Here is a 66,861-nt window from a genome sequence, read left to right as displayed (position 1 = left end):
AGACAGAAAATTGAGAAAATAAAATCGAAATACCGGAAAATTAATTGAACCAATGAAAATGGAGTTATCATTACCTTTAACAGGGCATTGTCTTAAAAATTTCTTGAGGATCGTCAATAATAATGATAATAAATTAATAATAATACTAGTAAACTATATAATAATATCTTTATAATAGTAATAATAATACTGAAAATGAAAAAAAAGAAAACAATGAGAAGAGAGGGCGTTAATTCTTAAAATTAACTTTGAGGCCATAGAAGAGATTGATCAGTTATAAAGATACATGTAGATTTTAGTTTGCGTGAATTGTGGGGAGTCAAGTAGATTTTGTAGTTTGATGATATGGTAATTATAATTCGTTTGATTAGACAATTATCCATAACGAATTGGTAATTATTAGTGAGTTAAAAGATAACAATAATCTACAAAGATATGATAATTCCCAATCGTTAAATAATTTATGCCAACCGTCACTCAAAAACATCCAGCAATAACGCTTAGTCTTTTTATGGCAAATCCTATATTGTAATTTGTTGTACTTTCACACCTTGTAAATGACCATGCTACTCGTTAACATACTATCTCCGAGTCATATTAATGCCAATGGTCAAGAGATATACTTAGTAACTTATGCATTATTTGTAATATTGTAATACCTTGCAAGTTTAGTAATAGTTTTTTCCCTTTCATATGTTTATCCCAAGTTGAGATTACAAAATTAAAGGTTAACATATATTAATAAATAAGGGATGAAGGTGTCCAAGCCAGCCATAAATGTAGCTTTATCCTTAGCTAGGGTGCGTGACATGAAGGGCTCATGTATAAACTCTATCAATTAGAATAAGATCTAAAGTTTGGTTTCGCTAAGCTGTTTATAACATTAAAACTTTTTAATTTCAAGAAGTATTATACTTATTAAAAGAGCATTGAGATTTGAACATGTAATCTTATATTTTCATGCTTAACAAGGTAAAGCTGCGGAGGCTCAACCCTCATAGCTCAATCCGCTTTTTACGACAATTGCCGTTGCCATAACCCTTGACAAGGTAAAGCTGTGGAGGCCCAACCCTCATAGCTGTTGAATTGGCGACAAAGAAATTTTGGATATATATTAGTAGTTTTTCTTAAATTTCACAACATAACAATTGTCATCGTGGTTAATATATATTTTTTGAATTAAAGTAATAGTCGGTTCTCAAGATTTTGAAATATTTTATTCTTTTTCCCTACTTAACTATACATTGTCAATTATTGACTAATAATATTCCAGAATACAAATTTAATTAAATTTCCTTCATCGTAACACTAGAATATATTTGCACTTATGGTCTTGTGTGTTTAAACTAAATTTCATTCGTGATACTAAAAAAAAATAATATTAGGCATTAGCTTCCCTGCTTCCATCACAGCTGTCCAGCTCAACAATCCTCTCAGTTGTACAGCTCAGCGATCTTCTCAAAATTGTTTATTATTTATGAAGTTAGTTAGAATTTTCTGTTAGAAGTTTCTTGTTTTTGTTTTGCATTGTAATATTATATATACTGTTGTAATGCTTCTTTTGAAGCTTGATGAGCAAATAATAACACTTACTGCAAAAAAACTAGTTTTTAGCAACAACAGAAGTCGTTGCTAAAAACAGATTGTAGTTGCAAAAAATAACTTTCGCAACGACAATTGTCGTTGCAAGGTCGTTGCGGGTACGGGCGTTGCAAAAAATAAGAACAACGAATACACTTTTTACAACGACAATTGCCGTTGCCATAACTTTTAAACTCTGTGTAATTTCTTCATGGTATCAAAGTTAAGCTCTTGATTTTAGAAATTTTTTCTGTAATTGTTTCGATTTTTATAAGTTTGATCAAGTTTGATAAAAGATATTTGTTGCTCATCCAATGATTTTCTTGTACCTTTCATTAGTTCTTCGATTTTCTAGAAATTTTCGATTAGTTCTTTAATTCCTTCCTCAAATTTCTGTATTCTTCATTCTTCTTTTGATCAATCTTGGCTGCAGATTCTGAGAATTCAGTGAATTCAATTTTGAATGCTGGAATCAATTACAACGACCGATATAATCTAGCAAATAGTGATCATCCTGAAATGCAATTACGTAATCATCTTCTTACTGGACCTAACTATATTAACAAGAGTAGAATTGTTTGTGTATATGGCCTTGATTGCTAGAAATAAACTAGGATTTGTTGATGGTACAACACCTACAAATTCTTCTTTTCATGATTATCAGAAGTGGCTAAGGATGTCTAGGATTTTGAATTCTACAAAGAAAATTCTTACAAAGAGTTTCATTTTTGTGAATTCGTTTGCTAAACTCTGGAATTAGATTAGAGAACGTTTTGGTCATACTAATGTTCCTAAAATATTTAAGTTACATAGAAATTTAAGCACTATACAACAAAATGATGCTAATATAGATGAATATTACGGTGATATGAAGAAAACTTGGAATCAGTTACAGATCCCAAAAGGAATGCCAGATTGTTATTGTGGTTCATTAAAGAAGTGTAGTTGTGGCTTGCTCAAGAAGAATTTGGAAATTAAAGAGAGAAGAAAATTAATGCAATTCATATCAGGTCTTAACAGAAATTATGATGATCAAGTTAAGATTAATCTGTAAAATTCTGATCCTTTGCCAAACCTCAATAAGACATGCTATACCTTGCAGCAAATAAAACTAAAAAATAGCACAAATTGACTAATATATCTGTCTTAGAGGAAGGATTTCAAGAAATTGAAATGTGATGCAATTTGCGAATATTGCAAGAGAAAAGGCCATACTAAGGATCAATGTTTAAAAATCATTAGATACCCACACCGGTGGACTGGACCACGAGGAAGTGGTTTAGGTTCTGGTTTTCCTAAAAAAGCAGCTACTAATGTGACTCAATTTCCTGCAAATGATGCAATTCTCAATCATAGTCCTAGTATCTTGGGTGTTGCACTAGGTGAGTCGAGTAAATCAAATGAGGCTGCTGAGGTCTCTCCTATGAATCCTTTGGTGATTTCTAAGGTATATAATGAGGTGATGAAGATGTTTAAGGACTAGAATAATTAAGCTTAGGCAGCTGATAATCCTTTAATTTGGCAGCATCAGTTAACTTTGCAAGTATCTCTAACACTTCAAATGAATTTAATACTCGTAGCATGAGTTGGATTATTGATACAAGAGCATCAACTCATATGGCATATAGTTTGGTATGTTTTCTTCTTTGACATGTCTAAAAGAACCTATAAAAGTTGGTTTGCCAGATGGAACTTTAAAGTTAGTCACTCATATAGGGAATATCAATTTGACTTCTGATATTGTTGTTATTAATATTCGTTCCTGTTTTCAAGCAAAATTTGCTTTCTCCCGGTAAATTGCTTGATAATGATCAACTTTTTGCTTATTTTGCAATGGATCATTATTGTCTATTTCAGCACCTTTCAACAAAATAGGTCAAAGATATTGGAACAAGACTTTCTGGTCCATATAGATTCTCAAATAATATTCAATATTTTATGTCTAGTTCTGAAGTTAATGCTTTATATTTATGTAATAATCAGCACGTTCAATCTTTTAAGAACATAACTCTTTCTTCTTCTACTGTATCCATGAATGTAATTCATGCTAGGCTTGGTCATGTTAGTATTGGTAAACTGAAGCATTTGTCTAGTTAGTTTTCAAATAATGAGAAATATGATTTAGACTGTGAAGCATGTGTTTAAGCGAAACATCATAAATTGACATTTTCAATTTCAACATCTCATGTTGCTAATTCATTTTATTTGTCACAATTTGATCTTTGGGATCAATATAAAACTTCTGCTTTGAATGAAGCTACTTATTTTTTTTTAACCATTGTTGATGATCATATCATTCCAGAAATACTTGGGTACATTTGATTCATAATAAGACACAAAGCATTTGTTGTGCTCACTTATTTTTTAGCTTATGTTGAAGCTAAGTTTCAAAGTAAAGTTAATTAAGGTGAATAGGAGTGACAATGGGACTGAAATTGTTTTAGAATCTTATGATAATTTATTTTGAGAGAAAGGAATCATACATCAAAAAAGCATTCCTGGTAATCCTCAACAATAATGGAAGAGTTGAGAGGAAACATAAACACTTGGAAGAGACTGCCGGGCAATTAGATTTTATGCTGAATTACCTTACAAGTTTAGGGGAGAATGTATTCTTGCAGTTACTCATATTATTATTAATCATCTTCTTACTTCAGTTTTAAACTAGAAAACACCATATGAGATTCTTTTTCACAAATAACCATGTTATGATCATCTTGGGATTATTGGGTGTCTATGTTTTCCAACTCAGAAACAGTTGCATAAATTTGCTCCTAAAGCTAAGAAATGTGTTTTTCTTGGTTATCCTTTTGCTGAAAAAAGATACAAACTGTTCGATCTTGATATATACCCACAAAGTGGTGTTGAGCACATATGTTCTTTTTAAGGAAAATATTTTTCCTCTCCTCAATCAGTCTGATAATTCAGATACTTTAGATTCTAAATATGTTCCTATTTTACGTAGAGTTAATCCAGCCTTAGTTCCTATTTAATGTTAGTTCTTCTCATAATATTTCTTCTGATCCTTCGTTATCTTCACCTTCTCCCAATTCATTCAGTTCTTCTCCTGATTCTCAGAATGTCATTTCTCCTATTATTTCGTGTCCTGCAACTTCTGATGTAATCTCTTCATTTGATTTTAATCATAATATACTTGGTGTATCTTCTGTTCCTGTTCGAACTTTTACTAGTATTAAGTCTTTTCCTAAGAAATTTGATGGTTTGAATGTTAATAAACCAAGATTTTTGCTCAACTTGTTGATATTTCTTCCCATGCAATCATGAACGTATGTCTTGAGTGATTCTTCTGTCACTCATCTTCTTCACACTAATCTTGTGTCTCTTGCAAATATGTTGTAAACCATTTATGAGCCTAATTCTTACAATGAAGCTAAAGATCATGAAGAATGGGTTATTGCAATAAACAAGGAATTATATGAACTTGAGAAGAATGAAACCTGGGAAGTTATTGATCTTCCACCTGGAAAAACTACAATTGGTTCTAAGTGGGTGTACAAAACTAAGTTGAATCCTGATGGCACTGTAGAGTGGTGTTTAAGCACACTTTTAGTCTTGTTGCTAAGTTTACTACTATCATATTGCTAATTGTATTAGCCGTTTCTAAGGGTTGGGATATTCAGCAATTAGATATAAATAAGTTTTGTTACATGGCTAAATTGATGAAGAGGTTTATATGAAACCACCTTTAGGCTACAATATTGAGAAAGGAAAGGTTTGTAAGCTCAAGAGATCCTTATATGGATTAATACAAGTATTTAAATGTTGGAATAAGCTAAGGAACTTAGTGCTTTTATTATTTTTTTTATTAGTTGTGGTTATGTTTAGTCTAAGCAAGATTATTCTATGTTTATTAGAAAAGTTAGTCGGTGCTTCTTTTACGATAGTGGTGGCATATGTTGATGATTTATTGCTTATTGGCAATGAAAAATTAGAGATAAAATTGATTCTTTGAAAACTAAGCTAGATGATGCTTTCACTATAAAAGACCTTAGTTCCTTGAAATATTTCCTTAGGATTGAGGTGAGTAGATTAGCTGATGGCTGAAATAGAGAAAATGTACCATAGACATGATAACTGAAGCTCATTTAGAAGATTGTGTTCCTACTTCTTTTCCTTTTCTTAAAGGCCATGGGTCAAATTGAGTGCTTTTGATGGAGATTTACTTCCTGATCCTGAAAAATACAGAAGGATTTTTGGCAAATTATTATATTTGAACATGACTAGACCTGATATATCTTATGTTGTTAACAGCTAAGTCAGTTTTTGTGTGCTTCTAAAGTTCCTCACTACAATACTGCTATTCAATTCATGTTTTGAAATATTTGAAGGGCACTTTGAATTTTGGCTTATTATATTCTGCTTCAAATTCTTTGAAAGTTAGTGGTTATAGTGATGTCGATTGGGGTAATTGTGTGGATACTAGTAGGTCCTTCACTAGTTCTTGCATTTTTCTTGAATCTTCTTTGATTTCTTGGAAGACTAAGAAACATAAGATCATTTCAAAGAGCTCTATTGAGGTAGAGTATTTGTCTATGAGTCAAACTGCTAGTGAGGTGGGGTGGATTGAACGTTTACTTCATGTAGATGTTACTGTTCCTACTGCAATTCCTGTCATGTGTGATAACTTTTCTATTAAGTTGATTGCTGAAAATCCCTACTTAATTACATGAAAAGACCAAACATCTCATAACTAAACATCAAAATCTTGATGTTCATTAATATGTTAGGGAACGTGTACATGAGGGTCTTTTGAAGATATTTTATACCAAGTTAGCATCACATATTGCTGATATTATGACCAAGGCATTAGCTACTAATCAACATCGTTTTCTTTCATTCTCCGCAATTGGGTCTAGTTCGTTACTAAGCCTGATTGTCAAGATTATTGGCCTATTTCTTAACATCCCCGGCCAGTCCATCTTGAGGGGGTGGGCTTGTTGGGCATCAGCTTCCCTATTCCTAGCTCCATTGTCAAACTCATTGATCCTCTCAGTTGTTCAACTCAGCGATCCTCAACATCAAATTGTTTATTATTTATGAAGTTTGTTAGGTTTTTATGTTAGAAGTTTTGTGTGATTGTTTTGAATTGTAATATTATATATACTTTTATAATGCTTCTATTGAAGCTTTATGAGCAAAAAATACAACTTATAATTTCCCAAAATTCTCTCTATTCTCTTTGCTTTCTCTGTAATTTCTTCAAACAACCCTTTTTTACACTTGCGTACATAAATTATACTAAATTTCTTTCGTGACACTAAACCTTTTTTTACACTTGCGTATATTTTTTTAATTGGAATATCAACTGGCGCCCAAAATTATCAAAATCTTGGCTTTACCTCTGACATTGGCTCTTGATACCATGTTAAAATACCAATTCAACCAAAAGGTTAAATTAATGGTTGATGCTCATCAAGAATAGGTTTTGTACTCTCTAGCTTTGCATATCATAATTTACGTTGATGATTTGACCATAGTTACCGTATAATTCCTAAAGGAAGCCCAGGTTAATCTCTAAGATTAACATTCCAATTTATCTCCTCTCACAACTTTATGCAATAATTTCTGTGCCACTTTTTTATTTCACCTTTATTATTTAAAAAATAAAAGAAAAACATTATATTGTGAGCGGAGATATGTTTACAGATTTATTTCAGAGATGAACTTGAATTTTCCCTAATTCCTATATACATGCACTTAGCTTAACAAATGTTTCTATTTGTTGAATTGTTGTATACTTTATACTTATAAAGTCGTAAAATTTTCTTTCTTTTGAAATATTAATTGAAAATTCGTTATCACATTATTGCACTTGACATTTTGATGATAAGTTCATGATGAATAATACTTCATATATAAGATAAATGATATTCAGATACAGACATTACCTATTAGTCACAATTTTGCTCCTACATACACTACGTTGGGGATGGTAGGTGTCACGAGAAATTTTGTGGACTAACTTTTTTTTTTTTTTAAAGTCAGGGACTTAGGAGGTTCCCGTGATGGCGCCTAGACCAAGTCTAGACCATCCTTTCTTTAAGAACTCAACAACACAAACAATGACAAGAGCAAACACAAGCATACTTTTATTACTTTGAGAATGAGGGTACAATACAAGACAAAGTGCCCGAATGAGTGAATGCCAAACAACTGGGGCAAGTCCTCTATTTATACTACTCAAGGGCTGGCCACATCCCGACCAAATAGGAATAACTCCCCACTCTTTGTTAGCTACCCACTTCGTGGTAACTACCCACTACAAAGTAACTACCACTTTGTATAGATGTCTTGCATGCACGCCCATAGCATAACCATCCTTCAAACTAGGAGTAGTGGGCTACGTGGGTGGTTACCATAACTGCCAACTTCCCCCACTACAAAACCCTCCTAAATTCAAGGAGTGACTGCAACGTCATCATTATGCTTCTCAACTGATGAGCGGTTACCACTCCGTGGTAACCATCTTCCACGATCCCGACCAAAGGGGTAACCGTTAGCCTACGTTCCCCACTAATCCATCCAAGTAATCGTCGTCCCTAGAGTAACTTCCCCATCCATGATCCCTATAATTAGGTTTCACTATGGACATCAACCACACAAAGTTATGCTCAGACTCCTGAAGTCTAGTAACCCTTGGTCATCATGTCTAGTCATGGTACAACGGTTCCGTCCAAGCCGTAGCTCAAGCCAACCACTTAGCCGAATCCCACCGTGCCCTAGCCCCCATAGGCAATCTTATGTTCAATGCTACGTCCATGGCCCTTAGCCATGAAGCCACCTAAGGTCGGTCACCAACCCATGACTGAGCACCTGCCCCCCTAAAGAGCTTTATATTGATTTGGTCAAGTAATACAGTGAACACTTAACTGACAGAAACAGAATAATGGCCCCATGGGCCATTCTCATGCCCATAGTTCCACCAAGAGTGTGGTTTGGAGGTTACTAGGACCTTCTTAGAGTGTCCTGCCCTTGCGGGTTCGGGCTAAAGGGTTGTTTGGCAAGCTTTACACAATAGGTGGAAGGTTGCACTTAGGAGTAGCCATGGCCCTGCCATGCGGCTGACGCGAGATCTTTGCTATGTCAGCGACGAGGGCTCTAGCCCCTGTCCTTGGCTGTGACAAACCTCCCCCCCCCCCACTTAATGAGCCTGATGTCCCCGTTAGGCCATCAAGGTAAGTCGTGATAACATCTTCGTGTTACTAAAGAGTTCCAGCCCTTTCCCAAGTAGCATCCAATTCGAATTTTCCTTTCCAAAAGACAAGGTACTCTTTACAGAAGTTCTTATTTCCTTTCCCGATAGCCCCATGATCAAGTATCCTCTCAATACCTTGATCAATCTACTTATGGACAGCAAGAGGTGCCCTCTTAGTCAAGGGATGCACGTTCAACAAGTCCGGATGGTAGTGCTTAAGATAACTCACGTGGAAGGTTGGATGCACCTTAATCTGTGCAGGTAGTTCCAAACGATAAGCAACATTGCCTACCCTTGTCATTACCTTAAATGGACCATCGTAAGGAGGTATTAAACCTCGATGACGATTCTTTCCACTAATCTTCTTCCATAAATGCGAAGTTAACTTAAGCATCACTAGGTCCACAACTTGGAACTCAAGTGGTCTACAATGTTTATCCGCTGGTTTCTTCATGCGGCGCCGAGCCTTAGCTAAGCTATCCCTTGTCTCATACATCATTTCCTGCCTATCATTGGCAAAATGATATGTAGCTGGACACTTACTATTAGACTTCTGGTTTCCCACCGTAGCAAGAGTTAGTGATTGCCATCCCATGGCCAACTCAAACAGACTATACCCTATTGCACTACTCTGGCGTAAGTTATAGCAGAATTGGACTATCTCTAGCAGCCCCGTCCAATTGCGCTGAGAGGTACTCATATAGTGCCTCAAGTATTCCTCGAGCAGTGCGTTAATACACTCCATCTGCCCATCCGTTTGAGGGTGGTTCAACTGTGAACCCAATTGGTTGAACAACTGCAGCAAAAAATTCCTGTAAATCGAGTGTCGCGATCACTGATTATATCTTGGGGAAGGCCAAAATACTTGACCACGTTCTTAAAGAACAGCTTTGGGGCTCTCTCAGCCGTGCATGCATCCAGAGCAGCACAAAATACCGCGTATTTTTTAAACCAATCAACTATCACAAGGATCGATTTTAGCCCATCCACCTTGGGCATCCCTAATATAAAATCCATTGAGACCAATTGCCACGGTCTCTCAAGAGTAGAGGGGTTGAAGGAGACCAACTTCTTTCCTTCGTTCCAACTTATCTTATTGGTAAACCAGACACGATTTAACATATGCCTCGACATCCTGACTCATCTTTGGCAAAAAATAATCGCAGGATAGGAGCGCCAACGTCCTTTCGCGTCCAGGATGTCTTGCCCATTGGGCATCATGCACCTCGTGCATGAGTTCAAATCGAAGCATTCCCATGGGGATGTAGAGTCTAGCCCCCTTAACATAGACCAAACCATCCTCTATCCAGAACCGCCTCGTAGTTCCGGATTCGATTTGTTCTTTTAGCTTCTCATAAAAAGCATCGCCCACAATGGCAGTCCTTACCTTCCCCGTGAAGTTAGACTCCACCGCTGTCAAGGCAGCAACCAACTCATGGCATCAACAACTAAGAGCATCAAGGACCGCATTATGCCGACCAGGCTTATGCAACTACTCAAAGTCATATTCACCTAAAAACTCCTGCCACCGGGCCTATTTTAGGGAAATTTTAGGTTGCATTTTAAAGTAGGTGTTAGCGACATTATCAGTTTTAACAACAAACTTGATGCCGAGAAGGTACACCCTCCAAATTGTAAGACAACGCACAACTGCTATCATTTCTTTCTCATGGGTCGTGTACTTCTCCTCACCCCCTTTTAGCTTTCGACTATCGAACGCTATGGGGTGTCCATCTTGGACCAACAACCCTCCAATAGTTAGCAATAGGGGTGGTAATGGATCTGTATCTGACCTGGATTTGTGGTTCCATATTTGTTTTTCACGTATATGGATATGTAAAATTTGGACCTGATGAATCCGGTACTAAAAAACGGATCTAGATATGGGTCTAACCAAAATACCCGTATCCTGATTCGTTTACCCGTTGTTTTTAAATTTTATTTTTAAAGCCCAGCCCACATTTACAAATGAGACTTTGAGTCTTACTCTAATAAACCCCAAACAGCAACCCTAAAACAACACATACTCTCTCCTCTTTCTCACTCTACTGCCAACCAAAAATCAAGCGGCTCCAGCCCATCTCTCCGACGACTGTGAATCCATGCCATCATCTCCAGTGACCATAAGCTCGCAAGTCACAGTGTGTGATTTTTAATATACTTAAGACCTTAATTTATGTTTTAGTTTTATTTAACTTAATTTTTCATTTTTATCATTGTTCAAACTAATTCATTTTATGTAGTTTTATTTCTGGTATACTCATAATCCAAATTAGTGGACTCTTTCATTTGTTTGCTGCTTCTACACGCTTTATTCTTTCTTTTTCTTTTTTTTTTTTTCAAATGAACCTTTATCTTTATTGTTTGTTATTTGAAGGGTGGGGTATAAAAGCTTGTTTGTTAGTGATGGATGGTTATATATAGTGTCTTAATCTTAGTGTTTATTACTTGAAAACTAGGAATTTTTGTTAAAAATTGGTAAAATGTGTAAGATCTGTTTTGGAGTCGGATCTGTAGGATCCAGTGGATATGGATATGGATCCCTCAAATTTGGACCCGACGGATCCGGATCGAATTTGAATCCAAGGTATAAAAACGGATCTGGATATGGATATCAATCTTGTTGGATCCGGTCCAGATCCGATCCGTTGCCATCCCTAGTTAGCAAGCCCTAAGGACCTTAGGTCGGATACACTCTTTAGGGGTTGCCAATCATGGATAGCTTTTACTTTCCGCTCATCCATTCTCACTTGGCCTTTAGAGATTTTATGACCTAGGAACATCATTTCCTTTTGGGAAAATTTGCACTTCTCTTTTTTAACAAAGAGCTTATGGTCTTTGAGACGTTGGAGAACTAAATGTAAGTGATTCCAATGCTCAAACAAAGATTTTATATAAATCACAATATCATCCAAATAGACAACAACAAACTGATCTAGAAATTCATAAAGAACATCGTTCATGAGGTTACAGAAGGTTGCCGGGGCATTAGTAAGCCCAAACGACATAACTAAAAATTCAAATGAACCATAACGAGTAACACATGTCGCTTTGGCTTCATCCCATTCCGAGATTCTCACTTGCTAGTACCTGGATCGCAAATCCAACTTGGTAAACCAAGTTTCTTGTGCCAATCGATCAAACAAGTCATCAGTCATCGGAATTGGATACTTGTTCTTGATCGTCACCTCATTTAGTGTCCTGTAATCAATACACATTCGTAAAGATCCGTCATATTTCTGCTGAAATAAAACGAGGGCACCAAACGAAGCTTTTGAGGGTTGAATAAAACTTGCGGCAAGAAGGTCGTTCAACTGGGTCCTAAAATCAGCAAGCTCCCCAGGACTCATCCGGTAAGGGGCACGAGCAAGAGGCAGGGCACCTGATTCTAGATCAATAGCACGCCTTGGAGGGAGATTCTTTGGGAGTTCTGGGGGCATCACATCCTTAGATTCATCAAGGACCCTAACAACTTCATCTGGTACCTCAAAACTTTTGTCGGGGCTAATATCCACAAAGGTAGCTAGGAATGTGGGCTCTCTCTTGGCAACCCGATTCCTCACTTGCAAGGCAGAGCAGAACTCTAAGTTTCACTCAGAATCGCGTCCCACGCGATTCGAATGAGAGGGGCTAGGCACACCTTTCACAAAGCATGGGCCATCCTCGTCTCCAATGAGCATTCCACCCAAGTAGGGCATCACCGATGCCTTACACTTGCGAATGAATTCATTTCCTAGAACGAGTTCAAAGTCATCAAGGGTGATTGCAATCAAGTCACTTTTTCCCTTACAACTACCCACTTTTACATCAACACCGCACACTCTTTCTTTTGCCACAAGAGCATCGGATTTCACGACTTTCATAAGACTAGTGCAATTAGACAATGAAAGATTGAGCCTTTTCACAGCTCCTTCACTCACAAAATTATGAGTGACACCTATGTCAACCACAATCTTGACAACGTATCCATTGACATGCACATCCACATACAGAAGCCCTCCATAAAGTTCAATGTTTGTGGCCGTCACGGCATTCAACAAGCCCAACGGGTTGACGCGGATGGAGACCTCCTCGTCCACCTTTTCCGCTTCAGGCTCTTCCGCAACCATTGCTCCGAGTTTCCCTTTCTTGGGACAATCTCTAGCAAAGTACGAGCCTCCACAAATGAAACAACTGCCACTTCCAAGTTTATTCCCTGCATCTTTAGCGTTAAATGAAACAACTTTACCCTTACCATCGGGTTTCTTGTTCTTACCTTGGCGCTGGCCAGTGTTCTTGCCTTTTCCGTCGGAACCATTCTAACGTTTCCGCTTGTTGTTTGTTCCCAAATTGTTTGCAATATAAGTGTTCCCTAGCTTAAGATCAATAAGAGTATTAGTAGCGGCAAAGGCCGCGGACAAGGTCTTAATGTGTTGCCTATGTAATCTAGTTTGAACCCAAGTTTTTAAGCCAGAAATAAAATTAAAAAGCTTATCTTCCTTAGACGTATCCTAAATATCCAACATCACCGAGCTGAATTCCTTCACATAGTCACGAACAAACTCAGATTGGTGAAGGCTCTTTAAGGTTTCACGAGCATGCCAGGAGGCATTGTTAGGAAGGAACTGACTCTTGAGTTCTCTGTTCACCACAACCCACTCTTGGATAGGATTCCTTCCAGCAACTAGATCAAGCTCCATGCAAGATCTCCACCACAATTTAACATCCCCAGCAAGGTACATGGTAGCAATCGAGACCTTATCATGGCCCGGAACATGAGCAACTCTGAAGTAGTGCTCAATGTCCCTTAAGAAGTTCTCCCCATCCTTTGCATTCCCATCACACGAGAAGGGTTCAGGATCAGGGATCTTCCACTTGAAGGGATCAACCCTTCTCTTTTGTAGGTTCTCAATATCCCTACGAAGGTCTTTAACCTCCCCACTAGATTGAGAGTGAGGAGATGGAGCCTTATAGTTACCTGCGTTGTTGTCCAACTTTCCAAGCATCTCAGCTTGCATTTTATGAGTGGGTTCCAAGGAATCTTCAATGGAACCCATACATTCCGTAATCAAAGGCAACTTAGTGTTTATCTCCACCACACGACAATTCACATGCTTCCAATTTGGAGAGTGTGGTTGTTCCTCCCCTTCTTCCAAGGGAGAGAAAGGAGGGGGAGCAGGAGGAGTGCGAGTTTCACCACTCACCAATGGTGCTCGCTTTAGGGGACTCCTTGCTTTAAGCCGTCGACTTAGTAGGAACATCAGTAATCTTAGTTGACTTACTTCTTGCCATGGCAAAGGTAAGGTACTTTTCTTTTCTAACAGATCGGACCAAATTGTCACGGGTAATTTTGTGAACTAACTTTTTTTCAAAGTTAGGGACCTAGGAAGTTTCTGTGATGGTGCCTAGACCTAGTGTAGACCAGCCTTTCATTAAGAACTAAGAAATACAAGCAATGACAAGAGCAAACACAGATACTTTTATTACTTTGAGAACGAGAGTACAATACAAGGCAAAGTGCCCGAATGAGTGAATGCCCAACAACTGGGGCAATTCCTCTATTTATACTATTCAAGGGCTGGCCACATCCCGGCCAAATAGGAATAAATCCCCACTTCGTGGTAACTACCCACTACGAAGTAACTGCCCCTTTGTACAGATGTCTTACATGCACACCCATAGCATAACTGTCCTTCAAACTAGGAGTTGTGGGCTACGTGAGTGGTTACCATAACCGCCAACTTCCCCTACTACAAAACCCTCCTAAATTGAAGGAGTGACTTCCACGTCATCATTATGCTTCTCAACTGATGAGCGGTTACCACTCCGTGGTAACCGTCTCCCGCGATCCCCACTAAAGGGGTAACCGTCAGCCCACATTCCCCACTAATCCATCCAAGTAACCGTCGAGTAATTACCCCAGCCATGATCCCTATAAATAGTGTTCACTATGGACATCAACCACACAAAGTTATGCTCAAACTCCCGGAGTCTAGTAACCCTTGGCCATCGTGTTTAAGTCATGGTGCACCGGTTCCGCCCCCGCCGTAGCTCAAGACAACCACTTAGCTAAATCCCACCGTGCCTTAGCCCCCATAGACAATCCTATGTCCAAGACTACGCCCATGGCCTTGTGCCATGAAGCCACCCAAGGTCAGCCACCAACCCATGAGTGAGCACCTGCCCCCAAAAGAGCTTTATATTGATTTGGTCAAGTAATACTAGTGAACACCCAACTGACAGAAACACAATGATGGCCCCATGGGCCATTCTCATGCCCTTGGTTCCGCCAAGAGTGTTGTTGAGAGGCTACTAGGACCTTCTTAGAGTATCCCTCCCTTGCGGGTTTGAGCTAAAGGGTTGCTAAGCAAGCCTAACACAATAGGTGGAAGGTTGCACTCGGGATTAGCCATGGCCCTGCCATGCGGCTGCCGCGAGGTCGGTGCTATGTCAGCGGCGGGGGCTCTAGCCCCCATCTTTGGTTGTGACAGTAGGTCAGTATAGAAATGTGGGTACTACACCGCGCTCACCCCCGTTGGAGCGGGTATGGGTCCAACTTTGGCGAGTAAGTAGGCGGGTATGGGTACAAAAGTCATACCCACCGTGGGTATGTAGTGGGTAGGTGGTGGATTTGATGTCACATACACCCGCCTATTACACGTCTACTCGCCCAATTATCCACCTACTCGCCCAATTAACTGCCTATCTGTCCAGTTACCCACCAACTTATTGCTACAACTAATTTTTTATGTAATTCTTTTTGTATTTGTAATGATGTAGACTACTTTAATTGGTTTGTCACAAATTGAATACTATCTTGTATAATATGCTATTGAGTTATGTATTTACAACAATATAGAGATGGCATATTAATAACATGTTCTATACGAAATTTATTAAACAAATGTTGTTAGGTTGGCGGGTAAAAGGCGGGTAGTGAATATCAAGTGGGTGGTGGATCGGGTGTGGGTCTAGGGTTCGGCGGGGGTGGGAGTTGAAATTTTACCCAATGTGGGTGGTGGGTAGGTGATGGTATACAAAATTTAGCCGTACTCGCGCTGCCCAATTGCCATCCATACGTACTAAATATATAGGTATTCATCAATCCGTAAACGTTTTTCAATAAGTTTTGTATAAGACAAGCTTATGTTAATTTTATTGTAAGACGGTCAATTTTAGGGTTACTTTAAAAAAATTTACGGTAACTTTAATCCCTTTAAGGGTAACTTTTTATTTGTAACAAGTTTAATTGTATTTTACTCCCTCCTTGTTCTTAAAAGCTAGAGTTGAGATTGCGCGGTGTTTTAGAAGGTTTAATAAAATAAGACGTTAGTGGGGTACACAAGGTTATTATTTTATTGAAAAGTAAAGTGGTGTGAGAAGTAGTGGAGACGACGGTTGGAATAGTGAAAAATGATAAAGTAGAAAAGAGTATGGACATTAGTCGATAAATATATATATTCTTAAATTGTAAGGGTATTCCAAAAGAGGAAGTGTAACTTTTTTAATAAAACGGACGAAAATAGCAAGTGTAGCTTTAAAAAAAAAACGGAAGGAGTAATGTGTAATTTCTAATAGATACATGCTATGAAACTAATATGATTATTTTAATACATAATAAGTGTTTTTTAAGGGTAAAATTTATGTTAGTAAAATGATAACTTTTAAGTATATAAGGATAACTTTAATTATTTGTAGGATAACTAAAACCCGTCTTATAATAACTTATTGAAAGTCCACCTTAATTAAGAGTCTACGAAGTTACTTTGCCTTTAGAAAATCGTTGTCACATTGTACTTCATTGTCCGAATATCTTTTAGATCGATTCCAAACAAGTTGATTTACTGATACAAGTCATACATATGGCATAATCTCCGAAAACCACTCTCATATGTAGAGTAAGCCATCTTGTTCCAAGTTGTCTTTTGTCGGATCTTTAAACGTGCTTCATGCCTTCAAAGTTGGCTTAATACAAGGCGACCTAATCAACTAATCGTCAAATCGTCTTCAGCAAATAAACCTTGTTAGAATGTTATACTTGTATTATACAAGTATCATATAGCTGCTTGACTACATTATTCCCTTTCTTTTAGAGAACCTTCCATCTTTTATTGGCATGCATTTTCAGCCGTCAACTAAGGAAATGTTTTGATAAGGGATGTAGTAGATGATATTCGAACTCGTGATCTTTGTGTCACATTGATACGGTGCCAATACCATATTAGAGGATTAATTCAAAAACAAAACATAAGCTGATGATTAAATTGGCTTATATACTCTATCACCTTTATTCACTAAGTTCAGAGTATTATATAATGATCTAGGCTTGCATTGGGCTTCATTTTTTAAAAATAATTTTGAGATTTTTGGAGGCTGTGCTTCTTGCCTGTTATTTTCAGGATTACCTTCAATGGTAGTATGTTAGTAATTTTTGAAGGTGAAGCTCGTTCTAATTTAGCATTTGTATGGTAAGAATTTTAATTAATTTGGTTCTTTGGTCAAACTTTGTTCCCTCTTTCAATCTCTTTAATATAATCGAAAGCTCTTGAAGGATTAGGGATTTTTAATCTTCCTTTCAGCTTTGAACAAAAATATCATAGTATATAATTGCAAGGATGACGTTTTGTAAGCTTAACTATGGTTAAATGACATTTTTGTTATTAATTGGATTTGTTAATTAAGCATATGTAATTGAAAAAAGAAGCATATGAATGAGATGGATGGAGCAAGATAAATCTTTAATGAAAAAAAAAGAAAGAACGGTCCATTTGATATGCGGAAATTGTAATCAAATTTGTTAGAAAAATCAACAGCTCAATCCTATAGTAGTGTTATTTTACCTCAAATTATTCATTTGTCTACACAAAATTTCATTGCCGTCATTACCAATTGGGGCTTAGTGTATTATGTGGTTTTCTTCCAATTTTATTTTTTTTTATTTTTTTTATTTTTTTTAAACATTCTAATTCAATTAATATTCTAATATATGACATTAATAATCTAATATTCTAAAATCTGACAATAATATTCTAATATCTGACAGTAATATTCTAATATATGACATTAATATTTGGGAAATTATCAATGGCGACCCCCAACTTTTGCTACGCACCAATGGTGACCTCCGTTATTTTCAATTATAAAAAATGACCTTAATTTAATTTCATCTCACTCATAACCTTATTTCATTAAATATATTAACTATAATTAGATTTATATTAAAAAAAAAACTAAAAAAATTAACCAAACCACCTTCCTCCTTCCTTTCTCTTTCCTCTATCCTTGCTCCTCCTCCATAATTTTTGGCAGCCCCTCCCCTCCACCATCATAATTCGGCAACCCCTCCCCTCCTTCCTCCCTGTCCTTTCCCTTTCCTCTTCTTCTTTCCTTCACCCTCCATTAATTCCGACTAACTACCTTTGCCAACCTCCTACCCCTCCCTTTCCCAGCACCCCCCTTCAACAACCATTTCCGGCCACCCTTCTCTTCCTTGAACACCCCCACCCATCCTCTTAAAACTTCGTTGGATCTCACCCACCCCCTTGAAATACCGTCGGAAACACACCCACCCCTTAAACCACCATCCTCGACACCCTAAAACCCCAAAATCGAGTTCCCAAAAATTGAAATCCTAGATTTCGATTTTAGGGTTTTTTAATTTGGGGTTTTGACGTGGTGGTTCTGGGGGTGGAGATGGCAGAGGGAGGGACAGAGGGAGATGGTGTGGGGTTCGCCAGCGCGAGGAAAGGTGATTGGACGCCAGCAGTGGGGAGGGGTGCGTTTTACAAGGGAGAAAGGAGTTCTTTGGGGTGGGGTGGCTAGTGGTTTAGGGGAAGCTTTATTTGGGGTGCCTGCGCGGGAATTCGAGCAGATTCAGCGTCGGCCGGGGGATTGACGGGGATAGGGTGGTGGCGGTGGCTACGACTGGGTTATGGTGGGTGGGTTTTTTGGTGGGGTGGTTGGGTTAGTTTTATTTTTTATTTTTTATTTTTTTTATTAAATATAAATCTAACTATAGTTAATATTTAATGAAATAAGGTTATTAGTGAGATGAAAATTTTAACTAAGGTCATTTTGTATAATTGAAAAAAAGGGAGGTTACTGTTAGTGCGTAGCAAAAGTTGGGGGTCGCCATTGAGAATTTCCCTTAATATTTTTAGGGGCTTATTCATTTTTACAGCTCTCTTCCTCTCTCCTTTGATTACTTCTTCTCCCTTCATCTCTTGATATATACCTCCATTTTCTCTCTCATTCATCTTTGCAATTGTTTGCTTAGCTTGCTCAACTCCAATACCTGTATTAATTTCAATTTACTAGAATTTTGTTAGAACAAACCCTAGAATCGCTAAATTTGGTAAAGCATGATTCAATTGAAGAGAAAAGTGAAACAAAATCAATTGGATGAAAATGCACTTGTTGAAGCAATAGCTGAAGAGGAAGGAGCTGACCCAAATACAGCGTGGTGCAGCAACAGATCAAGGAAGAAGAAGCTGACGCAAATAGAGATCGATGATGGTGCATCAGCAGCAGAAGAAAAAGAATTAGAGAAAATAGATGCTTTCAAACCGCGAATCAGACCAAAGGTTGAGGATGAAGAAGCAGCAACATTTGGATGAGTATTTGGGTTCTCAAGTCTGGACTCACGCTGAGTCCGTTCTACACAAATTTTTTCTTACAAAACTATACAAGTATGAAGTATTATCTATCTCTCCATTGCATATGGGCATGCATATTGTATCCGTTTCTACAATTTTTTTATTGATACTGTCATCATCCCACATTTTATTATTTAATTTTTCAAAAAATCACTACATGTGCACCCTTTGTAATTCTCGTAAAACTTTGTGCAGAGTTGGTGTTTCACTAAAATATAAAAAAGGAATAATGACCATCTTGTATAATAATAAGAGAGTCAATTGTCCAATTTCCACTACAACACTTCCTACGATAATCTTTTTATGTCCAAATGGGCTAGAAGCCAAAGATAAGCGGGATTGATTTACATGTTTACTCTTTGAGCATTTTTTTTTTATTATATTATATTATATTTTTTTTTATTTTTTTTAAAGAAACTCTTTGAGTATGCTTGACATAAGGGAATCTTTAAATTCATGTATCTTTCTTTTTTTATTTTTTTTTTAGGAAAACCTGAGCCTTTATATTAAACGAGATCCAAATTTGCCAAAGTTACAACATTATGAGGAAAGGAGCCAAATCAAATCAATTCCGAAGCACTACCCGTATCCCCTCTAGCAATTAAGTGTACAACCGTGTTCCCGTTTCTTTTAATATGAGAGAAAATACAAACATTAAATAAGGCTCTAAGTTTTACTATGTCCGCAATCACCAGATAGAAAGGAGTAATACCGACTTGCTTTGCCTCCACCACATTAACAACCGACAGTGAATCTGATTACACCCATAGGCATCTGTAATAAAATCTCAACGCCACATTCATACCAAACCTGATCTCATGTGCCTCCAAGTTCGCTACTTTGGATGCCATTGTTTTTTTTGTGGCTGTTTGTATAATTAATCCATTCTCATCCCTAATAACAACCCCTAACCCAGCACTACCCCCACCAGCAATGTGAGCATCCACATTAAGTTTTATCAGTCCAGGGGGAGGGCAAACCCACTTCGCAACTAATGGAGGGGATTCACCGCATATGTGACCTGCATTTTCTGTCTGTATTCGTGGTAGTCATTAGCCCATTTGCTGAATTTTGCAGCTATCATCACGGCATTTGGGCTAGACTCTTCAAACATTGCCATGTTTCTACATCTCCACGCAGCCCAACATAGAGTGGCGACCTTTGATAGTTCCTCCTTACTTACACGTTCCCCAATCCAGTTCCACCTCGAGGCAAAGGAATCCACAGGGGCGTCCTGCAAGAGCAACCTGAAGTTGCTGTATTCCCATATTTCTTTCACCATTGTGCACTGAAACAGCGCATGAATCGAAGATTCCTCCGCATTATTACACAACCTGCACGTTGCCACTTGAGCGACATGCCTCTGTTGAAGCCTTGCCCCTACTGCCAGATTTTCCTTACAAGCACCCCACATAAAATGCTGGACTTTAGGAGGAGCCTTCATTCGCCATGTAACTTTCCAGCATTTGTTCAGTATATGGTGACCTGTGCTTGAGCTGTCCAAAGAAAGAGCTAGCTAATACCCTGACTTTACTGTGTAAAACCCAGATTTCGAGTAATACCAATACCTCGTATCAGGGCCCTTAAACTGAGCAATCGGTATGGACCTGACCTGCTGCGCCTCTTGTCCTAGAGCCCCTTCTAGCTGCTGCCAATCCCACGCATTCCCCTCCTCATTCATCAGCTCGTAGACCCAGGTGACATTCAGAAAACCAGCTGGCCGTGTTAAGTAGCAAGCCTTACCATTGTGGCTTGTCCAAAGGTCCTCCCAGATCCTTATACTCCTACCATCTCCAACTCTCCACATGAGACCATCATTCAACAGCCCCTTAGCACCCCAAAGACTCCTCCAGGTATAGCTAGGATCATATCCTTTGCTAGCCTGCATGATGCTAGAGTCTTTAAAATATCGAGCCTTAAGAATCTTACCAAGCGGAGTATTAGGATTGTGAAGAAGTCTCCACACATTCTTTGCTAATAGAGCCGTATTGAATCATCTTAAATCTCTGAAACCCAAGCCACCTATGGCTTTCGGTTTACACAGTGCTTCCCAATTGTTCCAGTGGATCTTTCTCCTGTTATCCTTAGAGCCCCACCAAAATTTGCATAACATTTTATGAAACTCGTCAACAACACAATCGGGAATTTTAAAGATGCTCATCATATATGTTGGGATTGCTTAAGCCACAACTTTAATGAGAACCTCTTTGCCCGGCTTGGATAGTAATTTGTTGTTCCATACATTCAAGTGCTTCCACAATCTCTCTTTCAATCGAGCAAAGATCTCTTTTTTTTATCTCCCAATAATTGTAGGTAGACCCAGATACTTATTATGCTTCACCACCTCTCTAACCCCCAGGGTATTAACGATTTCACCTCTTCAATCAATCGGCACACCTTTGCTAAAAGCTACTTCCGTCTTATCTAGATTGACTTTTTAGCCCGAATCTCTCTCATACACCCTGATTATATCAGCTATAATGGAGCATTCTTGCGGTTTTGCTCTAGCAAACAGCAGGCTATCGTCTGCAAAAAATAGGTGAGAAGTTCTAGGAGCTGATCTGCATACCTTTGTACCATGTATCCTTTTTTCCTGAGCCGCCTTGTTTAGCAACCCTGAAAAAGCATCAGCACATAAAATAAACAGATATGGAGAAATAGGATCACCCTGTTTGAGACCCCTGGAAGGCTTCACATCCCCATACACCTCTCCATTCACCTTAAAAGAGAAGGACACAGTTGAGATGCAGTTCATAATCCTACCAATCCACCCACTCGAGAACCCCATCTTTTCCATAACCCCGTGCAGAAAAGGCCATTCAACTCTATCGTAAGCTTTGCACATATCCAAGTTCAGAGCTACCAACCCCCATCTTCCTTCACCCCCCTCTTCATTGCATGAAAAGTTTCAAACGCTACCAGAGCATTATTAGTGATCATTCTCCCCGGAACAAAAGCACTTTGATTTTGAGAAACGATATCATCCAGGTATGGTTTAAGCCTATTTTCCATAGTTTTGGACATGATTTTGTACAATACATTACAACAAATGATTGGCCTAAAGTCTTTCATCTGTTTTGGCTTATTACATTTTGGGATTAAAACAGGAGACTTTTGCATACCTTACTTACGGCACACAAGATGATGTTTCCTGGTTAACACAGACAAATCATAATCACCATTCCACCAATCAATGACTGTAGCAATAATATCAGTCCCAACAATGTGCCAAAATTTCTGAAAGAATAAAGCATGTAAACCATCCAAACCTAGAGCCTTATTCAGGTGCATCTGGAAGAGCGCTTCTTTTATTTCATCTGCAGTGGGCGTGGCATCAAGGGCTATGTTCATCTCCTCCGTAACTCGACACTCAAGGCCAGCAGTTGCATCATTCAAATCACCTGAACTTTCCGACGTGAATAGGGAACAAAAATAATCAGCAACCACCTGTTTTATGCGAGTGTCCTCCCCCTTCCATACTCCATTTGAGTCGTAAATGCCCTCAATACCATTGTTCACCAGCCTTTGAGAGGCCTTACGATGGAAATAAGAAGTATTACGGTCCCCATCTCGCATTTCATTTGCCCGAGCCCTTGAAAACCAATACGTTTCTTCCTGTCGTCTCAACTCTTCCACCTCAGCTACTAACTTCTCGTAACTAGCCAACATGTGTGCGTCAATTGGAAGGGCTTGGGCAGCCCTTAACTCTTCTTCTTTATCCTTTAGCTTCCTCCTACGGTCGCCAAAGATCTTAAAAGCCTAGCTCTTTAAACTTGCTACACAAACCCCAGCTCTTTCGTGTATCGGTCTATTGACACCCATTGTCCAATCATCCCTAACCACCGTTATACAATCCTCATTTGCAAGCCACATTGCCTCAAATCTGAAGTAGTGTTTCTTCTTATTTCGGGCAGGTTACGGCATTGTGTCCAGGATAATAGGAGAATGATCACTCGCTGTTCTCGCCAAGTGCCTCACCCCCACCTCGGGGAATAACCCACACCAGTCCGTATCACCTAGAAAATGGTCCAATCTTTCCCTAACAGTCGTAGCAACACACTTACCACGCTGCCAGTTGAAAGGACTACCACTATAGCCAAGGTCATGCAGCGAGCAGTCATCGATAGTGTCTTTAAAGTCGTTCATCAAGCTATCTCTTCTAGCAGCCCCCCCTTCTTTCTCACTCATATACATGATCTCATTGAAATCCCCAAACATAAGGCAAGGAACCTCACTCTGACGTTTCATATTTCTCATCAAATTCCAAGTTCTATGTTTGTTCTCACCCTTTGGCCAACCATAAATCCCAATTGCTCGCCACCTTATAACCCCTTGATTATCCCTTATATCAGCAGCAAAATGATTATTGGAGAACGAGACAACAGACACATCAATACCTTTCCACCAGAAACCAATCCCCCTGAATATTAGAGAGAGAAAATCCTAGAGAGAGAAAATCTTTCTTTCCGCCGCTGTTTCTTCCTTGAAATCGTTGATTGGGCCATGGCCAAGGGGAAGAAGTATAAGGGGAAGAAGGGCACCTCCTCTAATTCCAAGAAGAAGCGTGGTCCGAAGCCAAGAACTCGATTAAATGCAAGAATTGCCCAAGGTAAAGATGGTGATGTGGTGTCTGAGGTGAGCTGGTTGGATACTAATGAGAATGAGAAGGATAATGTGAAGGGGATCTCGCCTGAGGAGAAGGAGATTCATGCAAGTCAATTTAACCAGTGGCTTCAGGTAATCCACCATAATTCCCCTGTTTTCAATGAACATTTCAATGGAACAGTGAATCATCGAACTCAAAATTCTTCTGAGCCTGTGAACCCGACTCCTTTGATGATGATTAAGGATAAAAATGTGGGTATGAATATTGATAATCTTGGACCGAAGGTGGGTATGATGTCGAATTCTCGAATTAACCCCCAATCTTTTGAGACCCCTGTTTCTAGGGTTCCTGATGTTATTGGAAGTAATGGGTCTAGGAAATGGAAAGAATTGTTCAGTAACACAAAGGATGAGGGATGGGATTTATCAGTGCAGGAGAAGGTGAGAGGACATGATAATAGTCAGAATGTTGGTAATGGTGGGAAGATGCAACTAACCCCTAATGATGTCAATCTAGAGATAGAGTTCTGGAACTCTGCTATAGTTTGTTATGCTTTGGGTGCAAGGGTTCCTTATTTTGTTATGAATGGATTTGTTAGACGAATTTGGGGGAGATTGGGAATTGACAAGGTAAGTATGATGGCAAATGGAGTCTACCTGGTTAGATTTCGATCAAAGGATAGTAGAGAGAAAGTGATGAATGTTGGTCCTGTGTTTTTTGATGGTAGACCTATTGTAATGAAGCAATGGGAACCTGGGATCTGCCTAGAGAATGAGAAAGTTTCATCTGCTCCTGTCTTGGTTAGATTACCTGGATTACAGCTTAAGTTTTGGGGCCAAAGTTCATTGATGAAGATTGGGAGTTTGATTGGGAAGACTATTAAGACTGATAAATCTACTGCTTCTAAAGAAAGACTAGCATATGCTCGACTAATGGTGGAGATTTCAATTGATGGTGATATGCCTGAGGAGATTGAATTCCTTGATGAGGTTGGGAATATTGTGCACTAGAAATTGATCTATGAATGGAAGCCTATTAAGTGTAAGGTATGTTCTGGTATGGGACACTCTAATGAGCATTTCCCTAATCATAAAGTTAACAGGAGAACCAAACACAAGGATAGGGCTCAGAATAAATTTCCCGTCCAGAACGTTTGGCAACCTGCAAATCTGGGTAAAATTGGAGCTAATCAAAGAAATATCAAGGTGAATGTGGAAGTAGGTAATAGTTTTAACTGTCTTGTGGAGGATGAAGAGATGACTACTGACAAGAACAGTAGAATGGAACAGGAGAGAGAAGCATGTAACAGATTATGTAGTATTGCTGAAGGTAGGGTGATGTATGGGGGTTTGGAGGAAGGGGAGTGCTCTTACTCGTTACATGGATAATATAGGGTTTTGGAATGTGAGAGGTTTGAATAAGCTTAATAAAAGGTGTGATGTCTCTTGGTTCTTGAGCCATCACAACTTGGGCTTATTTGGACTTATAGAAACTAAAGTGAAAGCTAAGAAGTTTGGAGAGGTTTTTCATAGTTTTGGTGACTCGTGGTCTGTTATTGCAAACTATTCTAAAAGTGATAAGGGTAGGATATGGGTTATGTGGTTACCTTGAATCTTTCAGGTGAGAGTGATTAGAGTGGAAGTGCAACTTGTTCACTTGGTCGTTACTCATAGAGCTTCTGGTAGAGAATTCCTAGTTACTGTGGTTTATGGTTTAAATGATCCTAAGGAGAGGATGGAGTTATGGGGAAAACTGTCTAAGATTGTTGAAGGCTCTAGCTTAGTATCCTTTGGGTCATTGGAGGTGACTTCAACAATATTTTGAATTTGGAAGACAGGATTGGGTCTCCTTGCACATTGGAGGAGGTTGAGAACTTTAGAGAATGCTTGAGGCAAAATGACCTTACTGATTTTAAAGTGGGGGGGGGGGGGATGTTTTACACCTGGAATAATAAACAGGAGGGGGGAATAGGGTCTGCACTAAAATTGATAGAGTTTTAGTGAATAATGACTGGTTAGATAAGTTTGATCAGTCTTCTCCTACTTTCTTTCCTGAAGGTATGATGGATCATTGTCCTTGTTGTATTAATATCTTTGGGGTGAATGAGAGAGCTGTAAAGCCTTTCAAGTTTTTCAATCATTGGGTAGATGGTCATGATTCTAAGGATCTGGTTCAACAGGAGTGGGACACTAAGATTAGAGGAACAACAATGTTTAGAATGGTTAAGAAGCTTCAAGTTGTCAAGAAGGCTCTCAAGGCTCAGAACTTTAACTCTCTGTCTTCCATTGAATCTGATGAGGAGAAGGCTGCTAGAATTTTGATGAGTGTTCAACAGAAGCTGGATTTAGATCCTTGTAATGAAAACCTAATTTCTGAAGAGAGACAGGCTAGGACTGCTTACCAGGCTGCTCATTCTGCTAAATACAGCTTTCTCAGGGAGAAGGCTAAACTGCACTGGCTGAAAGATGGGGACTTAAATACTGAGTTCTTTCATGCTTATATAAAGAAGAGAAGGGTGCAGAACAAGATATGTAGTGCGATAAAATGTGAGGTCCAAGTAATTCAGGATCCTATTGAGGTTACCAGTGCTTTTGTTAACTATTACAAGAGCTTACTGGGTACTGGCTTTATAGCTGAAAAAACTGTTCACTTAGGGGTCATTGGTGAGGGGAAGGTGTTGAATCAGGAACAGCAGGAGATGTTATGTTGTCCTTTCACTGAAGCTGATGTCAAGGCTGCCCTATGGAGTATTAAGGACAATAAAGCCCCAGGACCTAATGGCTTTTCAAGTAAGTTCTTTAAAGCTTCTTGGGATACTATTAAAAAGGATATGTGTGAGGCGGTTTTATCCTTCTTTGAACATGGATGTCTTCTTAAGAAAGTAAATAATACTGTCTTGACTATGGTTCCTAAAGTAGAGGATGTTGTGTATGTGACTCAATATAGACCTATTGCATGCTGTAATGTACTACACAAACTGGTTTCTAAGCTTCTATGTTCAAGACTGAAACTTGTGCTTCCTGAGTTGATTAGTGAAAATCAGGGTGCATTTGTGGGGGGAAGGTCTATTATGGATAATATACTGGTATGTCAAGACATGCTTAAGAACTACAATAATAAAAGAAAAGCTCTCAGATGTACAGTCAAGGTAGACTTGAGGAAAGCATATGACTCAATGCATTAGTCTTTTATTAGGGATATGTTGATGGCTCTAAATTTCCCTAATCAGTTTGTTAGATGGGTTATGGAGTGTATATCCACCCCCTCTTTCTCTATCATGATAAATGGAAGAATGCATGGGTTTTTTAAGGGGAAGAGAGGGGTTAGACAGGGTGATCTTGTTTCTCCCTTGATGTTTGTGATTGTGATGGAATATCTGTCTAGACTCCTCAAGAAGGTGAGCAAATTGAGAGGGTTCAGATTTCATCAAGGATGTAGGCAGCTGGTTAACTCATTTAGTCTTTGCTGATGACTTGATGCTATTTGGGCATGGAGATAAGAGGACTTTTTCTCTGTTTGTGAGAGCTTTGAGAACTTTTGAGAAAGTTTCTGGTCTGTGTGCAAACTCTGATAAAACAGCCGTTTATTTTGGAAGCATGGAAGAGGGGCTAAAACAGGATATTCTAAGGGATACTGGCTTTGTCCAGGGGGCTTTTCCATTCATATACCTTGGTATCCCTCTCAATGCTAAATACTTGAAGATTTCTGACTTTGACAGTATTATTGACAAGATGCTTACAAGGATTACTTGTTGGACTAGTAGGAATCTATCCTATAGTGCTAGATCTACCCTTATTAATTCTGTGCTGATTAATCTCCATACCTACTGGGCTCAATGTGTGTTATTGCCTAAGGGTGTAATTCATAGAATTACACAGCTCTATAGAGCTATTCTATGGGGGGCTACTGTTGTCCTTGGTTGTGTGCCTCCTATCGCCAGGCAATGGGTTTGTAAACCTAAGAATTATGGGGGATTAGGGATTAGAGATTGATGTTCTTGGAATAAGGCAACCTTGGGGAAGTATATTTGGCAGATTGCTAATAAGAAAGACACCTTATGGATTAAATGGATCCACAACTTGTACTTGAAAGAGCAGAACTGGTGGACTTATAGTCCTAAAAGATGTGATGGCTGGGCATGGAAGAAGCTATGCTCTATCAAGGCTGAACTGCAGCAAGGTTTTGAGAATGAGAACTGGTTGAACAGGAATTATAAAATTAGTGACTGCTATGCTTGGTTACAGGGAAGTCAGATTAAGGTTGGGTGGGATTAATGGGTTTGGAACAGATTTAATATTCCTAGACATTCGTTTATTTCTTGGTTAGCTGTTCAAGAGAGACTCAAAACTCGGGACAGACTTGAGGCTGTGGGCTGCTGTGAGGATGCTACCTGTTTACTATATGGTGAGACAAATGAGACTCATAAGCATCTCTTTTTTGAATGTCCTTAAAGTAGAGTCTGTATCAAGACGGTTGGATCATGGTTGGGCATAAATAAAAGGCATTTCTGTTTAGATAGATCCTGGAAGCACTGGTTGAGACACAGCAAGGACCTGATCTGGAAAAGGACTGCTTTGGTGCTTTGGCAGGGCTAAGTGCTTGTGTTTATCACTTGTGGTTTGCTAGGAACCATGCGTATTAGAAAAAGGCTATTATTCTCCCAGTGAAACTTTGTAAAGCCATCTGTATTGAAATAACCTCGAGGATTCAACAGCTCATTGATAATACTTGGAAAAGAGCTCACTTCAAATGGCTGCACCAGTTGAAGATCAGAACACATGAGATTTGTTTATCACCGTTTGGTGTTGTAATTTCTGTTTCTGGGCTGTAATTTCTGTTTGTCTTGGTCCTTTCTTTGAGAACCCTTCATAGAAGGTGGCTCACAACTTGAGGCCAGGTAGTTCCCCTCCTAGATGTAGGGACCCTTCCTAGAAGGTGGCCTACTCTAGGATGGGGATTTGGAAGGGTTATTTGCCTTAGGGCTATTGTAGTTTTGGTGTTTTGACTTGTTTTTGTAAGTTTGTATTTCTCCTTCCTTTTTTTGGTAATAAAATTACTTATCTTCCAAAAAAAAAAAAGAAACCAATCCCCCCTGCTCTTCCAATACTACTACGGCACACTCCTTTAGTAAATCCACACTTCCTCATAATACCACGAACAACCTGAGCATTCGCTATTGTCTCCATAATGAAGACAATATTTGGCCTTTCCCTCCAGCATAAATCCCCGAGAGTACCCACCGTCTTCGGGTTGCCAATCCCGAAGACGTTCCAACTTATAATTTTCATTGTCCTTCGAGGGGTTGGGGATTACCAACACCCTCTACTTGAATGCAACTGTTCCCAGTGTCAACAACCAAATCAACTCTCCTTCTCTTCTCCCCACAGCCCTCAAGCTCATGCCCACTCTCAGCATTATCCTCCACCAAAACCCTTTTACTATTTGAAAGCCGGTTCTCATCCACATAAGCTTCAGAGAAATTATGTTTATATCCCATTTCCATCCTTTCTATCCTTCTCCACCCTCTGCATTTTTTATGCTGCAAACTCATACCTCCTCCACCATTATCACTTTTCGGTTCATGCATTGAATCCCCCTCCTCATCCACTACACTACCCACCACCCCCTTACCACCCCCAAAATCACAATCCCTATTAACATTAAGGACTCCTATAGCATTAACATACTCCGCCTCGTTCCTAGCCTCCATTCCCCCATACTCACCCACTGACCGTATGTTCCCTATTTCCCTGGTACAGGGATCCTCCTCACTGCACAGCTCCTGATTACCTAACGATTTATGCACCGGTCTAGGCCTAAGCACCATTTGATTTAAACTCATATCAAGAGTTGGCATCAACCTTGTTTCTCTAGCCTCACTCCCTTCCTTCTCCTAAGATCCTAGGGCTGTCTCCTTCTCCTTCATCGACCAGGCCTTTGGCTTGGTAGTAAATACCAGAGACTTTGATGCACGAAGCCTATCATTCTCCTCTTTTATAATGGATGTACTTTTACGCGGGGAAGCTTTAAGCCAGAGCCCCTACTGTTTTTCAACCTCTTCACTCTCATCATCCACCGTAGGACAATCCCGCTCTGAGTGCCCAATCAGACCACACAAAAAATAGAAGATTGAAAGCCTCTCATACTTTATATGGACAGTTGTTGTTGAGCCATCTCTACAGCGAATTTTTTGTAATCTTCGCAGGGCTTTTGTTGTATCCACCAAAACCCTAACTCTCCTTGATTTATCCCACCCTAGCACATCATCTTCCACCTCCAAGACAATCCCTATTTTCTCAGGAATCAGCCTTACATCCGCATTTGACCTACTATCAAAGGGGAGATTGTATAACCTCAGCCAAAACGGGCAATATTTAATCTCTACGTTTTCGGGTTGCTCGTTGTGATGCATTTCTTTGAGTAGTATAAGATGATTGTCAAAAGTCCATGGCGCCCCATCAATGACCTTCTCCTTATCCCTCCAATGAAAAAGTTGCACAACGAATAGATTATTCTCGATACGTCGAAAAATCACACCTTTGTTGAGGGCCCAAATTTGCGAGAGAGTTCTTTGCATGACCTCAAAATTGTAAGCCCTAATTGTCAGAAGTTTTCCCACCAAAGATAACTCAATACTCCCTTTCAATTCATCTTCATTAGCCTCACCTAGTTCCGCAACATCACATTCCTCATCCGTAATCTTCAATTTTGCCCATCGATCACTTAAATCATCCGCCATCTCCAGAGTAACAAAAATATAAAACACACCAGTAACCAATAAACAAACCAGAACCAAGGAAACCAAAACCCCTACCACGAGAGGACAATTTCTTGATTAGATCAAGACCTATGACTCAATTCACCGAAATAGGAAACCCTAGTTTCAGAGAGAGACTCTTTTTTTATTTGAAGATAGTATTATGTGAATTATATTTCTTAAATTAATTAAAGATTTTGTTAGTTTTTGAGTTTTTGTTTTTTAAAGTCTCAAAAGCGAATGATAAGAATTGATCTCAGGATTTCTGAACCCGAAAGAGATACTTTTTTATTAGAATACTTAAGCCACTATGTATTCCTTTCAAAATCACAAAATGGCTTGTCACCTCATCGCTCGGAGACTCGGACCCACCAAAAAAAATAAAAAGAAAAAAAAAATCAAATTTTTTCAAGCACCAATCAAAATTAAGAGTCCTAAGCTAATACGAAGTATGTGCGTATCTGTTAGGCAAGTAACATATCTTGTTTTTGGTGTTACATATTGATAAAAATATTTACCAACTATAATCACAAGCTTAAACAAAGTTCTGCCGCAACAACCCTCCCATTTCTACGTTGACATTTAACGTACGATATCAAATTACGAGGACACACAAAACCAGCAACAAAAACATGATGAATGTTAAGCAACAAATTCAGTTTCCCCTAGCACCGGAGTGTACGCCTGCTTCGCATCGTTTCATGGTTGCGCAGTTTGTGCTCCGTGGTTTGGTCGTTGTTTCTACGGTTATAGCAATTGCTGTGATGGCTTCTAGTGAAGAGTCGATATCAATTTTGGGAATCGAGTTCGTGGCCCGTTATAATGGTTCTTCTGCTTTCAAGTAAATTAATTCATCTTTCTTATTTCTTATTCATTTACATGACGATGATCTAGTTCTTGTGTCGGACAGTCTAATTAATCAGATTTATTTGGTCTAACCAAGAGGTTAACGATGGAAATTTTTCATTTGTTCTTTTTGTGGTTGTTTTGAGTTTATTTAGGTAACTTTTATTTTTATTTTTATTTTTTTTAACGATTGCTCAAATATAACCAAAATTAGAAAAAGTTGCACATTTTATGAGAAATGGATGATAAGTTAAATGGCTAACCTCTTCAAAAAGCAAAGAATAGTCAATTACCAATTGGCTGTTGGTGTAGTGGTGAATGGGGCTACAGTAGGTAGGAAGGACTGCGTGTTCGATCCCTCGGAACAACAATTGGGGCCATTTAACCACCCAAAAGTCCAAAACTGATTCTCGAATCTAGATTAGTCCAAAGGGTGAAACGGGTATAACACCAAAAAATAGAACTAGTCAATTAGGTCCTTTTTGAAGACTAAAATTCGCGTTGATAGTGTGATTTGAAATATATATCAAGATAACACCATTAAATCCAATAAAATAAAGACTTTTTGTATTCTTTTTTACTTGACTTGTTTCTTTTATCACGTTTGTCAGTGCAAAACTTTAACGATCAATAACTTTAATTTTTCATAAGTAAAAATTATAAAAGTTATATATTATGATAGTTCTTGTTAAGAGGAATTTAAAAAAATCCCACATGAATATATTTTTCCTTACATATTATTCATAATTGACGGTCAACAGAGGGGTGGTGAGTGTAAAAGTCAAAATGGGTCAAGTAAAAAAAACGGAGGAAGTAGTTTTTATCCAATGATAATGTTTAGATATACAATAAAATAAAATGGTGGCAATTTTATTTTATCTGAAGCTGATATAAAATGAAGAGGATTATTTAGATCCCAAATGTAGATTTGTATAATTGTGATTATTATGTTGTTCTAATGGTTTAACATCTTGTTTTTTTAATAGGTTTCTTATGGGTGTAGACGTGGTTGTTGGTGCTCTAGCTTTGTTTTCGATGATTGGCGTTTATTTTGCGTTTCGAAAACCATCAAATTTTGTTCACTTATACTATATGTTTCTGCATGATCTGGTGAGTTCAGCGTTTATCACTTTGTTAGTTTTCTCGGCCCATTCCTATCGACATTACGTCATTATCTTTGAAAAGGCTTAACCAAAAAGAATTTCAACTTTAGATAATAAGAACTGTCGAAAATATGTTTTAATTAATTTTACTGGATTATTATAATGCTGGGAGTCATTAGGGATTAAAATTAAATTGTCAAAAATATACATTTAGAATCTTTTTGTGAGAGAAATTATTCAAATAATAACCAGCAAATGGAAAAGGAACAATTAGAAACAATATCGCGAGAGAGGATTTCTAATGTGAAAAGATATACAGTGAGATAATCTTGGCATACTCTTGAAAAAATGATTATATGTACATTGTACTCTATCCGTAAAATGAACAAAAAGAATTGGGGAAAAATAAAAAATAAAAAATATAAATACAATATACTTGTATGACTTTTTTGGCTTATTTAATAATGTACTAAAAATTCAATAACAATAATTTATTCAATAACTTTAAAGAAGAAATATAATACATAATCAATAAAAAATAATTTCAGTTCAGCAAAAATAATTTTAGTTAAGAAAAAACAATTTAAATGTACAAAAATAATTTTTGTTCTGTAAAAATAACTTTAGTTCAGCAAACGTAAGGTGAAGTGAACAGGACCTAATGCCGATATAAATAAAAGCATATTTTATTGATATAGTTATTCAATTTAATAAATAAGTAAAGATCAAATACCAATGAGTGAATTTAATTATATTTTGTTTGTAAAAAGGATCCTATGCTCTATTTATATCAATGTCATATTAGAATTAAAGTTACTTAAAAAGGATTAAACAAATTTTAAATTGACTAAAGTTACCCTAAAACGGTTCGATTTAAACTAATATTATTGTAAACCAAATGTACACAAAAATTTTCACAACAATTAAAACAAATGGATTTTTGAGAAGAGCAATCTATATATGTAGCCAGGTATTTTACATCTAGAATACCATTGGCCCACAATCTATGTTGAGTATGATTTTTTTTTTTTTAAAAAAAAAACTTTATCCCCGTTACATCACCTACCAAAGAATCACCCATTCCCATTTAAATGGGATAATCTAGAATAGGTTTAGACCTCGTTCACTTCACCTTATTTTTGCTGAAATGAAATTATTTTTACTGAACTTAAATTAATTTTACTGAACTGAAATTATTTTTACTAATTTTCTGTTATATTTGTTCCTTAAAGTTATTGAATTTTACTAAACTGAACTTAACTTATTTTTGCTGAATTGAACTTATTTTTACTGAACTGAAATTATTTTTTACTGAATATTAATTTTTTTTTTTAAGGTGAAGTGAATAGGGCCTTTGCCCACTAATTTTTCTTGTTCTACTCACTTAGCCCACTAATTTTTTTTGTTCTACTCACTTAGCCCACTAATTTTTCTAGTTCTACTCTTACATTTTTAAACCATTGCATGGCAAGCTCTTCTATTCTGGTTCACTGGTTCTCGTGCTTGTTTATTTACCAAACCTGATAGATTAAACATAGGTTATTGAATTTTTTTTGGGACAGATTTTGATGGTGTTGACGATATCCGCTTGTGGGGCAGCAACAGCAATTGGGTATGTTGCGCTGAATGGACAACAACAAACTTTATGGCTGAAGGTGTGCGATCGAGTGGGGAATTTTTGCCTGAAAAATGGGATTTCTGTCGCATTTTCATACGCAGCTTTCCTTTGCCTCTTTGCTCTCACTATCATGTCTTCCTACAAGTTATATAATAAGTCGTAAAATATGGCACATGAGTCTCTCTAAATTTCATGTTAGTTGTTAAATATTCCATGTCATTAACTAGCTAGTATAAATGATAATTAATTTCTGAATAACGGAAGGAATAGAAGTTGTATAATTTGGTATATTTTCTCATTAGTTCCTTTTATACGGAGTATAATTGATCCATATAATTACCAAGTAAAGTTTGGTAGAGTTGTGGGGAACTCACCTTGTGACTTTGAGGTCACAAGTTCGAGCCCCATCAACTACAAAATGCTTGTGAGTAGGGTGATTCCCTTATCTCTCCCCTCTACTCTTAAGCGTCGACCTGCGGAGCTAGGCTAGCTAAACTTGTGAGAGGTGCCGATTCAGTAGGGTATTTCATATTACCTTAAAAAAAACAAAAAAAAAAAAAGCAAAATTAATCCGTATAATTGATCACGAATTGTTATAAATCTTATGTACATAAGGTTAAACTTATATACATATAAAAGATTTATAATAATAAGTTATTTTCAACATATTGTATACAATAGAGAAAAGAATATATCAAATTAGTGTTATGCTTAGGAAAATTGGATTAAAATAATACCAGCTATCAACAATATTAGTAAAATAATACGAACTCAGCTATTTGTTATTAGGGATGTCAGTGGGGCGGGTCAACGAGTCAAATAGGAGACCCGCCCCATCCCTGCCCCAATGGGACGGGAATGGGTCTTGGTTTGGCGGGTGATGGGGCGGGGATGGGGATAAAAACCATACCCGACATGGGTGATGGGACGGGGTGGATTTTAGGTTGTATTCGCCGGCCATCCCCGCCCCGCCCCGCCCCACCCCGCCCCACCCCACCCCATTTCGTACCCGCCCAATCCCCACATCCATATATTTGTAAAAACAAAATTATATTCTTTTATACTATTTTATATAAAAAAAATTATGTAAAATAAAATAGTAAATATAATACTTTGTAATACACTTATGTTATAAACAAAACAATGTGTAATATTAACAATAATTTTTTTCTTTTTGTAATCTTTATTCATTATGAAGGATTATGTATTTGTGAGGCGGGAATTAGACAGGTCTTAGGTGAGGATTTGGTGGGGGTGGATATCCATGTGGGGGTGGGGCAAGGATGGTTTTGGAGTTGTACCCGCCGAGGCGGGGATGGAGATGGGTATGAAAATTTAAGGTAGGGATGGAGATGTGAAGGCCAACATCTGCCCCGCCCGGCCCAATTAACATCCCTATTTGCTATTAGCGGTATTACCTTTTTAAAAGGTATCTCGAAAAATATTATGTTTATATTTTTTTTTCTATTTTTTTACTAAGTTTGTGTTTTCTTTTCAAAACACATGTTCTGTTAAATGTTTCCTTTACAATCTAATTTAATAATGCCGCACCTCTTTGTTAAGGTTTTTTTTATATTTTTTTTTTGAATTGTCAATATGGTATTTAATAATTACTTTTATTTTAAAATGTCTTTAGTAATTTCTACTATCACACAATACTACTACTACTACTAGTACTACTACTACTACTTAAAGGTGGGCACGGGCCGAGTTGGCAAGCGAGCGGTCCAGCACGGCACGCTAATCGACGCGGCACGGCACGGCCCGCTAGCTGGCCCGACCTGGCACGGTGGTTGCTTGGCGTGCCGTAGGCCGTGCCACGAACAACGATTCATTTTTCTGGCACGGCCCGGCACGAGCCATCTCTTGGCCCGCCGTGCTGGCCCGCGTGCCAACGACCATAAACGGCTATAATGTCGTTGCTCCAACGGTCATAAACGACCATTTTTTCCCCAATTTCTTTCCTAAATTCCCTATAAGTACCCAATTCCATTCACTTCCCAATCACAAATTCACAATCTTCTTCTCTTAATCTCTTATATTCTCTAATAATCCTTAATCTCTTATATTCTCTAATAATTCTCTTAAATTCTCTAAATATTATTTATTAATATCGAAAAAAATTAAAAGTTTGTAATTGTAATTAGTGGAAAGCGTTGAAGCACGGTTGTAAGATCTAAACTAATCTTTAATTTATTATTGTTGTTATTGTTATTATTACAATTATTGTTATCAATTATTATTGTTGTTATGGTTATTGTTATAATTGTTGTTATTAATTATTATTATTGTTATTATTATTGTTAAAATTGTTGTTATTAATTATTATTGTTGTTAATTACTTATTATTAAAAATTATTATTATAAATTAAGGCACCGAACAACCCATCATCTAGGGAGAAGGGGAAAGTCCGACTTGTCCGTGGTAGTAGTTCTAGGGAATCACCTAATCCAACGAGCCCCCAAATTCCTAGTCCGGCCATTCCAACCAATGACCCCGGTAACGTCCCCCTAGGCTTTGAGCAATTTAGGCACGATGGTACTTCCGGTTTTCAACCCTATAACATGAATAATATGCCCGGATTTCCACCACCAAACCAATTTTCACAATTCGGTCAATTCCCACCAAATTACTTTGACCCACAAAATTTTTATTCTAGCCAAGGTAGCCAACAAACCCTAAATTCCTCCGGTTCTACTACTAACCAACAAATCCTCGATTCTACAAACACCCAATTCCCAAACACACATGAGGAATGGTTAACCGAAAGTGAGATGGTACATATCAATAGCCGCAAAAGTGAGGTATGACGTTATTTCCTCCTAACTAGAGACCAAACAAGAGAAAAATGTAAAACATGTGGTCATTCATTCTTGGAAAAATCCAAATCGAGGACAGGACACTTAAGTAGACACATGAGAAGTTGTGCAAAACCAGCTAGTGATCCAACCCAGCCAAAAATTTCCCAATTCCATCCACACGGCTTTACCTACAACTATGAGAGGGATAGGGATGAACTAGGGAAAATGGTAATACACGCCGAACAACCTTTTCTTTTCTCCGAAAGTGACCCATTTAACACTTACATTAACAAAGCATTACAACCCCAACATAAAAGAATCTCTAAGGAAAACCGTACGTTCTGCCGCCATGAAAAAATTTCCTAGAGTACAAAATGCGGTTAAAAGACGAATTGAGTAACCTTAACTGTAGAGTGTCTTTGATTGCCGATTCTTGGGATAGTGGTTATAAATATCACTATTTATGTGTGACTTGCCATTGGGTAGATGATCAATGGTTGTTACAAAAACGAATAATTCATTTCAAAATGGTGGATACCCCCACACCGGTATTAACATTGCTCACCATTTAATGGAAGCAATAAATGAATACAACCTTCGAGATAAAATCAAGTCTATGACATTTGACAATGCAACCGCAATGACATATACTGCTAATTATGTCAAACAAAACTTGACCGATGTAATATTAGATGGTGACGCACCTCATACTAGATGTGTTTGCCATGTTCTTAACTTGTGTGTACAGGATGGACTTAGAGCAATGGGTCCATACTATAACAAAATTAGAGAAGCTATTATGTCTATTAATAGCTCAAACATGAGACACCAAGAATGGAAGAGTTTTCTAAGACAACAAAAGATAAGGGCAATAAAAATCAAAACCGATTGCCCAACTAGGTGGAATTCCACCTATGATATGTTAACCAAGGCAATTGAGTACAAGAATCCATTGACAATTTTTTACAACCAAAAATTTCCAAACAATGCTACATATGAGGATGATTGGGATAAATGTGAACGATATATGCAATTTTTACAGTTATTATATAACATGACGTATTGTTTTTCTTCTGTTTATAATCCTTGTGCTCAAAACTTTCTTTCAAATGCATGTTTACTCGCCCAACTTTTCGCTGATCATTGCAACTAAAGTGATTATGATCAGTATCTTCCGGCAATGGAAACAAAGTGGCGTAAATATTATATTGAAATTCCTTTGATTTATATTTTTGCTTCCATATTAGATCCTAGGCAAAAGTATGAAAATACATTTATGTTAGTTGACATTTACTTTCAATGCATGCTTCTTGACGATGATGTAGATACCTATAAGACTAATGTGAAAGATCAGTTTTTTTGCTTTATATAGAGTCTATGAAACCAAATATGGCACCATTGCTCGCTCAGGCCCTTCCCAACCATCCAAAAACGTAAGTAAGAAGGCCAAACATTTATTTTCACAAGCTACTAACTTGATTTCAAGGTTTTTAGGTGATTCATCAATAAGGAGAACGCAAAGCGATGTCTCGGAGTTGCAAATGTACGTGAGTTACTACTTCACCACGGGCATGGACGATGATGAGATAAAAAACCTCGACCTCCTTGCATGGTGGAAACAACAAAGCACGAAACATCCAACTTTGGCGGCAATGGCACGAGACATTCTTGGTATCGAAGTCTCCTCCGTTGCCTTCGAACGAGCTTTCAGCGCATCCGGGAGGGTTTAGACGATAGAAGAACAAGTATAAAACCCGAAACACTTGAAATGTGCGTGTGTTTCAAAGATTGGTTGGATGCAGAAAATCGCTCACAAGACCAATCTTACGATGACAACGACAACGACAACGATGAAGGAACCTCCGCTTCCGACCGTTTGGGTTCGACTAGTTCCTAATCTATGCTACTAGCCGATGACCTTGAAGCCGAAGACGCAAAAGAAGAAGAAGAATAGACAATTTTTGTATATTGTACGAATTTTATCATTATAAATATTATCATTTTACGATTTTTATCATTATCCAATTTTTGTTTAATATCCTTGTACGATTTTTATCATTATTATCATTGTACAATTTTTTCAAGTAATAATAATATGAAGTACGCATTATTCACATCCAAAATCCAATTTGCCTTTTTTCCCCGTTAAGTTATAATTTGTAAATTAATATAACAAAGATAAAATTATAATAATTAATAATTAATAATACAAAAATAAATATAATAAATTATAAACATTAAACTATAAAGTAATAGTATAAACTAAATATATAAATTTAAATATTAAATATAAAAAATAATAAAATATAAATATTAAACTTAATTTATTTTAGAAAAATAATAATATAAGATTATAAGTTATAAACTATTAATAAATAAATATAAAAAAAAAAGAGGAAGGAAAGGCAGCAGCCCAGCAGCCCAACCCGCCAGGCCAGCCCGCCAGCCTAGTACCAGGCTAGCACGCAGGCCAGTTCGGCACGAGCCCGCCTGGCACGTGGGTCGTGTCGTGCCGTGGGCTGGCCTGCGACTTTGGGTGGCACGACATGGCACACCTACTCCGGCACGGTGGCACGGCACGGCCAGCCGGAGACTATGGCCCGGCAGGCACGGCTTGCGGCGGCACGACACGGCACGATGCACACCTTTACTAGTACTATTATTATTATTATTATTATTATTATTATTATTATTATTATTATTCATGACCTAAATTAAGCTCAAAGTTTGAAAAAAAATATCTTGTTTTGTGTGTCACCTATAGGGTTATAGCTGTGTAGGTAAAATAACTTGTTTAAAGTAGATACCATCCAAAGGTTGCACTACCTCTGGTTTTTTTTTAGCTGACACCATTTGACTTTTACACTATTCACAAACTACACTTTAATTAGTTTTTATAATTTAGAACTACGATGAAACATAGTCAAGTGGGATCTTCTTTGAATCATCTCAATGTATATTTTACTAATCTCCACTTTTTATAATTTTAAAATGTCAAGAATTAGAGATATTAATCATCATAATAGTGCGTTGGCAAACGTGATAAAAGAAAGGTGTTGGCTTAATAAATAGAGGTATTATTATTTAGAAATAAATAAAAAAATTAAATTGTTTTTAGCAGATGACCCAAAAGTTGTATTATTTTTGACAATTTTTCTTAAAAAAACCTAAATAATAATAAATAAAAAATGAAAAGAATATTCATCGAGATACCTTTTCAATGACTAGCTTACTATTTTACACATACAATACAATAGGTGAAACCGCTAATAACAAATAGCTTAGTACGTATTATTTTGCACACACCGTTGATAGTTGGGATTATTTTAAGCCCATTTTCCTTTAACATATTAAAATTACGTGCAATATTATATAAGTGAAGTGGGAGATAGGAGTAAAAAGTTATTGTCCAAAATATAAATGAAAAATTGATATTAATAATCCAAACTTTGCCTCATTTCCTTTAAATAATTTCAACTTTGGATTATTCTGGATTAATCCGAAATTTGGGAGGTGTTTACTTTCTTTGTTCCCAAACTAGTCAACAAAAGTTAATGACCTGTTATCAAAAGTTATGTGACACGTGTTACATTGTGATTGGTCTAAAAAAATTAAAAAAAAAGCTAGAAAGATTAAAAAACTAAAAAATAAAGATGAAACCCCCTACCTAGCCCTTCCCCCTTCCCCATCAGAATCCTAAACCCCAACCACCGCAATCCTCCTTCCCCCACCGAAAAACCCACACCAATCCTCCCGTCGGCCAGTCGCCCGACCCCTCTACCCGTCTTGTCGCCCCTTCCCCTAGAACTACCATGTTATTCCGTAACCCTCCTCCCTCACCATGAAACACCCACAATACTCCTCCTCCACCCCTCCAAACACCCACAAAACCCCTTCCCCGACCTCGAAACACCTGGTCAGGTGTTTCTAGGATAAGGGGAGGGGTTTCGTGGGCATCTGGAGGGGTAGGGAGGAGTTTTGTGAGTTTTGAGGAGAAAGAGGGGGGTAACGGGTATGGGGGCAGTGGTTCAAGAAGGAGGGGAGATGGCACATGCAGAGGGGGTTGGCAAGAGGAGGGGGTGGGTTTTCCGGCCCGGGAAGGGGAATGAGGTAGCTAGGGTTTGGGGTTTTGGTGAACGGTGAGGATGGGGTGGTCAGGGAAGGGATGGGGGCTGGGTTTTTTTTATAATATATTTTTTTATTTTTTGTTTTTTTAATAATTTTGGCTAATTAGGTCTCGACATGTGGCATTAATAATAAAAAAAAGAAATTAACCTTTTCAAGCGGGAGCCGATCATAGGGATTGAAGAAAGTAATCACCCCCAAAGTTTAGATTATTCCAGATCCAAAATTGAGATTTTTTAAAGAAAATCGAGCAAAGTAGATATTATTAAAACAAATTTTTCCAAATATAAACTACCAACATTACTCTCCTTTTTTTACAAAAAAAATACTTAAAGTGGAATATGCATTTAATAAAAGTCAATGATTGATAATGTAGCACCTCGTCTATTTAGGCTAGGGACGTTAGCAGAAATAACATCAAGACAACAATTTTACTTGAATAAAAGACTTTAGAACCTAATTAAACGTGGTAACATGGATAAAAACTAGCCCACTAAACAACCAAAAAGGGGAAAATGCGAGTTTATCAAATTGCAAGACTTTTAGAACCTAATTAAACGTGGTAACATGGATAAAAACTAGCCCACTAAACAACCAAAAAGGGGAAAATGCGAGTTTATCAAATTGCAAGACTTTGTTAGTTTAACGTAAATTTGTTGAGATAGAACAATGTAACACCTCTAAATCTCCCTCTACGGAAATACTAATATAATACGTATAGTTATAATGTTGTATTATTGTGACACATATGATGCTAAATAAGCGAATTTTGGATAGATTTTTTGAGATTAAAATGTTGTATAGAGTTTTATTATCGATATATTTCTAATATTTCATATATACAAAATTAATCATAACTTTTATAAATATGTTATAACTCGGTTCTATTTCCATCATAAAATTCGTTTTAAAAATTTCTTTAAAATAAGATCCATTTATAATATATTTAATTTATTTATAAAATAATAGAAAACAAGCTTAAAAAAAAGTTTCAATCAATAAAAATACCTTTAGTCAATGTAAAAAAAAAAAAAAAAAATTTCAAGATAATAATATCATAGATATCCTTACAAACAAAACTACAAAAAGTACACTATTATATAAAAAAGCGATATGATATCGTATGTCTAAATATATTGCATTATCAAATAAGATTATCGGATCATATTTAACATTCAAGCCAAAAAGTTTATCTTAAAGTTTTATCAACAACTCGGGCATCGTTCGGGCACAAAACTAGTCACTAATAAATAAAGCCGGTCTCGCAACCAGGTCACGAGACAATAACACTTGGCATTCCAATTTTTTGCCAAGTGTCACGCCACATAGGCGAAAACTAGGTATTATTATGACACATATGATGCTAAGTGAGAGAATTTTGGATACATTTTTTAAGATAAAATTGGTGTATAGATTTTATTGTCGATATACTTCTAATATTTCATATATACAAAATTAATCATAATTATTAACAAATATCCTATAACTCGGTTTTATTTTCATCATAGAATTCATTTTAAAAAGTTCTAAAAAAATAATGTCCATTTATAATATATTAATTTATTTAAAAAAATAGTGATGAATATTAAATATGGTCATATAATCCTTTTTTATAATTTAAATAATAGTGTACTTTTTATAGTTTTGTTTGTAAATAGAAATCCTTTGTTATTATTGACTTGAAATTACTTTTATTGAAATTAAATATTTTTAGGCTAAATTAGAAAATAACACCCAATAAACCACTAAAAAAAAGTTTTATTATAACACCACCATAAACCACTAAAAAAAAGTTTTATTGGGCGTTATTTTCTAATTTAGCCTAAAAATAATTTAATTTCAATAAAAATAATTTCAAGTTAATAATAACAAAGATTTCTATTTACAAACAAAACTACAAAAAGTACACTATTATTTAAATTATCAAAAGGGATTATATGACCATATATAACATTCAAGCCAAAAAAAATTTCCTAAAATTTTATCAACAATCCGAGCACCGGCCGGACACAAAACTAGTAATGCATATATAAAGCTAAACTTTTAGCCAGGCCACGAGACTACAATTAGTGTTTCAACTTTTCGCCAAGTTTTGCAACACGTAGGCAACAATTAAATATTAGTTGGATTTATTTGAATGTATTTTTATAGAAAAACAAAAAAGCTAGATTTTTCTATAGGATACTAATTTGGATAGGTTTAGACATTATGTAGGATAAAAAAGCTAGTTTAGAGTTTTATTTTCAATAAAATTTAGATAGACTTAAAAGACAAAATTGTTGGTTTACAGTTTTATTTTTGATAAAATTATTTTTGATAAAATAACAATATTTCATATGTACAAATTAAATTATCACTTAATTTAAAAAAATTAAATTATACCTTTCAATAATTATCTTATAAATTTATTATTTTTATATCATAATATTCTTATTAAATAGTAATAAAAAAAAATTCATTTATAATATATTTTAATAAGTGACTTAAAAAAAATATTCCATTCATTATTAAATATATAAAGTTGTATGATTAGTTAAGTTACAATACAACAAAACTTTAGCCGTACGATTAGTTAGGGCACAAGATATTAGAACTTGAATTGGCATCCTAAATTTTCGTCAAGTGTCTTGCCACGTAGGTAACAACTAATCATTAGTCTGACACGTATAATTTATTTGGATAGATTATTTAGGATAAAAGGGTGGATTTATGCGTATTATTATAGTTTGTCAAATCAGAGTACAATTAAGACATTAAAATCACAACTTATCCCAAAAATATCATCCAATTACATGAAAATAGGAGCAGCTCAAATGGATTTTTTCTAATTGCTCTGACCATGTTACTTACGTCACTTTCAAGAACTACCATTCTCTTTCCCAAAATTAAACCACCCATAACTTTATGAGCGGTCATAACTATATTTTTTTAATTTTACATGTATGATTGTCAAGTGATTATTAATCCATGAGTAGAAAATTCGAATAACATAGATATATTTCTTATATATAGTGTATATTTCTATAATATATTTTGCGCTCTTACAAAAAACAGTAGTATCTTACAATATATCCTAAATCAAAAGTAATATACAACTATTACATTTGTATCAATAATATGTTTTTAAAATTTGGTATATAGATAAAATTATAAAAAAAAAATAAGTTTATCTTAAAATTCAATAAACAACCCGGGCAATGCCCAGGGCTCAAAACTAATAATAAATAAAATTGTATAATAAGTTTTTGCATGTCAACAAATATGTATATTATCTTTAGATATTATGATTTACATTTTTATAAAAACTACTAAATAAATTATATTTTGATACAAGGATTTAAATTACTAAAAACATAAAAAAAAAATTAAAAAAATAAAAAAAAAAATTTGATATTAATCGTTTAATCTAAACATTCGATGAATGATTTGATATTTTCATAAGAAATTATAAATTTTCATCATGCAAGAAAGAACTTTAACTTCTTTAAACATTTATGTCAAAAAATTAAAATTGAAATAAAAAAATTAGAGATTAAGAGATCACAAAAAACATACAGAATGATATATAGATTTGGCAGTTTAATTTCGAATGTAAAAAACAACGAATAATGATTTAGCATTTAAAAAAAAATTATCTTTTCACATTAAAGTTTTTATCCTAAGATGTAACAGATGAAATGTCATATTTAGAATTTATTCATATTGGATACTTTAATTGTATGTCATATAATTAAAAAAAAAAACAAATAAAATACAAAACAATAATAAATAAAGTCGTATTATAAATTACTTACAAAAAAATAAAATTCAAATTTTGTAATAGGCAATAGCAGTTTAATTAAATCATTATATTATGTGTTTTTTTGTCAGAAATTACTAAATAGTAAAATAAATCAAATAATTAACAAAAAAAACTTAGAGTCTATCTAACTAAGAAAAATATATTTTCTTGAGATTTATGTATGAAAAAACCGTGCTATGGAGTCTAATATGTATAATTTGTAATCTTATTAGTTTTAATGAAGTGTAATATGATAAATTATCGAATAAGATATATATTCTGAAAATACTTTTGAAAATAAATAATTAAATAGTTTTGTTCCCGAGCGACGCCTAAATTGTTGATAAAATTTCAGTAAAATTTTTTACTTGAATGTTAAATAGAGTCTTACAATCCCTTTTGATAATGTAAGATATTTAGACATACGATGTCATATCGCTTATTTAATTAAATAATAGTGTACTTTTTATGGTTTAGTTTGTGAATATCTATGTTATTATTGACTTGAAATTATTTTTATTGAACTTAAATTGTTTTTTTTAACTAATTCTCTATTTTTTTTAAAATAAGTTAAGCATATTATATATGGATCTTATTTTAAAGAACTTTTTAAAATGAATTTTATGACGGAAATAGAACCGATTTATATGATATTATTAAACGTTATGATTAATTTTGTATACATGAAGTATTAGAATTATATTGATAATAAAACTCTATACAACATTTTTATCTTAAAAAAATAATCCAAAATTCACTTACTCTGTATCATATGTGTCACAATAATATCTATTTTTTTGCCAACGTGGCGCAACACTTAGCAAAAAACTAGAATGCTAAGTGTCGCTGTCTCGTGGCCTGGCTGCAAGATCCACTTTATATATTCGTTATATGATATGATAGGCGATCACTTAAAATGCGTTTCAATAATTTTATTTTTTTTATGTTTTTTTTACAAATAGATGTTATTGTAACACATATGATGCTAAGGCCCTGTTTATTTCACCTTATTTTTACTTATTTCAGAAAAAATAAGTTCATATCAGATCATATCAGAAAAAATAAGTTCAGATCAGATAAGATCAGAAAAAATAAGTTCAGAACAGATCAGATCAGGAAAAATAAGTACAGATCAGATCAGATCAGAAAAAATAAGTTCAGATCAGATCAGATCAGAAAAAATAAGTTCAGATCAAATTATTATTATTATTATTATTATTATTATTATTATTATTATTATTATTATTATTTATTATTATTATTATTATTATTTATTATTATTATTATTATTATTATTATTATTATTATTATTATTATTATTATTATTATTATTATTATTATTATTATTATTATTATTATTATTATTATTATTATTATTATTATTATTATTATTATTGATTTATGATGTATCGGATTTGATTTTATCGTTTGTTTGAACTAGCAACATTGTCTATGTTACTAAATAGCATAAACAATAAACGATAATAATTAAAATTTCATTATAAGCTCCAAATCATAAACGTTTACAAATATAATTTTCATTACAAGAAGCTCCAAATTTCCTTCGCTATATTAAGTTGTATTTCTTTCATTACAGCTATATTAATTCTCGTTAAACAAATCATAATCTGCTCTTGGTTCGATTTCTATACCAATATCAATGGGTATATCCAACTCATGTAATCGAATAAAATTGTGAAGTGTGAATGTAGCAACCATAATTGCCAATTGTGAAGTGTGAAGTGTGAAGTGTGGGTCGAATTAATTCGGGTCGGATCATTTCGGGTTGACTACATTAATGCACATGCACCTATAAAGTAGTAGTGATCGTAAATAGTAATTACTAAATTTGAATAAAGAATGCACATGCATCCAAAAAGTAGTGGTATTCATAAATTTTCATAGGTTTTTTCGAGACGTAAATTATAATACATTTGATAATAGAGAATTTTTTTGAAAATATTTGAATAAGCTTAAATAGGAAAATAACTCATAGAATTAGGGAAAGAAAAAAAAAATATGACGTAATCCTAGATTGCTAGTTAATTTCGGGTCAATAACAAGTCGGGTTGATTTCAGGTCGGGTTAATGATAGATCGGGTTGAATTCGGGTCGGGCTAGTAATAGGTCGGGTTAAATTCGGGTCGGGTTAGTAATAGGTCAGGTTAAATTCGGGTCGGGTTAGTGTAGGGTTTCGTAGTGACCCACACTACGCAGAAAGAAACCCACCAAGACCCGCCCCCATAATAAATGTTATTAACAAGCAAAACATAATTAAAACACAAGAAGGGATAAAAGACTATACCTTTGATGCGTGCTTCGCTCAAAAATGAGCTCTTACTTGAACCCTGAAAATACAAGGCCTCCGACGGGATCGTACCGTCGAACCCGACCCGAGAGTCCTAAGCCTCGAAGGTTAGTCGAGGCCCGGACAAATATAAACTTGGAGTTTTACGAATTTCAAGGTTTACTCAACAATGGAGTTGCCTTTACTTTTCCACTCAAGTGTATTCCCATATGCCCAACACTTGGGTATATATAAGGGAATGCTACTTGATTTCCCATTCTCTTATCAATGTGGGAGAATTGCATTTTTCCACTATTTAATTTTAATTAAAACAAAATAAAATGCAAAGGAATCAATGAGTTACAAGTGGCACATGGAGAGGAGTGGGTAGGTGAGGACCATTTCAAGAGGGGACCATGGCCTTGGTGCCCAAGGCAATTCCCACTCACCTTGGTCCCCACTTGCTCAAACCGGTTCTTCCATGTGGCTGATAGGGACAACTGGCTGCCAGCAAGCCTTGGTTGCCAAGGCAGCCTTACTGGTGCCTGGCGCCTAGGCGTGTTAGCAAGCCAGCCAGCACTCACATGTGCATAGCCAGCAAGTTACGCACACCATACGAGCTCCTGCTGTGTCATGCCTTGTGCTGGGTGCTGGCTAGCAAGGCTGCTAGCCCACGCCAATGCTATCCTTGCAATATTCCTAGCACAGCTCTCGCATGCACAGCCCGCAATGCTACGCGTTGCACTGCTATGCGATGCACACGCACCACATGCACAGCCCAGCTCGCTGCTGACTGGTGCATGGTGCGAGGCATGCTGCTGCCATGCGATGCCTAGCACGCATGATGCGCAGCGATGCCTGGGGCTGCTGCGTCCCACTGCCCAGCATCTAGCATGCTAACAAGGCTGCTAGCGCCCAGCGTGCTAGCTAGGCTGCTAGCGCCCAGCATGCTAGCTAGGCTGCTAGCGCCCAACATGCTAGCTAGGCTGTTAGCGCCCAACACCATGCACAACATAGCATGCTGCTATGCGATGGTGTGGGGGTTGCCATGGCTAGCCAACATCATGCGCCTAGTATGCCTAGCCTAGCACTCACATGGCTAGGCCAATGCGAGGCTACGACTAGGCACGTACTTGTAATTCGATTGATTTTACGTCTCGTCGAATTCTAAATTCGACTCGACTTGCGACGCTCGATCTCGACGCTCTAAGCTCGATATCCGACGTCTTTGTTCGTAAAACTCCGACGACTCATCGAATCCTTCGGATTGATTCGTCGTCTCGGATCGGTTGTTCGATTGGGTTCGACCCGAAGGGTTTAGTCAAGATTAAGCTGTAATATTAATTGTACATTAATATTACTGATCGGAAGCGGCCTCCACCTAGGCATTCCGATCACTTGTCCTTACTGAAGAATTAGCTTTCCAATAATTTTGAACCCTCTATCGGAATAATACACTTGTTGGAAGGACACCATTCCTTTCAGTTAGGAATAGGTCGGGTTGAATTCAGATCGGGTTAAATTCGGGTTTTGACGGGTTAAAACGGGTCAATGTGTCATTCCCACACAACCATACACGCATGAATAAAAAAAGGTTCAATAGAGGAACAAATGAATAAAAAAAAACACTTAAACACCCTAAACAAGTTAAATATAAAAATATAAATAAAAAAAGGAAAATGAAATCTAATAATCACACCTTTGCTCTATCTTCCAGAAACAATCTCACCTTTTGAAATTTTAGAAACAATTCCATTAACAATAATGATATTATTATTATTTAATAATAATAATATAATATAATATAATAGTAATAATAATAGTAAAAATAATAATATAATATAATATAATATAATAATAATATAATACAATATAATATAATAATAATAATAATAATAATAATAATAATAATAATAATAATAATAATAATAATAATAATATAATAATTGTTTCGGGGTTTTCTGATGTCCCGCGGGAGAGTTACAATTCCGAGACTGGAACCGGACGCCTGTACCTGCAAAACAAACGGATGCTCCGGATGATTGGAGATCCGCCTCCGACGGTCAAGTTAGTACTTGATTAAGGAGTAATTAATGCGGAAATTAAAGTGATTGGGTCTCTCTAGGTGAGAGTGTTTAATGTGTGTAATCTGCGTAATCCCCCTTAATGAGGATTAAGGGAGGTATTTATAACCTCGGGAAACGTGCCAATCCTAGGTTTAGGTTAACCTTGGGCTGATTGGGCTTCCCTCGGAAGTTGGGCCTAGGTGGCCGACTTCTCCATTAGGCATGGAGTATGCCACGTGTCATGACATAATAGGTCCAGAGTGGACGAATAAGCGTGTGCCACGTGGCAAGCCCTGAGAGGTCCAACTGGGGGACACTTGGCAGGACCGGATTGGGCCACGTGGCGCATTCCGATTGGTGGGAGCAAAATCCCCTAATCAATAATAATAATAATATAATATCATAGTAATATAATATCATATAATAATAATATAATATAATATAATATAAATTAAATGATCATAATAATAATAATAATAATAATAATAATAATAATAATAATAATGATAATAATAATAATAATGATAATAATAATAATAATGATAATAATATTAATAACAATAATAATTAAACATTAATATTGATTAACATTAAAAGTAGAATATTGAAATAATTAAAATAAAGTCAAATCAGAAAAAATAAGTTCAGATCAGATCAGATCAGAAAAAATAAGTTCAAATTAGATCAGAAAAAATAAGTTCAGATCAGATCAGATAAGAAAAAAATAAGTTTAGATCAGATCAGATCAGCTAAAATCAGGTGAACTAAACAGCCTCTAAGTAAGAGAATTTTGGATAGATTTTTTAATATTTAGTTAAATAATATATTTTAGTTTTGTGCCCGGGCGATGCCCGAATTATTGATAAAAATTATAGGATAAACTTTTTGGCTTAAATGTTCATTAATACAGTCCTGTAATCCATTTTGATAATGCAGGATATTTAGACATCTGATATCCTATCGCTTATTTATAGAATTGTGTACTTTTTGTAGTTTTGTTTGTAAATAGATGTCTATGTTAATTATTGACTTAAAATTATTGTTATTGAACTTAAATTAATTTTACTAAACTTAAAATATTTTTACCAAACCAAAATTACTTTTACAGATTAAAACTTATTTTTACTGATTCTCTATTATTTTAACTAAATTAAATCTATTATAAATGGATCTTATTTTAAAGAACTTTATGAAACAAATTTTATGATGGAAATAAAACCGAGTTATAGGAAATTTATTAAAAGTTGTGATTACTTTTGTATTACATATGAAATATTAGAAGTATAGTGATAATAAAACTTTATACAACATTTTTATCTTAAAAAATCTATCCAAAAATCGTTTACTTAGCATCATATGTGTCATAATAATACCTATTTGTCGCCTACGTGGCGCGACACTTGGTGAATAACTGGAATGCCAAGTTTCGCTATCTTGTGGCCAGACTGCGAGACCGGCTTTATTTATTAGTGATATAATATGATATGAAAATGCTATACATAGCCTTTAGGGCTACATATAAGCATTAAATACACACTAAAAAATCGTATAAATTTAGAAAATCATAAAAATATAAACATTAATTACACTAATTTACACGCCCAACTCAAATAAACTAACTCATATCTAAATACCTCATATTATGGGGGAGGGAGTAATGTCCACTTGAAATACCCAATACAGACTTGTTAATTTCACATAAAAATGACAATTATAACCAAATACAAAAAGCCTGCCTCACCTTAGTGAGATGGAACCACAGCTAGCGACGACTCTTTCTTCGAGTTAGGATTCACTTCACCTCTCTTCTCTTGGCATTTACATCTAGGAACAGAAAATAAAAATAGAGAAGCTCTCACTACCTCTTTGTCAATGCCAAAAACATTTGATGAAATTCAACCACCAAAAAAAAAGTCAATTCAATATTCCGTAATAATTGACCATTGAAGCTATAATTAACATTTTACAAACAGGCATAGGTATGTGGCCATACTTACATTGATGAGCTCAATCATAATACAAGTCTTATTTAGTTTAAAATTTGATGCAAACAACAATAACTAATAAAACATACAACTTCTTACGCATATCATTACCGGAAACAATTACATGCTAAATGGCAGAAAATGATCACATATAATTTAAACACATAATGAGATAGACTTCATGAATAGGAGCCAGATGTGGAAGTGAATCAAAGCGGCTTGAAAGCCGGCAGTTCTGAGGGAGGAGTCAAAGTGACCCCTTCCCATTTTACAGTTGACAATTCTACATTCTCTCCTGCTCCTTTTAAAGGAGAGGAGGCGGGCCCCTCAAGGAGAGGGGAGGAGTCGTCCTCTTCGGACTCGTCAGAGGACGAATCCGAGTCTTGCTCTTCTGGCCATGCTTCTCTGGACACAGAAGAGAAAAATAGTCGCCTACAAGAGGCGAGGCTTTCTCACGCGGTTGAGAAGGGGGACAATTGGGCGGAGCCATTCGCCTCTCACCGAGAGCAAAATACCCCCTACTACTGCACGGTACCTCGGGGCCGGATCACGGCCATGCAAGAAAAAGTGGGGAGCTTTTTCGCAAACCACACAATGGGCCCCGGCTTTTTAGTGTTCGTGCCGGATCCAGAAGACATAGTCGTCTGGCCGGCTGGTACTAGTTATGATGGCGCCTTCTTCGGCTGATACGAGGCGGCCATCAAGGCTGGGCTGCGCTTCCCACTACATCCGGCTGTTCAGCGGATCTTGGATTGGTATGAGTTGGGGTTACGGCAGTTAGCCCCGAACTCCTAGGTCAACGTACTCGGCTATGTGGCCGGGTGCGAACTGCACGGGGTGGAGCCGAACTTCGAGGCTTTCTCCCACATGAACTACCTCATCCGGACCCCTAAGGCAGGCGGTACCGGCTGGTATCAATTCACGAGCCACAGGGGCTACCTCATGAAAAGAGGTAAAGCAAACAAATGGAAGGACTGGCGGAGCACCTTCCTTATCATTGAGAGTTCAGACACAGAGCTGAACAAGCGCTTCAACAGGTGGAACAGGAATCCGCCCCTTCTTGCAGGCGGCCGCAGCATGCCGCCTGTTCCCCCCAAGGCTAAGAAAGAGATCCTAGATAAAGGACTCTTTAAAGTAAAGTCGAAGGTGAACTCTACTTCAGGGGTACGAGAGCAAGTACCCCTGCACTGCATCCCGAGCTTCAAATGGCTCTACGACGAGTACTTTTTGGCCGCCTGTGGCCTCAGCAGTCGGTGCTCAAGAGGTAGCCGGCCTGTCGAATACTCTGTTGTTCCATGTATTTCTGTTATGACTTTTATTAACTTTGCTATTTGTTTTTGCAGCGGACGCCATGAGCAAAATTACCGCCTCCAAGACTGCGACAGCCATGTTGCGGGCCTCCATCATGCAACAGTCTTCAATCGACTCCCCCAACAAGGGGGCACCCTTGGTGGGCTTCGAACTTTTCACTCTCTTTTTGGAGTTGTGTTTATGCATATACTGACTCTTTTCTTCTTTTTTAGACTGGCGCTCCAAGAGCTACTTCTTCCCAACAGCCGGACTCCAAGGCCCGGAGGACGACTGTTGCGAGCTCTCCTGGTTCTGCCAGGAAACATGCGTCGGCTGGGAAACAGCCGGCCACTCCTTCCAAAACTCCAATTGGGCCGCCTAGAAGTATGAAGTTGTCCTTATAAATTTTAGACTTGCTCCCTTCTTTACTAGGTCTAATCCGTTTGTCTATGCTTAATGCAGCCGGCCCTCAGGAGCCTGACTTGGTCGAGGTGGCCAAGTCTATGATCAAGGTCGTTCCTCCAGCTGAAAGGGAGGCGGCCAGGGGTGTCGGCACCCTTGACCTAGACGGGATTGCAGGAGTCCTTGCTGAGGTATACTTAACATATTTTTGAGTATTTGAATTCCAGGACGCCTCTCTTTTTTTTTTTTTTTTTTTTTTTTTGTTTTGAAACTGACGCTTGTTCCCCTTTTTACTTAGGCCCTGCTCCGAGTAAACGGCCTCCGTAAGCCGCTTGACAGGAAGAACAAAGAGGTAAAGGCTGCAAAAGCTATGGCCGCCTCTGACTGTGATAAGACAATGTTTCAAATTGCCCAAAATGAGGTTCTGACAATTGATATTCTTTATTATCAGGCGCAGGCTACCGCCGCTATCCGGGCTCAGTTAGAGGCGGCCCAGAAGAGGAATAGCGAGCTGGAGGCGACCATCAACAATCTCAAGGCCGAGCTGAGACCTCTTCGCCAAAAGATGTCCTCATACGACACCTTGGAGAAATCCTTGGCGGCTGTTAAGGAACGCCTAGTGACCCAGGAGAAGAGTCTTACTCAGGAGCTCTCGGAAAAGGCCGAGCAAGAAAAGAAAGAGCTGGTCCGGGAGATGATGGAAGACTCTGCTCAAATCCAGCGCATGACTTGGGGCCGCCTCTTCCCCAATGCCGACTTTGCCTCCTGGGAAAAAACGTACCGCCAGTGTTCTGATAAATATAATCAAGAGATCCTGGCGGCTGCTGAGGACGAGGCGTTGGAGGAGGAGGAGCAGCCGGTAGTGGCGCTTGTGCCGCTTGGGGGTAATGCATCGAAGAAGGATGCAGCTGAAGCCGAGTCTAGCAAAAAGAGTGCTGACCAGGCGGCAGCTGCTAATATTGAAGATCTGCCCCCTTCTTAAGCTTTATGTCTTCTTTACACGGCCTGCGTGCCGTTTGTTTGTATTTACCCGGCCAGGGGGCCGGGGCTCTGAATATTTGGCCGGTCTTTTCCTTTTAATGAATATTTTTGTTTTTCTTCAAATTTGTTTAAGTATTGAATATTCTGATATCCAATTGCACACTATACCGACTGTTTTACATGGCCGATAGTTGCAGACAGGTACAGATAGTTAGTCACGCCGCCTATGCCCCTGGACGACTGGTTGTCTGTTTCCAGGCTAGGCGATTAGTCGGCCATTTATCCAATCGGTATTCGACCCATTTTAAAGACTGGATCCCCTTTAGGCAGGCGGTCTTGTCATTTGTAAAATTAACCAAGTAGGAAAGTGGTTTCCTACCTGTCATGTTTTTAGGCTAGAGACTTTAGGCAATCTAGGCCGACTGTTCCCCGCCACATTTAATCTAGTGTGAACAGGTGCTGTATGAACACCTTTTTAGTTTCATACTAAATTTTTAAGGAGTGACCAAGTAAACATGATTGTTACCTAGTCGCCGAGTGACTGAGTAGTAGAGGTTTCAAGCGCTGGGTACCGGTTGCTCCCCTTTATTCGCCAATGTTTGTTGGCTATCAACTCATAAGATACCGACTGTTCTTATCCCAAGTAGTCCAGTCGGTTGGTTGACACGGATGGTTACTGCGAACACTTGTTTGACCTGATTAGTCAGTTAAGTGAGAGGTATCCTTGTCCGGGAAACAGCTACGTGGTTGTCTTGTTTAGACAGTCGTATAGGTGCTGTGTAATGATTTTATAGAACAATGTTCCACCCAAAAGGGAGCTGCTCTCTGCGACGAATTTCATCCAGATGGATGTCGTCGGACGCCTGCTATAACGTAGGGACAGGTCGAATTGAATTTTTATATTTTGATCAGTTGGCTTGACGTCTGGTCTGATCATTTTAGCCATGAGCCTTTGATAGTTCTTGGTGAACTGTATTATGGGAGAGTAGCCGGTTGAGTGAAACAAGCGGCGTGCCCCTCTTAAGTAAGAATAAAAATTAAACATGGAGAGTAGCCGACTGTTTGTCAGTAGGCATGCCCCTCTTAGGTAAAAATGAAAACTAAATATGGAGAGTAGCCGACTGTTTGTTAGTAGGCGTGCCCCTCTTAGTACAAAATTGAATGAAACAACAAACTTTTATTAAGTAGCCCTTGACTATTTACATCATTCAAAAGAAATATTTCTTAAGATTATCTACATTCCAAGTTCGAGGCAACGGTTGGCCGTCTGGTGTTTCCAGACGGTAGGTACCGTCCCTGACCTCTTCACAGATTCGGTAGGGTCCTTCCCAGTTGGGAGTTAGTTTGCCAGACTCATTTGCCCTACCAACTGCTTCCATTTTTCTATGTACAAAGTCCCCCACTTTGAGTGGACGCCTGTGTACTTTTTGTTGTATGATCTAGTCATTCTCAGGCGGTAAATTTCATGGCGCAAGATAGCATTGCCCCTCCTTTCAGGGAGTGAGTCTAATGCCAGGCGCATGGCTTCCCAGTTTGCCTCTTCGTCATATAGCATTACTCGAAGAGTCGGCTCGTAGTGTTCTATTGGAAGAACAGCTTCCGCACAATAAGTTAGGAGGAATGGAGTTTCTCCAGTCGCCCCTTTTTCAGTCGTCCTAATGGCCCAGAGAACATGTGGTAATTCATCCGCCCATAGGCCGCCTGCTCGTTCAATCTTTTTCTTAAGACCGTCTGAGATGATTTTATTAAAGGCTTCTACCTGGCCGTTTGCTTGTGGATGGCCGACAGATGCAAAGTAGTGTGCAATTCCTTGGTCACCCAACCAGCTTTTGAGAACAGGCGTCTCAAATTGGGGACCATTATAAAAAACCATAGACATGGGAACCCCGAACCGAGTGATGACATTTTTCCAAATGAATGAAATTACATCCTTCATCTTGATTCCCTTTACAGCCTCCGCCTCTACCCATTTAGTGAAGTAGTCGACTGCAACAAGTATGTACCTCCTTCTGCCTGTAGCAGGCGTATATGGACCCAGAATATCCATGCCCCACTTAGCAAACGGTAGTGGGCTATGAATGGTAGTGAGGTCAGTAGCCGGACGGTGAATTAGCTTGCCAAACCTTTGGCACTTGTCACATTTTTTCACCATCTCCATTGCATCTGCTTCTAAAGTAGGCCAAAAGTAGCCCTGCCGCCTTGCCCGTTGAGCAAGCGTCCTACCGCCTATATGGGAAGCACAGTAACCAGAGTGAAGATCGTCTAGTATCTCTCGCCCCTTTTCTGGAGTAACACACTTCAAGAAGGGTTGAAGGTACCCCCTTTTGTGAAGTTCTCCCTTTATCATTTCAAAACTGGTTGCTCGTTTTTTCAGTGCTGCCGCCTGTGAATGATCATCCGGCAGGGTACCGTTTGTCAGATATGTCCTGATTGGATCCATCCAGGTTGAGCTTCTGTCTAGAATTCCAATAGGGTCTTCCTCGATGCTTCTCTTCTCCATTACTTCCCAAAAAACAGTTCGAGGAGTGTCACAAGAAGCGGATGATGCTAATTTTGAAAGTGCATCCGCCTGGTTGTTTTCTGATCTCGGCACTTGAGTCAGACGAAATCTTCAAGGGATCCGACCGCCTGTCGTACCGCTTGTAAATACTTGATCATGGCCGGATGGGTTGCTTTGTATTTGCCATTATACTGACTCACTATCAATTGTGAATCGGAACAGGCGTCTATCTTTCGTGCCCCTGCCGCCTTTCACATGCGGATTCCAGCTAGTAAAGCTTCATATTCTGCCTCATTGTTTGAGGCCTGAAAACTGAAGCGTAGAGCATACTCGTACCTGTCGCCCTCTGGCGACGGACATATGACGCCTGCTCCACAACCATTTGATGTAGAGCTTCCATCCACATATACCTTCCAGACTTGGTCTGGATCTCGAGAATCAGGGGGACGAGTCATCTTAACAATAAAGTCAGCAAAGGCTTGCCCCTTCACTGCTTTTCTAGGCTCGAAAGTTACTTCGAGGCTCTGTATTTCTATGGCCCATTTGATCATTCGGCCTGACGACTCCATGGTGGTCAGTGGCCGCTTGATAGGTTGATCTGTATACACGACGACTGCATGTGCCAAAAAGTAGGGCTTCAATTTTTTAACAGCCATGAAGAGTGCAAGACCAAATTTCTCCACTAAGGGATACCTCAACTCGGAATTTTTCAGTACATGACTGACAAAGTAGACCGGGAGCTGGCAGCCGTCTCTTTCAGCAAGAAGAACACCGCTTAACGCATGATCAGAGACGGCCAGGTACATGTAAAGTACTTCTTTGGGTAAAGGGCTAACCAGCCTCGGCAAGGAATGCAAGTGAACTTTCAATTTCTGGAAGGCCGCCTCAGCATCTGGCCCCCATTCAAACCTTGCCTTCTTCTTAATTTCCTGGAAAAAGTATAGGCATTTGTCGCCTGATCGGCTTAGAAATCTTCCCAAGGCCGCCAGACAACCTGTTACCTCTCGGATGGTACGAGGCAACTGCATGTCGATGACCGCCTGCACCTTCTCAGGGTTCGCCTCTATTCCTCTCTGATTGATAAGGAATCCGAGAAATTTCCCAGACTCAACTCCAAAGACACATTTCTTGGGATTGAGCATGACATGGTGCCGCCTGAGTGTGGCGAAAGTTTCTTGGAGGTCCGACATATGATCTTTCTGAAGGTTTAGACTTGACAATCATATCATCAATATATGCCTCGACATTTCTCCCAATCTGATCAAAGAACACAGTGTTTATCATTCGCTGGAAAGTGGCCGGGGCATTCTTAAGACCAAACGGCATGACCGTGTAACAATATTACCCTTGATCAGTGACGAAGGCCGTCTTCTCCTGATCTTTCTTCCATAAAGGAATTTGATGGAAACCAGAGTAGGCGTCCATAAAGCTCATCAAAGCATGGCCGGTTGTTGAGTCGACCAGGTTATCAATTTTAGGCAGAGGGTAACTGTCTTTGGGGCACGCCTTGTTTAAGTCTGTGTAGTCTACACACATTCGCCAGGTGCCATTCGGCTTTTTAACAAGCACCACATTTGCAACCCAGTCTGGGAAGTAACATTGCCGGATGAACCCTGCATCAAGTAATTTTTTAACTTCGGCGGCTGCCGCCTGACTTCTTTCTTCGCCATGGTTCCGCTTCTTCTGCCTTACCGGTTTCTTTTTCGGATCCACGACCAGTTTATGTACCGCCAGATCAGGACTGATGCCTGGAATTTCATGGCCTTCGAATGCAAAGATGTCCTTGTATTCTTTCAATAGTTTGTGAAAGTCGTCACCCAGGACCCTTAGAGCAGTCGTCCCAACTTTGACTGTTCTGTCAGGACGCGAGTCATCTAAGATTAGGTCCGTATGCTCACCAGTTGGCTGAGGGCGGAATTCATCCGACCGCTCCTCTGCCAATGATTGCTATTTTCTGTCTTTTCTTGTGGTCCCCGTCTGGGATGCCTTTCTCTTCTTGCCGCCTGCTTCTTGAACAGGCGCACTCTCCTTGACATTGTCAAGGTCTATTTTTCCACCACTCGACCCAGCGGCCATAACAGTGGGCTTGACATCCGAGAGATAGCACTCTCGGGCCATCCTTTGATCTCCCCTTAGGGACCCGACTGTTCCATTATCCCTCTCAAACTTGAGCAACATAAGAGATGGGATTACAACAGCCTTGGAATTATTCAGGGTTGGTCGTCCCAGAATCATGTTGTAGGCCGAGAGTTCTTCTACTACCAAGAACCGGACTACCATGTGTCGTCCTTCCCCTTTTTCACCCAGGCGGATGGGTAAATCCACTCGTCCTACTGGGAGGACGACTCCTCCTCCAAACCCTACTAAAGGGTGGGGTGCCGGATGTATGCAATCAGTCTGATATTTTACTTTCGACAGACATTTGCTACTGATGAGATCCGAGGAGCTTCCGGTATCTATGAGGATTCGGACAACTCTCTGGTTGGCCACTTTACATTCAATAACGATAGGGTCGTCATGCGGCCCTCTTACCCCTCCTAGATCTTCTTCAGTGATGACAATCTCAGGAAATGAATATTTGGAGGGCCGTTCTTGGTGAACGGAATTTACATCTAGCCGTCTGATATTGTCTTTGTTGCCCCTAATAGTGGGGCCGCCTCCTGAGAAGCCGCCTGCAATGGTGTAGACGACTGCATCATCTGTATCGGAGCTGTCGGCCTGTTGATTCTTTTTGGCCGACTGCTTTTTCGAGGAAGTGTTCCCCGTAGATTTCTTGACATAAGTGTCAAGATCACCTTGCTCAGCCAGGCGGTCCAGATACCGCATGAGACTGATGCATTCATTGGTGTGATGACCAACATCTTCATGATAATCACAGAATTTTTCTTGGTTCCGGTTGTTTGCAGAACCCTTCATGGGGACCGGCTTCTCAATTGAGATCCGTCCCTTGATTTCCTTTAGGATAAATTGGCTATCCTTGTTAAACGCATACTTTGGGGAGTATGGTTTGAATTCTTTTTTCTTCTTCTGGGCCGGCTGTTTAGAGGAATCAGCCGCCCAGACCTCTTTTCTCTTCTCATCTTTGTTTGACGACTGTTTCTGTCGTCCTTCTCTTTTGTCGGACCTTTTCCCGTCTGACTGTTTTACCTTACTACAAAGATCAGTCGCCTGTATATAGGCTTCCGCTTCAATCAAGGCCTCTTGAAGAGTCGCCACCCTCTTTCGGACCAAATTAAATTTGAAGGTCGACCCGTCTTTGAGACCTCTGAAAAAGTCAGTATAGGCTACTTCATCCGGTAACCCTTGAATCTGTATTCTCATCAGGTTAAACCGCCTGATGTAAGAACGAAGCCCCTCCTTCTCGCCCTGCTGAATCGTTCCTAAATCAAGGGTCGTCTTCTTCGCAGGGATGTTCATGGCGAAGTTGGAGGTGAATAAGTAAGCAAGCGTCCTGAAGTTATTTACACAACCAGTCGGCAGGTTGCCAAACCATTGTTGTGCGATTCCTTTGACAATCGCTGGGAAACACTTGCACCAAGTGGGATCATCCAACCCTTGAAGGTACATCAGGTTGGTGAATGCCATCAGATGGTCTTCTGGGTTAGTAGTGCCGTCATAGGCGCCTACTAATACATTTTTCACTTTGGTCGGCTGAGCGCCTTCAGTAATTTCCTTGGAGAAGGCCGACGGCTGTTCGTCAAGTCTAAGCAACCGTAGCTGCCAGTCCATAGGTTGGACATTTTTTGCTGCATGTCCACCAAACGGAGGTGGCTGCAAAAAATATTGTTGTTGCGGTACAAACGGTAAGTTTGGTACCGCCTGGTCGCTATGAAAGCCGGACTGACGGGAGGTGCCGCCTGACTAACTCTCATGATACGACTGAGTATGCCTCATCGAGGTATTACGCAGACTGTCTTGGAAGTTTGAAGTAGAGGCCGACTCTGACAATCGGTCACTGTTCTTCTGCTCTAGCAGTAGCCGAGCATCTGTGTATGTTTTCCTCGACCCGTCCGCCTGAATATGACGAACAGGTTTCCTCTTTCTTGGAGTAGGAAAACGGTATTTTGTGAAATCAAGGGCAGGCGGCTCCCACTTCCTAGATTTAGGATGAGGGGTCGCCTCACGCCCTTGAACTGGCTTCCTCTTCCGTGAAGTGGAGGGTTTCTTAGCCAACTGCTCCTTGTCCAGAGCAGGCGGCTTCTTGTTGATCAACTCTTGAATTTCTCCCTTGAAGTCCCTCATGAAGGTCATGAGTTCGTTCCTTGTGATGGGAGCAGACCCATCAGTCGGCTGCTGCCGAACAGGCGGTGCGCCTGCTGGCTCACTTCCAGTTTGAAGATGTTCCCGTTCCCTCCTTTCGGTATGACGGGTACGTCGGGCCCTTATGGTCCCGTCTGAAGCTGTGTGAGCTTCAACTTCAAATTCATTCTCAGTATCGTGGTCCGACTGAACTAGAGGGTCGTCCAGGGGACGTCTCTCGTCAGGAGCCGGTACAAACGTGGATGCCATCTCAGAAGTACTCTCCCCACAGACGGCGCCAAAAATGTTTTGGGGTTTCCTGATGTCCCGCGGGAGAGTTACAATTCCGAGACTGGAACCGGACGCCTGTACCTGCAAAACAAACAGATGCTCCGGATGATTGGAGATCCGCCTCCGACGGTCAAGTTAGTACTTGATTAAGGAGTAATTAATGCGGAAATTAAAGTGATTGGGTCTCTCTAGGTGAGAGTGTTTAATGTGTGTAATCTGCGTAATCCCCCTTAATGAGGATTAAGGGAGGTATTTATAACCTCGGGAAACGTGCCAATCCTAGGTTTAGGTTAACCTTGGGCTGATTGGGCTTCCCTCGGAAGTTGGGCCTAGGTGGCCGACTTCTCCATTAGGCATGGAGTATGCCACGTGTCATGACATAATAGGTCCAGAGTGGACGAATAAGCGTGTGCCACGTGGCAAGCCCTGAGAGGTCCAACTGGGGGACACTTGGCAGGACCGGATTGGGCCACGTGGCGCATTCCGATTGGTGGGAGCAAAATCCCCTAATCAATAATAATAATAATATAATATCATAGTAATATAATATCATATAATAATAATATAATATAATATAATATAAATTAAATGATCATAATAATAATAATAATAATAGTAATAATAATGATAATAATAATAATAATAATAATGATAATAATATTAATAACAATAATAATTAAACATTAATATTGATTAACATTAAAAGTAGAATATTGAAATAATTAAAATAAAGTCAAATCAGAAAAAATAAGTTCAGATCAGATCAGATCAGAAAAAATAAGTTCAAATTAGATCAGAAAAAATAAGTTCAGATCAGATCAGATAAGAAAAAAATAAGTTTAGATCAGATCAGATCAGCTAAAATCAGGTGAACTAAACAGCCTCTAAGTAAGAGAATTTTGGATAGATTTTTTAATATTTAGTTAAATAATATATTTTAGTTTTGTGCCCGGGCGATGCCCGAATTATTGATAAAAATTATAGGATAAACTTTTTGGCTTAAATTTTCATTAATACAGTCCTGTAATCCATTTTGATAATGCAGGATATTTAGACATCTGATATCCTATCGCTTATTTATAGAATTGTGTACTTTTTGTAGTTTTGTTTGTAAATAGATGTCTATGTTAATTATTGACTTAAAATTATTGTTATTGAAATTAAATTAATTTTACTAAACTTAAAATATTTTTACCAAACCAAAATTATTTTTACAGATTAAAACTTATTTTTACTGATTCTCTATTATTTTAACTAAATTAAATCTATTATAAATGGATCTTATTTTAAAGAACTTTATGAAACAAATTTTATGATGGAAATAAAACCGAGTTATAGGAAATTTATTAAAAGTTGTGATTACTTTTGTATTACATATGAAATATTAGAAGTATAGTGATAATAAAACTTTATACAACATTTTTATCTTAAAAAATCTATCCAAAAATCGTTTACTTAGCATCATATGTGTCATAATAATACCTATTTGTCGCCTACGTGGCGCGACACTTGGTGAATAACTGGAATGCCAAGTTTCGCTATCTTGTGGCCAGACTGCGAGACCGGCTTTATTTATTAGTGATATAATATGATATGAAAATGCTATACATAGCCTTTAGGGCTACATATAAGCATTAAATACACACTAAAAAATCGTATAAATTTAGAAAATCATAAAAATATAAACATTAATTACACTAATTTACACGCCCAACTCAAATAAACTAACTCATATCTAAATACCTCATATTATGGGGGAGGGAGTAATGTCCACTTGAAATACCCAATACAGACTTGTTAATTTCACATAAAAATGACAATTATAACCAAATACAAAAAGCCTGCCTCACCTTAGTGAGATGGAACCACAGCTAGCGACGACTCTTTCTTCGAGTTAGGATTCACTTCACCTCTCTTCTCTTGGCATTTACATCTAGGAACAGAAAATAAAAATAGAGAAGCTCTCACTACCTCTTTGTCAATGCCAAAAACATTTGATGAAATTCAACCACCAAAAAAAAAGTCAATCATAATACAAGTCTTATTTAGTTTAAAATTTGATGCAAACAACAATAACTAATAAAACATACAACTTCTTACGCATATCATTACCGGAAACAATTACATGCTAAATGGCAGAAAATGATCACATATAATTTAAACACATAATGAGATAGACTTCATGAATAGGAAGTATGTGTCGCACCAAAACGGCGTTTCACTTCCTATCCTTATTCGATGACATTTGTCTCTACTTCTTTACACCATGGTGATGATCATCGATGTCTTTGGCTGCACCAAGCAAAGAATCGAGCAGAGCGGTTGGTTCGGGGATACCAGGATGCAATTTCTCGTACTCGATAATCCACTTCACTATGCAAGTATCATTGTCCTTAGGTATCACCTGGCATGTTCCAACAATGGTCTTATACTCCTCCAAGACATCACCTTCAATACATCGTTGCCTCACCAACTTTTTCTCCTTGTCAATTTCTTCGATTATATTCTTTGCTACAAGTGGTTTACCACCTATATATGAACATGATTAAACATTAATAGTCATTGATTGAGTAGCTAATTTTAGGTTACATATGGCGACAATCCCTGAAAAGGAGTTAATACTGATAAGTTAATAAATGAGATGAATACCGTATTAATTGAAACTGATAAGGTCGGTGTGGAATTGAATAAGGTAATTGATTACATAAGATGTTTGGTAGCACTAATTTTCTTAATCTCTATAACTTCTCAAATAGCTTTTTTGTGATAAGTAAAAAAATAGTAACTTTTATTCTTTCAATCTTTGTTATTACTCGTACAAATAATTTCATAAAAATAAATTTGTAAACATACAAAGGACAACAAATTGAGAATATATAGCTAGGTAATATTAAGTACTCCGTAATTTGCATATATATATACTCCGTATAATTACGACAATACGTACCTGTGTTATACTTCCAAACGATGATAGAGCCATGCTTACCAAGTTCGCCCTGATGCAAGTCACAACTTTGGATGAAATGAGGTGCGGCATGAGATACATGATGAGGTCTACTCTCATATATCTCATGGTACACATCTCCAGCTCCAGCTCTAATCTCAATTTCACCCTCAATTTTACGTTTAAGACCCATAATTATTGTTATTGTTATAATTATTTGTTATTCGCTATAATTAGTATCTCATATTTATAGGGAACGAACCACTGCATGCGCAATTTAGATAACCCGGCTTGCAATTCTGCTTGAATAATCACGTGAATATGCATTCTTTGAGATAATTATATTTTACTTGTTCCATCATTATTCTTTTTTAGATAAATAGATTTTAGTCATCATCATTAGATATTGTAGACATCATTTTTGACATTTCCCACCTAATAAGTAGATTATTAATGCAATCATTGTGTACCTAATTCAGCACTTATGTGTGCTAATATTATGAATGTTGTTATCTACATATCTTTATTTACATTTTTTTAGAGTGAATAGATATGACCAGTTTAGGATTAATTGGCACAATGGCACTGTTGATGATTAGGTGACTCGTAGTAGTGCAGCCTTCCACTGCCCGATCGGGCATGGCTTGTCCGGTCAGACCGGGCGGTGAGAGGTGTGGCAAAGTATCTCGCAATCTTGCAATCCCCCACTGCCCGATCGGGCATGCCTTGCCCTGTCAGACCGGGCGGTGAGAGGAAAGCATTGCAAAGTGTCTCGTATGTATGTTGCCTCTCGCGCCCGATCGGGTATGCCTTGCCCGGTCTGACCGGGCGGAAGAGGAATACGATGGAGATGCGTTTTTTGCGGTTTTTTAGAGTTATCTTTTATTATCTTGAAGCCCAAGTATCTTTTAATTGGGGATTAATATAAAAACTTCCTGATATTAGTGTTAGGGTTAAGAGAGACAGAGAGAGAGCTATTAGACTTGATTCCTCTTTGTAATTCTTTGTAGTTTATAGTGAAATCTTTGATCTCGGTGCCCCATGGACGTAGCTATCACATTGATAGTGAACCACGTTAATTCTTGGTGTGTTGTTCTTATTGTTTGCATTGAATTTCTTTGTTGTTTTCTTTATTGTTTTTGATCTTTGCTTCCTCTATCGCACAGCAATTGGTATCAGAGCCAGGTTTAATCCTTGGAGAGTTTCTTGAGGGAAACAATGGCAGGAGATTCAACAATAAGAATTGAGAAGTTTACTTCGGGAAAAATGGTTTCGGGCTATGACAAATTAAGATGAAGGCTCTGTTAAAACAACAGCAGATATGGCGTCCGTTGGCTCCAAATAGTACTACTTCGGGGTCAGGAGATGGACTGACTGACTTGCAATTAGAAGTTATGGAAGATAAGGCTCACTCTACCATATTACTTAGCCTTGACGATCACATCATCACGGAGGTTGATGTTCAGGGAATGGCGGCTGAATTGTGGATGAAGCTGGAGTCATTGTACATGACTAAGTCGTTGACCAACAAATTATTACTGAAGCAGCGGTTGTTTAGCCTCCGAATGCAGTCAGATACTCCCTTACGCGAACATCTAGAAAAACTTAACTCTATTTTACTTGATTTGCGAAATTTCGATGTTAAAATTGATGATGAGGATGCTGCGTTGATATTACTTGTGTCTCTACCATCTAGCTTTGAGAATTTTGTAGAGTCTTTTGTTGTTGGTAAAGACTCACTGACCTTAGAAGAAGTGAAGGCAGCACTTCATACTAGGGAACTTCGTCAAAAAGCTATAGGTGATAATGGGGATAATGGTAGTGGGTTGTTTGTTAAGTCCGGGAAGACTAAAAAGAAAAAGGGGTTTAACAAGGGGAATAATGCTGGGTCGGGTGCTAGTAACGGCATGGAAGGATCTGGTAAAATTGCTACTAAGACCTGTTATTACTATAAAGAACCGGGTCACTATAGGGCTAATTGTCCAGTGAGGAAAAACAAGCCCCAAGCTACTTTAGTCGAAGAAAAACCGAAAGAGAGCTATAATTCAGAGGAAGACTTAGCATTAGTCAGTTTTGCTAGGTCTGGCAATTTATCTGATAACTGGGTTCTAGATTCGGGGTATTCGTTCCATATGAGTCCACGTCGAGATTGGTTTGATACATATGAGCCTCGCAATGGGGGTACAGTTATAGTTGGTAACAACGCTCCTTCTAAGGTCACATGTATTGGGTCCATGAGTTTGAGGACTGTTGATGGGCGGAGGTTAACTTTGACTAGGGTGCGGTATGTTCCTGCTTTAGGAAAGAATCTGATTTCATTGGTTACCTTGGACGATTTGGGGTACAATGGCGTGTTTTCGGATGGGGAGTTGTGTATTTACAGAGGTTCTGAGTTGGTACTTAAGGGTATCAAAAGGAACACCCTCTATGTCTTTGAGGGTGTTACACTGTCTAGTTTTGCGGTTTGTCCATCCGTATCTCACCAGCATATGACTAAGATTCAGCACATGAGGCTTTGTCATATGGGGGAGAAGGGGATGCAACTACTGTTTAAGAGGGGTCTTCTATCCGGAGTCAAGGTTGCCAACCTTGAATTTTGTGAGCATTGTGTGTTTGGTAAGAAACACAGGTCAAAGTTCAGCAAGGGTGCTCACATTACTGATGTTGTGCTCGATTACATCCATTCAGATTGATGGGGTCCATCTAGAGTTGAAGGTATGGGAGGCTACCACTATTTTGTGTCATTTGTTTATGACAAGTCCCGATACACATGGCTTAGGTTTCTTAAGTCAAAGGATGTGGCCTTC

At 38.0% G+C, this 66,861-nt stretch overlaps 3 protein-coding genes across 3 annotated transcripts; 1 reads left to right on the top strand and 2 right to left on the bottom strand.

The window, feature by feature from the left end:
- Window positions 1-30,077: 30,077 nt before the first annotated feature.
- Window positions 30,078-30,776, bottom strand: LOC110727283. The gene has a single exon (XM_021906849.1). It carries the CDS (start codon window positions 30,774-30,776, stop codon window positions 30,078-30,080), a length of 699 nt encoding a protein of 232 aa, XP_021762541.1.
- A 232-nt stretch (window positions 30,777-31,008) lies between these two features.
- Window positions 31,009-34,915, top strand: LOC110727167 (CASP-like protein 1F2). The gene is made up of 3 exons (XM_021906723.1): window positions 31,009-31,635; window positions 32,627-32,750; window positions 34,306-34,915. Exons 1-3 carry the CDS (start codon window positions 31,427-31,429, stop codon window positions 34,522-34,524), a joined length of 552 nt encoding a protein of 183 aa, XP_021762415.1. The 5' UTR covers window positions 31,009-31,426; the 3' UTR covers window positions 34,525-34,915.
- Window positions 34,916-63,128: 28,213 nt separating this feature from the next.
- LOC110727235 (MLP-like protein 34) lies at window positions 63,129-64,340 on the bottom strand. Its single transcript, XM_021906801.1, has 2 exons — window positions 64,058-64,340; window positions 63,129-63,639 (listed from the first exon to the last, which is right to left on the bottom strand). Exons 1-2 carry the CDS (start codon window positions 64,245-64,247, stop codon window positions 63,362-63,364), a joined length of 468 nt encoding a protein of 155 aa, XP_021762493.1. The 5' UTR covers window positions 64,248-64,340; the 3' UTR covers window positions 63,129-63,361.
- Window positions 64,341-66,861: the final 2,521 nt, after the last annotated feature.

Source organism: Chenopodium quinoa, unplaced genomic scaffold, assembly GCF_001683475.1.
Source record: "Chenopodium quinoa cultivar QQ74 unplaced genomic scaffold, ASM168347v1, whole genome shotgun sequence".
Taxonomy (NCBI): domain Eukaryota; kingdom Viridiplantae; phylum Streptophyta; class Magnoliopsida; order Caryophyllales; family Amaranthaceae; genus Chenopodium; species Chenopodium quinoa.
This window is presented reverse-complemented; position numbering and strand designations above follow the sequence as displayed.

What these genes read in the sequence shown, in the direction of transcription:
- LOC110727283 (XM_021906849.1), bottom strand. Translation starts at nt 30,776, where the DNA reads ATGGCGGATGATTTAAGTGATCGATGGGCAAAATTGAAGATTACGGAT.
- LOC110727167 (XM_021906723.1), top strand. Translation starts at nt 31,427, where the DNA reads ATGATGAATGTTAAGCAACAAATTCAGTTTCCCCTAGCACCGGAGTGT. An exon ending in AATGGTTCTTCTGCTTTCAA is followed by an intron (nt 31,636 to 32,626) that starts GTAAATTAATTC and finishes TTTTTTTAATAG; the next exon opens with GTTTCTTATGGGTGTAGACG. An exon ending in ATATGTTTCTGCATGATCTG is followed by an intron (nt 32,751 to 34,305) that starts GTGAGTTCAGCG and finishes TTTTTGGGACAG; the next exon opens with ATTTTGATGGTGTTGACGAT.
- LOC110727235 (XM_021906801.1), bottom strand. Translation starts at nt 64,247, where the DNA reads ATGGGTCTTAAACGTAAAATTGAGGGTGAAATTGAGATTAGAGCTGGA. An exon ending in CGTTTGGAAGTATAACACAG is followed by an intron (nt 63,640 to 64,057) that starts GTACGTATTGTC and finishes GTTCATATATAG; the next exon opens with GTGGTAAACCACTTGTAGCA.